At 43.7% G+C, this 68,848-nt stretch overlaps 7 protein-coding genes, 1 long non-coding RNA gene and 2 pseudogenes across 10 annotated transcripts; 3 read left to right on the top strand and 7 right to left on the bottom strand.

Moving 5' to 3' along the window:
* Window positions 1-5,902: 5,902 nt before the first annotated feature.
* LOC136492308 (uncharacterized) lies at window positions 5,903-6,726 on the bottom strand. Its single transcript, XM_066488368.1, has 2 exons — window positions 6,302-6,726; window positions 5,903-6,218 (listed from the first exon to the last, which is right to left on the bottom strand). Exons 1-2 carry the CDS (start codon window positions 6,724-6,726, stop codon window positions 5,903-5,905), a joined length of 741 nt encoding a protein of 246 aa, XP_066344465.1.
* A 3,753-nt stretch (window positions 6,727-10,479) lies between these two features.
* On the top strand, window positions 10,480-11,976 carry LOC136493597 (ubiquinol oxidase 1b, mitochondrial-like). The gene is made up of 3 exons (XM_066489696.1): window positions 10,480-10,926; window positions 11,040-11,657; window positions 11,753-11,976. Exons 1-3 carry the CDS (start codon window positions 10,618-10,620, stop codon window positions 11,810-11,812), a joined length of 987 nt encoding a protein of 328 aa, XP_066345793.1. The 5' UTR covers window positions 10,480-10,617; the 3' UTR covers window positions 11,813-11,976.
* A 5,915-nt stretch (window positions 11,977-17,891) lies between these two features.
* Window positions 17,892-19,938, top strand: LOC136491366 (ubiquinol oxidase 1a, mitochondrial-like). The gene is made up of 4 exons (XM_066487643.1): window positions 17,892-18,307; window positions 18,434-18,562; window positions 19,009-19,497; window positions 19,624-19,938. Exons 1-4 carry the CDS (start codon window positions 18,008-18,010, stop codon window positions 19,681-19,683), a joined length of 978 nt encoding a protein of 325 aa, XP_066343740.1. The 5' UTR covers window positions 17,892-18,007; the 3' UTR covers window positions 19,684-19,938.
* Window positions 19,939-20,098: 160 nt separating this feature from the next.
* LOC136492307 (uncharacterized) lies at window positions 20,099-26,196 on the top strand (annotated as a pseudogene).
* Window positions 20,779-24,541, bottom strand: LOC136491369 (uncharacterized). The gene is made up of 5 exons (XR_010768028.1): window positions 24,037-24,541; window positions 23,611-23,952; window positions 22,477-22,551; window positions 22,246-22,370; window positions 20,779-21,856 (listed from the first exon to the last, which is right to left on the bottom strand). It is a non-coding gene; the product is annotated as an uncharacterized lncRNA (long non-coding RNA).
* Window positions 26,197-26,349: 153 nt separating the features above from the next.
* LOC136491368 (myb family transcription factor PHL11-like) lies at window positions 26,350-29,225 on the bottom strand. Of its 2 annotated transcripts, XM_066487645.1 has the most exons (7): window positions 28,695-29,225; window positions 28,408-28,523; window positions 28,104-28,180; window positions 27,936-27,993; window positions 27,764-27,836; window positions 27,010-27,079; window positions 26,350-26,933 (listed from the first exon to the last, which is right to left on the bottom strand). In XM_066487645.1, exons 3-7 carry the CDS (start codon window positions 28,149-28,151, stop codon window positions 26,517-26,519), a joined length of 666 nt encoding a protein of 221 aa, XP_066343742.1. In that variant the 5' UTR covers window positions 28,152-28,180; window positions 28,408-28,523; window positions 28,695-29,225; the 3' UTR covers window positions 26,350-26,516. The 2 variants fall into 2 exon arrangements, with proteins under 2 accessions (XP_066343742.1, XP_066343741.1); XM_066487644.1 differs by lacking the exon at window positions 28,408-28,523 and having other exon boundaries at window positions 26,358-26,933; window positions 28,695-29,221.
* Window positions 29,226-34,817: 5,592 nt separating this feature from the next.
* LOC136491365 (clathrin interactor EPSIN 1-like) lies at window positions 34,818-41,274 on the bottom strand. The gene is made up of 11 exons (XM_066487642.1): window positions 40,919-41,274; window positions 40,755-40,806; window positions 40,213-40,292; window positions 40,057-40,135; window positions 39,800-39,883; window positions 39,561-39,706; window positions 39,253-39,477; window positions 38,856-38,953; window positions 36,887-37,074; window positions 35,244-35,853; window positions 34,818-35,158 (listed from the first exon to the last, which is right to left on the bottom strand). Exons 1-11 carry the CDS (start codon window positions 40,957-40,959, stop codon window positions 34,968-34,970), a joined length of 1,794 nt encoding a protein of 597 aa, XP_066343739.1. The 5' UTR covers window positions 40,960-41,274; the 3' UTR covers window positions 34,818-34,967.
* A 1,017-nt stretch (window positions 41,275-42,291) lies between these two features.
* LOC136493596 (cell division cycle 20.2, cofactor of APC complex-like) lies at window positions 42,292-44,731 on the bottom strand (annotated as a pseudogene).
* Window positions 44,732-46,412: 1,681 nt separating this feature from the next.
* On the bottom strand, window positions 46,413-49,382 carry LOC136493595 (uncharacterized). 2 transcript variants are annotated; one of them, XM_066489694.1, is made up of 10 exons: window positions 49,056-49,382; window positions 48,668-48,733; window positions 48,298-48,478; window positions 47,967-48,163; window positions 47,772-47,822; window positions 47,599-47,690; window positions 47,448-47,515; window positions 47,164-47,243; window positions 46,965-47,069; window positions 46,413-46,820 (listed from the first exon to the last, which is right to left on the bottom strand). In XM_066489694.1, exons 1-10 carry the CDS (start codon window positions 49,287-49,289, stop codon window positions 46,683-46,685), a joined length of 1,212 nt encoding a protein of 403 aa, XP_066345791.1. In that variant the 5' UTR covers window positions 49,290-49,382; the 3' UTR covers window positions 46,413-46,682. The 2 variants fall into 2 exon arrangements, with proteins under 2 accessions (XP_066345791.1, XP_066345792.1); XM_066489695.1 differs by lacking the exon at window positions 49,056-49,382 and adding an exon at window positions 48,905-48,993.
* A 75-nt stretch (window positions 49,383-49,457) lies between these two features.
* Window positions 49,458-64,064, bottom strand: LOC136491364 (uncharacterized). Its single transcript, XM_066487641.1, has 14 exons — window positions 63,906-64,064; window positions 62,062-62,598; window positions 60,800-61,939; window positions 60,309-60,633; window positions 59,616-59,871; window positions 59,310-59,526; window positions 57,106-57,452; window positions 55,741-56,268; window positions 54,419-55,619; window positions 53,960-54,310; window positions 53,592-53,829; window positions 50,576-53,127; window positions 50,337-50,476; window positions 49,458-49,927 (listed from the first exon to the last, which is right to left on the bottom strand). Exons 1-14 carry the CDS (start codon window positions 64,014-64,016, stop codon window positions 49,588-49,590), a joined length of 8,283 nt encoding a protein of 2,760 aa, XP_066343738.1. The 5' UTR covers window positions 64,017-64,064; the 3' UTR covers window positions 49,458-49,587.
* Between the last annotated feature and the right edge of the window lie 4,784 nt (window positions 64,065-68,848).

Raw genomic sequence — 68,848 nt, 5'->3', positions numbered from 1 at the left:
AGCCAAAAGGCAAGGTGAAGAAGAAGCTTACAACAAAGAAGCACAAGTATCCAGATGCTGACATAGAGAGAGCAGCAGCAGTTGCAGCCGCCGCAGACCATGCAGAGAGAGGATGTGCTAGGAGTGGTGTTGTCATTGCAGATCAGCTTTCACCAGCTCAGAGGGCCACTGTCTAGGAGGTTGAGCGTCGTCATGGTGGTCTAGCTGGGATAGCCATGGTTGGAGGACGACGTGTCGCTATTGATGAGAGTCAGCCTTAGGAGGAGTCACAGCAGCAAGCACAGCAGACAGAGCAGACTCAGGAGGGAGTGCAGTCAGAGGAGACAGAGTAGGCACCTTAGCCACAGTTACGCCGCTCTAGTCGTACTCATACCTAGGTGACACTGAGGGTAGAGACACAACGGTGGGGTTCTCGTCCGCCTCCTAGACCATAGGGTTTGCCTCCAGTGACTCATCTAGATTTAAGGGCCACCACAGCCAAGCAGGTGCAGCAGCTCAAGTTCATTCAGTTCGAGGAGTGGTTTCCGCTGAGGTGAGATGAGCATGCATCAAAGGGCTTCTATACACCACTGTAGAAAGATTTTTATAATGCATATCTTAACAGTAGGGCTACATTCAAATCACAAAGCTTGTGTTCCATTGAGGCCATTGTAGCAGCAGCAGAAGAGCATATTCGCCCTTACTTATCTTATCTACTAGGGCTGACAGACTTACTCGAATGGATAGGAAGATATGTTCCATCTTGGGTTCGAGAGTTCTATGCTACACTTTGGATTGACCCGCAGCATAGATTCATTCACTTTGCATTTAGAGGCAGAGATTATAGGCTGATGAGTTTCAGGGTTAGGGAGATTCTTAGGCTTCAGGAGCAGCCCGTCTGACTACATGAGGTTTGCTATGGACAGACAGTGCCTCCCAGACGCCCTCATGGTGGTATGGTGCCTCCTACTAATTTGGTCTGCCATTGCTTCACAAAGCCATTCGGCAAAGGGTCGAACAGGACACCCAGTGATCTCACTCCAGCAGCTAGAATGCTTGATGCTATCATGAGGACCATGCTTCCGAGGATGGGATATCACGAGGGGTTGACTCACATTCAGTTATGGCTACTGAATGCCCTGATGCAGCAGACTATCTTTGATATTTGGGATATCTTACTATCAGAGATGGAGGATACTATTGTAGAGGGGTTCAAAGGTCACCGCCAGTTGCCCTATGCTCACTGGATTACATTCTTGATTCACAAGGTAGTTATAGTGAGGCCTCCTGAGATGCTAGCAGAGTATAGTGGTGCTACTATAGAGTTCCCTGTAGATAACATGACTCAGATGCTCCGCCACAGTGCAGTGAGGACACCTAGCCAGCCACGCTGTCGTCCAGAGGTGCTAGAGACTGCAGCACAGTAGGATGAGACTATCAGGAGCATTGCAGCTATAGAGGAGTAGTTAGATGCTTAGCAGGAGGGGATGGTCGAGAGCAACCCTAGTGATAGTTAAGATGATGACTATCAGGATATCCCTCAGATGCCTCCTCGACGTCATGATCATGAGGCCAGTAGCTCTAGTTTAGCTCCACCTGTACCACAGACAGACTCTGCTCTACTTGCTATTCTTGAGCGGATGAGGCAGGATTAGGCTCACCAGGCATAGGAGACTGTAGCTACATTTGCATAGTTCCAGGCCAGATAGGATGAGTTTTAGCAACAACAGCAGGCAATCTAGTAGTAGCAGCAGCAGGCCATGCATCAGTAGCAGCTCCTCATGCAGCAGTAGTTACTTAGATTTATGTAGCATGTAGTTACTGCTATTGGGGCTCCACCACCACAGCCTTCACCCCAGATCGGCCAGCCTGCCACCACTTCTATGACTCTAGCTTTACAACCTAGTGAGCTTTAGAGTCAGGGATAGCCAGGACATAGTTTCCTTCACCTATAGAGCAGGTGTCCCAGTGGTTTGCCTCGCTAGTGCCAGCCCCATAGTTCACACCTCTATAGACGGGCTTCACACCAGCTTAGACTTCCTCGCTGCTTGTGCTAGATACTATAGTCTCTAGGAGCCTTGGTGCTACCTTCAGTGAGTTGATAGGGCAGCCTACTTCGCTATATCTATATGTCCCTGGTCCTTCCATAGTTACATCTATTACTAGGACTATAGAGACGCTCCCTTCATCAGTTACATCATCAGAGCCACCTGCGTCAGTCATACCTGTAGAGTCTCAGGCCGCTCCAGTCCCTGATCCAACCTAGACCGCTTTAGCGTCGCTTCCAGCTATAGAGGGTCATATAGCTCAAAGCTCAGGATCAGATGATGATGGCACATAGTTCCAGCTCGCTCCTCGTACCTCAGCGCCCGACTCGTCTGCTGCAGCCCCGCCGACCGACCCTTAGGTTTTGGTGTTTGACACCAAAGGGGGAGAGGGATCGAGTATGTTAGACTTAGGGGGAGCGATTCATTTAGGGGGAGTTTATCTATAATATTTGGCTTTTTATGTGTGATACACTATTATGCATTTATGTGTTTACTTTCATGCATTGAACTATATTTATGTGATAGTGATATCTACGTGATCGTGATATTTATGTGATATGTGACATGTGCATTCATGTGTTTACTTTCATGCATCGAACTATATTTATGTGATAGTGATATCTACGTGATCGTGATATTTATGTGATATGTGACATGTGTGCTCTCTACTTTGAATTATTTATATGTCATATCACTTGTATTATGCTCATTTGCTTTGCTTCCGCATTTTACTCCGATGCAAATGAGCTTTGTTACTTGTACTCATACTTATTTCATATCTTTTGAGTACATTATGTTGGCTTGGGTCATATAAGCTTGCCTAACTCTTTTGTTCTTATTGTCAAAAGCTTATATGAACCAAGCATGTTAAAAACCTCATCTTTTTCACATACTCGAGGTGGTATTGTCATCAATCACCAAAAAGGAGGAGATTGAAAGCATCTAGGCTCCTAGTTGGGTTTTAGTGATTAATGACAATACGAGATTACTATGACTAACGTGTATTTTGCAGATGCAATTAAGTTAGGTCATGGTAATGACAATTGATTGGGCAATCATGGTTGTCATGCCCGTACAATGGAAATCATTTCGGTTTTCAAAGGATGGGCGATAATGTTAAGGATGGACTAGTTCTAAGTGTTGTTTGGTATTGAGGAGACACTTAGAGTAGTTTAGGACTTTGTTTTTTCTTTGGCCGTACTATTAAGGGGGGTATGGACGGGTAGCTTGACCTAGGTGAGTCTAGTGGGTTAGGTGTGGTGCACACTTGTTAAATCTAGCACTAGGTAGCTCCTAAAAAGCCCTTAGATCAATTGGAGCAAACTTCATTCACATATGATTGTGAGATGGAAGTGAATGGTGGGTCAAATACTAACTAGACGCTGGTTTCGGTGTGACCGGACGCTAGCACAGAGTCCTGTCAGTTCATTTGATCAAGGTGAAATCGTCTGGTGCGACCGGACGCTGAGAGGTGAGTGACCGGACGTTGGGTGCCAGCGTCTAGAAGACTCCAGTAAGGTTCCAGAGAGGGAAAATCATGACCGGACATGTCTAGTCAGTGCTTAAACACTTGGTGGCGGGGAGAACTGACCGGAGCGTCCGGTCAACTTAACTGGAGCGTCCGGTCACCCCGTAGAGGCACATAACGGTTCGTTTTGAATGAGGGGTTATAAATACTTCCTCTATTCACTCAAGGGATCACTTTTGCTCATTCCAATAGCTGAGAAACACCCTTGAGAGTGCCAAGAAGAGCAAGGTCCTAGTGAGGTGATTGAGATTTGAGAATCAAAGAGAGAGACCTCATTAGTGAAAGCAAGAGTAGCAAAGTGTGCATCCACCCTTCTCATTAGGTTTGTCATGGTCAAGTGAGAGTTCATGCTTGTTACTCTTGGTGATCAGCATCACCTAGATGGCTTGGTGGTGATTGGGAGCTTAGTGATCATCCGGTGGAGCTTGTGGATGACCCAACTCAAGTTGTGAGCAGTTGTGGGTGATTCACCACGACAGAGTGTTAAAGAATCAACCCATAGAGAGCACTTGATCCTTGCATGGATCAAGGGGGAGCTACACCCTTGTGCGGGTGCTCCAACGAGGACTAGTGGGGAGTGGCGACTCTCCGATACCTCGGCAAAACATCGCCGCGTTCCTCCTTCTCTCTTTACTTTAAGCATTTACTTTGAGCAATTCAATTCTTGTCTTTACATTCATAGAATTGCCATGCTAGAGTAGGATTGGAACTTAGGTTGCAAGACTTTTTGTGCGGTAGAATATTAGAAACACTTTCTAGGCACAAGGGGTGAAGTGGGCTAACCGTAGGGTTTAATTATTGCAAAGAAATTTAGAATTAGCCCAATTCACCCCCTGTTGGGCGTCTTGATCCTTTCAGCTTCCATGTGTTGTGCTTGCTATACTTCCAGTTGCTATCTTGGCCATTGGTGTGCGGCCATGTACAGGGGTAGGTTGGTTGAGGTTAGGGTGTAAGCCCATATAGGCGCTGCTTTCTCCTAGGAGGTGTCTACCTCGTCGTATCCTGCCGGTTTTCCTTGATGACGGCGTGCTTTTGGCATTGTGACCTTGACCTTGGGGTGTCATTGTGGGAATGTGGCATCATCTTCAACGTCGTCTCTCGACCGGTGATAGCACCATTTGAGGTCTAAGGGAAGTTGGAGTTGCTGTGTTGATGTGTCAGGTGGCAACAATGACTCGACGCCGTGCTTAGTTGTTGGCGATGGTTGACAAAGGGAACTTTTGTGGTATACTTTGTATTCTTTGGCCTTTTTGGACTTGGTGCTAGCTAGGTGCTTTGACAAGGTCTTTGTCTCGTGACTAAGGTATGTTGTCACTTGAAGGGCTCTATCACCTATTGGTTCGCGTAGATAGTGTTGTATGATGTAGTTGTGTAGTTGTAGGCAGTTTTTATGATATTTGGACCTAATTTTTCCTATAAATAGAACCAATGATCTCCTTATTAATATACGCTAGAATCGAAGGTCCCAACATATATTACTAGGGGAGAATCGTAGGTCCATATTTTTGTATGATGTTTAATATGTTTGTACATGCCTCGATCTTCGGTAACAACCTCCAATATTTTAGGCCTCGTAGTTTATGCTTGAGTTAAATGCACCAGAGGTCCATTAACTTGTGAGGAGGTTTTGGTTTGGTCCATCAACTTTCAAAGTGGCTTTTTGGGTCCATAAACTTTGTACGCCGTATCACTTAAGTCCATACCTCTCCACGTTGGCTTCTCGTGCTGATGTGGCATGATGCCGTGGCCATGCGGGCGTGCAGGTGGATTCCTCTAGCGGCGCTTCGTCCCCTCCTCCATGGCCGGCCACCGGCGCAACTCCAATAGCTTAAGGATGGCGAAGACGCCGAAGGAGCTCCTGGGCGATCACAGTGGCTCGGTGGACGCTCTTGGTGTGCGCGGCCATGGCCATGGCCACGGTGAAGAGCATGAGGCCGGCGCCCATCCACTGCCGCAGGCTGAGCCCGCGCGCGTGGCCGGTGAGCCAGGACAGTGGCCGCACGAGCACGCGGTCGTACATGGCTACCCAGACGGTGAGCGTTAGGATGGCGAAGACGCTGAAGGAGGCCATGGGGATCTCCATCTTGCCCACCATGAGCACGACGGGCACGGCGAAGGCGACGACCCAGCCCCTGGCCTGCTAGATGTACATGATGATGGTGGTCACGAACACGATGGAGAGGCCCAGCACCGTGTAGTATCAGTTGAAGAAGGTCTGCAGTGTTCGCACGTTCTTGGCGTTGTTGTCCCGCTTGTCCAGTTGGTCCGCCCCAAACGCCAGCGTGCAGGACCGGATGCCGCCCGACTCGAGGGACATGAGCGCGAACGACGTGAACAGCAGCGACAGCTACCACGGTAGCACCACGACGACGACGGACATGGGCACGGCGTCGTGGAGCGCCTTGGCGATGCCGAAGTTGGCCACACGCGCCTCTATGTCGGCGTCGAGCAGGATGTTGCTGGGCTTGAGGTCGCGGTGCGCCACGGCCGGCACGCAGTCGTGGTGCAGGTAGCTCATGCCCTGCGCCATGCCCACTGCGATCTGGTGCCGCGCGTCCCAGTCCAACCCCACCTTTCCCATGGCGCCGGCGCCGGCAGCGTCGTGTAGGAGGTCGTCCAGGCTGCCGTTCGGCATGTACTCGTAGTGGAGCAGCGTGGCCTCTCTGTCGGTGCACCACCCCAGTAGCTAGATGATGTTGCGGTGCCGGAGGTGGCCCAGCACCTCCACCTCGGCGAGCACCTCCACCTCTGGAACATAGTCATCCGCCACGGCCCAACGACGATGTTGGGGCATGCACGTGCGCCGCCCGGCGCGCTGGTGCCATCCTCGCGCCACTGCTCCGTAGGAACACCACCATCGTAGACATTGTATCTGATCTCCAGCTGCTCCAGCGATGCGAGGGCGTCGAGCTCCGAAGGGAGCCGCCTGGTCAGCACGTTCTCTGCGAGGTGCAGGAACCGCAGCGAGCGAAGCTGCCCGATCTTGGTCGGGACGCTCCCATTGAAGAAGTTGTCGCCGAGGTTGAGCCGCTGGAGACGACGTAGCTCGTCGAGGCTGCGCGACAGCGGGCCGACGAAGCAGTTGTTGTAGGCATCGAGCACAACGGGCTGATCGACACAACGGGCTGATCGAGGACGACGCCATCCAGCAGCTCGATGACATCGAGTCATCCGCGTTGCTCCTGCGGTGGTTTGGTAGCTCGGCAACGTTCATGGAATCCTGCCTGCGCCGTGGCCGTGCCCCATGAGCCGCTTGACACGGCCACCATCGCGGAGGCCATCAGCGTCATCTCGTGCTTCTACGAGGACAAGACAGAGTGGGGGCGGCGCATCGAGTGGATCTACGGGTCAACGCTCGCGCCTCCTACGTGCTCGCCGGCGGTGGTTGCCTACGCGGCTGCAGCCCGAGCCCAAACGGTGAGCGAGGGGAGAAGAACAGGGAGTCAGGAAGGGGCACGCGGGCCACCATCGGTTGCCGGAGTGCGCAGGATCTGCCGGCCGCGAGCGCCACCATCGGCAGGACGCGGGCACGGGCTCTGCTGCCATGCAGGACGAGCAGGGCGCATCCACCCTAGAGGCCGGCTGTGGCCGCAGCGCCACCACACGCGTCAGGTGGCACGTCAGGTCTCGTCGTGGAGCTCGCGATGCTGTAGGTGGCACCATCGGGGAGGAGCGGTTGTCGAAAGCCGACACGACGGCGTCGTCTACGGCCTCATGCCGCTGTCCACCCCCAATGTCATCTCCCTCTGCTCCGACCGAGGCGGCAGCTGCTCCTCTCGCGTGACTCCTTTGCGGCAGGGGCGTGCCCGCATGAGGAGGGTTCAGGGGCGCCAGACGGCTCCTCGGCGGTGGCTGGTGGGGGTGGCGTTCGGGCAGGGTGGCGTGGACGCACCTGTGCAGGCGGTTGCCAGTACGGTGTGGGCGGCGTGGAGCTCGCGATGCTGCAGCTCGAGCCACGTCAGGGCACCCAGGAGCGCCAGCTGCGGCGGTACCCCGCCGGAGAAGCCATTGCAGGAGAGGTAGAGCTCCTGCAGCGCGGAGGAGGCGGTGAACAGGGATCCCGGGATGGCACCGGAGAAGGCGTTGCCGGAGAGGTCGAGGATGCAGAGGCTCGGCAACAGCGGGACCCCCCCCCCCCCCCCCCCCGGGGAGCTCGCCGTGGAACCGGTTGTGGGCGAGGGATAACGACGCGAGGAAGGAGAGCGACACGGTGATGGCATCGGCTTCTGCTCACGCGCCGCGGGGCTACGGCTGGCCTATTTTCGCGCCCGTGTGGTAGGGCAGCGGCACCTGCCTGCACGCCCACATGGCCACGACATCATGCCACATCAGCACGAGAAGTCAACGTAGAGAAGTATGGACCTAAGTAATATGACATACAAAGTTTATGGACCCAAAAAGGCACTTTGGAAGTTGATGGATCAAACCGAAACCTCCTCACAAGTTAATGGACCTCTGGTGCATTTAACTCTTTATGCTTTCTAAGTTTGTCAAGAACTTAATACTATCAAGCATTTTATCATTTTCTTGCAACTAAAAACAATCCGATGAGTTAAGCTAGATACACGCCTGTGTTGCTAAGTTCTGTGCGCTTGTGTTACTATAAATAATAAAAATATTTTCCCCGTAGCGAAGCTGATTATATTAGACCTAGCAAGGACAGGTCAAATGATGGATACACATAGACATAGTGTACAAATACTACAACCTCTAACGGTATTTTATGAATCGTCTAACTCTTCCTAGGTCTTTCTCGAACCATGTGCAAGACATATAGTATATCAATCATGGAGGCTAGCTGTTGGAGGATGCACTTAGCCGCCGGTTAGTTGCACTAAAGAAAACATATTTTTTTTTTGTGTGTATTGTATCATTGAAGGAGTTCTGAATTCTAAATTCTAATAATTGCCTGCTTGGTATATATCTTTAGCCGCCGATTAGGATGCACTTAGCCGCCGGTTAGTTGTACTAGAATCTGCGCGCTACCATAGATCCAGCAAGCTAGTAGGATAAATTTTCCCTAAGCAGGGCCCTGGAAGTTTCTGGCTTATGCTTTTGGTATCCTTTTAATCACGCTCTATTATGTTATTAGTCGTTAGATTAGCTCTATTTTGTTAGTGGTTAGATTAGGGATCTAATAGATCGCATCTTCCCTTTTGTGTTATTGCTTTTCTTTACACCGTGAGAGACCGTTTGAGGAGAATATTATGCGTGTGATGGGTAGCTTGTACACTAGAGTTTTGGACTGCATCGTGTATATCTACCCTATAGTCCTGCTTCAAGAATCGTGCAAGCATGTATAGCTAGTACGGATACGTTTGTATCACGGTCTGTATAAATTTAGATACAACCTAATGCTGGTAAATGAACATGTGTGTTTTTAAAGATGTGGTTAAAATCCTGAGGGGCCACCGGACCGGTCTAAATTTGACTTCAATCTTATAAAGAAAAAAAAGGTTTGTTGTCCCTGTCAGACAAATTAAGATAATTCAACGAAATGAAGTAATTTAGTGTGTGTGTGTAAAGATCCGTCATTGTATTGATTTAAGCATTTGGCCCAAAGGTCACTGGTTTTAACTTGATTGAAATTTGTACACACGATTTATTGTTTTTAGCATGCGGCAGCAGATATAGTAGCCTAGGCCTGGTATCAAGGGATTCGCTGTCCAGCTGATATATTACTCCGGTAAAAAATCACTTAGTCTTTTTAAAAATAATAATAATAAGGGTCTTTAAGATGATATTTTGTTTTGAGTTCTCTTTCACCCATTAATATTGGAACATAACACTTTTCCCTCTATTGCAAATGAAGGTTGCTTTTGCTTCTTTATTTTTGACTAATTAAGTTTGTTAAAGATATATTAACACTACATCTACAATAGCAAATAAAAACACTATTAAAATATATTTCTAGGTGGGTTTAATAAAAGTTATTTGATGTTGTAGACACCTATTGTGTTAGTATGTTTATTCTACATCGTGCATGTGCTATATACTCCATCCATCCTAAATTAAGTCAACTTCTAGAATTCAATTTGATCAAATTTATAGAAAAGAGCATCAATATTAAATTGGTATCACTAAATACATGGAATATAATTTTCATAATATGCTTATGTGGTGCCATAGATGTTGTTATTTTTGGTTAAACTTAAAATGATTTGACTTAAGGTGATTCTAGGAATTAATTTATTTTCCAATAGAGGTAGTATTACTTAGTAGGTAGTATTACTTAGTAATATGTGTTTGTACTGGACTATTGACAATTTCTTTTAGCAGAGGCCTCTAGGATTTATTGGCTAATGATTTTATACTGGCATGTTCTTAAACCTCTCCTTGTCCCATCTCTTACGTGCTAGTATACAATTGTGATTATTGTTTACTACTCCTACGTTTCAAATTATAAAATGATTTGACTTTTTTAGATATATTATTTTTACTATATATTTAAATAGCAAAAGTTACGTGTCTTGAAAAGTCGAAACGTCTTATAATTTGGAATGGAAGAAGTAGTACTATTTTTTTATAAGGATTGTTTACTAGTGGGACTATTGGCACGTTTTTTTTAAACAATTGATGCGGTTGTTGGTACTTGGTACACACGGTAGTCACCGATGGCTGACTCGTTGCCACTTGAACAATACTAGAATAGCATATGCCGCTACCACGATACTTGTCGTGCTCCGTTTGGTCGGTCAAATCATATTATGGCACAGAGCTTGAGCTAGTAGATGCCTGATTGCCTGCCCTGGATCCAGCTCAACTCATGGCGAAACTACCTCGCGGCTGCTCCGCTGCGCTAGTCCATCTGTCCTAGAAGCTTCGCTGCCGGGCGCCCGGGCGCCGGCCGAGTCCAAGAGTCCCACTCACCAATAAAACCACTCCAAAATGGAAGGACGTTTCGCTGTACCAGAACACCAAAAGCACTAAGCCATCTGATCTCCATTCCTGCGAAGAGATCACATCCACACACACACTTCCAGTCTCCGTTCCAGCTTCCAGCTCCTCCAAATATTTGGCGCCACTTGCCGGCTGTGACGGTTTGGTTCCACACCACCAGCCATGAGCTCCCGAATGGCCGGAGCAGCGCTCCTGCGCCACCTAGGCCCCCGCCTCTTCGCGGCCGAGCCGGTGACCTGGCTCGCGGCGAGGGGCGTCATGCCCGCGGCCGCGAGGATCCTCCCCGCACGGATGTCCAGCACGGCCGCCGCGGAGGCCGCCAAAGAAGCTGCCGCGCCAGAACAGCGCCAGAAGACCGTTTCCGCGGCGCCGGAGGGGCAGGACAAGAAGGCCATCGTCAGCTACTGGGGCATCCAGCCGCCGAAGCTCGTGAAGGAGGACGGCACGGAGTGGAGGTGGTTCTGCTTCAGGGTGAGCACTTGATCTTCTCTACACATTTGCAACCGCGCAATTCCAATTTGTGATGGTCTCCGTTTGATTGTTTGCTCTTCGCTCATATGCATGATTCATGTACGTACGTGCAGCCATGGGACACGTACAGAGCTGACACGTCGATCGACATGAAGAAGCACCACGAGCCGAAGGCGCTGCCCGACAAGCTAGCCTACTGGCTGGTCAAGTCGCTGGTCGTGCCCAAGCAGCTCTTCTTCCAGCGCCGGCACGCCAGCCACGCGCTGCTGCTGGAGACGGTGGCGGCCGTGCCGGCCATGGTGGGCGGCATGCTCCTCCACCTGCGCTCGCTGCGCCGCTTCGAGCACAGCGGCGGCTGGATCCGCGCGCTGCTGGAGGAGGCCGAGAACGAGCGGATGCACCTCATGACGTTCCTGGAGGTGGCGCAGCCCAAGTGGTGGGAGCGCGCGCTCGTGCTCGCCGCGCAGGGCGTCTACTTCAACGCCTACTTCGTCGCCTACCTCGCCTCGCCCAAGTTCGCGCACCGCTTCGTCGGCTACCTCGAGGAAGAGGCCGTGCACTCCTACACGGAGTACCTCAAGGACCTCGAGGCCGGCATCATCGAGAACACTCCGGCGCCGGCCATCGCCATCGACTACTGGCGCCTCCCCGCCGACGCCAAGCTCAAGGACGTCGTCACCGTCGTGCGCGCCGACGAGGCGCACCACCGCGATGTCAACCACTTCGCGTCGGTACGACACTCTAGCTTGCAAGAATTCACCTGCTTTTTGTGAACAACTTTGACAGATCTCAACTAATTAATCGGTTTCTTTGGATTGCATTGCAGGACATTCATTACCAGGGGATGAAGCTGAAGGACACGCCTGCGCCTCTCGGGTACCACTAATTTAGTCAACGTGGCCCGCTAGTTTAGCAATGTCGCCTGTACTACGGGCCAGTCATGATGTTAATTAACCAACTGCCTTGTTTGTGATCAATTTGTCTGCACTATTTGTGTGTAAATAATATATATTTTGTGCCATATGCTGATCGAGCCTGATTTACTCGATCTCTAATAAATAATCGGTATTTTGTGTCACGTGAAGGATTCGGTTGGAATGGATTGGGGTGAAAAATAAATCTTTTTTTTTTATCTTGATCTCTCCCATGTGAATTGGGGTGTATTAGATGAAATCTCAATCTCTCCTAACCTATATGGATTAGTGCGGGTTGAAGTACAACCAAACAAACACTACTCCAAAAAATGAGAAAAAATTAGGTGGAGACTATCCCCACCAAGCATCCATGGGCACCCACTGGGCAACTGACAGTGATAATGTATCACAACCGGCACTGATAGGTATCTCTGTTGGTTCATAGCTATGTATTACTTGATTTGCACAAATAGTTACATTTTTTTCATATGAAGTCGGATCAAAACAAACTTTATAGAAAAACTGTAGAGTTTAAAGAGATATCTAAAACATCATAGTTGGAAACTTTTCAATTTGAGATGAGTTATACGTTTAAATATTTAATATAAGTTCTCGGACCAGATTTGGGATGGTTGATACAATCTTGAATGGAGCCAAAATCAACATCAAAATTGTAGTACTCAACGAGATCTACAACTTTACAATTAACAATCTTTTCATTTGAGATCTTTTAGAGTATCAAATATACCATGCAAGATTTGTAAATGTGAAGTTAGAATAATATTAGTTATATAGTTACAAGTATTGTGTAGCTGAGATGGTATGGATGTCTGAGAGCATGTTGAGGTTATTTAGAACCGATGATGATAATGTTTTTTTAGTAGTGAAGCGTTATATATGCTCGTGTGGCTTGTCGTGATGTAAATATTATCGAAGGTATCTATTAAAATGGGCTGGGAAATACATCACCACCTCACTGCATTAGCATGGAGAACAAGACCGTCCAACAAAAATTCATGGGCTTTAACTTGGGATGATTTATTTCATCCACGATGACTCGATGAGGTGATTTCTCAAACTTATATCTTGTGCATTATAAGGATTTTAGATCCTAACTGCGTTCACTCTGAAGTACTATAATGTCATAAACAATCATTTAAAACTACATTACCTTGCTCTTTGAAGTCAGATCTAGGAAAGGATAGTCATGCTAATCTAAGGAGGATATTAATATTTAACCATTATAATCACTATTTTCTTCAAAAAAAAGTCTCAAATGCCAGAAAGATATAGCCATCTTTAATTTGCACTAACATCTCCCACTAATCAAAATATTTTAATTTCCTTATCAAAGAATTGTATGTGTAGTGATATTTTTTATTATAAAAAAATAGTTTTATAATTATACTGTCAATATAGATATGTCAAAGCTTCAATTAACCAATAAATTTATTTAAAAGAACAATATGTTGGTAATTTAATATAGATTTGATGTGATATTTTATTTATTTATTTGTAATGAAAAGTGGCAATAGATACAAATTTAAGAGATTGTGTAGATTATCTATAATAATGATAGATGAATAATTATATGCAAATTTAAGATTACTTCTTATTATGTTTTATAATGTTATACGTGAGTAATTTAGATATACTTCTATAGATTTTTTTTGTAGTTTTTCATAATCGAGATGTGACTAATTAACGTAATTATAGTATATCGAATTGGACGAGCCAGATACGGGGACGGCGATTTGAAGGGAGTTTGCGGCGGTTGGAAACTGTCCAGAAATTGGAATATGGATGTGACCTTTTTGGTGCGGTACACACAGTAGACAATCCTTTTTTTCGAGAATAGTGACATGTGTTTGTGTTTAAATTAGTAGACAATCTTTTTTATACATATAATGGTACCGTAACGGCAAACAAATTTGCGTGATGATTACATACAGTAGCATACGCATACTCAGCTGCTCTCGTCTCCTGCTACTGCTAGCGGCTTTAGGCCCTGTTTGGTTGAGCTGTGGCTGTGGGAAAAAGCTGCTGTGGACTGTGAGCTGTGGGAAAACTGCTGTGGGCTGTGAGTTGTAGAAAAGCTGAAAGCTGTTTGGTTAAACAAGTATAAAATATACCTTCTATCTTTATCTCTCTTGAAACAACTATGGAAGAGCTTTTTATTCTATCAATTTTAAAAAGCAGAAAGCCAAAAGCCAAAAGCAGGGTCAAACCAACTTTCAAAAATGTACTACGGAAAAACAGCTGCTTCTGAAAAAGCAACCTCCAAAAGCAGCCCCTTTGGTAAAGCCGAACCAAACAGGGCCTTAGTTCCCAAACTAAGGAGCCGGGCCGTTTAGCATAGGTAGAGCTCCTCTGAGCAGATTCTCTAGGAGAATCATTTCTCTTCAGTCAAACATCAAAATTGCATCAAGATTTTAGCGGAGAGTAGGTAATGATCATTTCTCTATTTACATTGAAAGTTGAGATCTAAAAAAAATCTGCTTCTCACTACTTCATATTCAATCTCCACTAAAATCATTCATGTGACAATTCTCACTTATTTATCCACCCTACTCCTCCACTGAAATTAACTGGAATATCATTCCATCAAAAAATCAAGAAGCTAAAAGCTAGAGAATGGAGCTATAATAACAAGCATGCCCTACCATTGTTTATTGAGCCAATATTGTTACGTTGCGTGTCAAATACAATCAATGCCAGCAAAGATTAATTAAGCAAAGGCCCAGGAAGTTTCTGGCCGAATTCCAGTATATATACATATTTCATTTATCCTGGTAGTTACATTAGATACTGTTGAATTACGATCTTCGAGCCTGATTTGTTGAGAGCCAAAATTTAGTTGCCAAAACTTAGGCAAGCAAAAATTTTAGCAGCCATTTGGTTTGGTACCAAAATTTGCTAATACCTCACAATTTACATGCTAAATACATGATAAATATTTTTGCTCAAGTTTTGACAACCTTTTCTTGCCAAATCTTGAGCATGGAAAATTTTGGTAGCCAACCAATCAGACTCTAAATGCAAAAACTCGCCGTATAGAAAAAGAAAAACATCCTAAATATAGTACGTTGCCACATTTGACTGACAACCTGGTTTTGGTCTGGGGTCGCTGGAAGCTGGACCGCTAGAGTCTTTCTTGGTCCGCAAGACAAAACAAACAACAGAACGGAAACCATCATGTAGTACCGTTTTGCTTTGCTTTCTCTTCTTATTTGTATGTGTAGTACTAGTTCGTACCATGGATATGACGATCCAATGGTGTGAACGGAATATTTCAACTGAGACATTACAAAATAATCCCATTAAAACAAACAGCAGAACGGAAACCATCATGTAGTACCGTTTTGCTTTGCTTTCTCTTCTTATTTGTACATGTACTGGGTAGCGTGTTCGTACGTTGCTACGGGGTAACTAAATCTTTTGTACTATAAACACATAGATCGCGCGATAAGATAACAATACTGTTAAATTAAATATCAACGTCAAAGTGACATTTAATTCAAAAAGCAAAGTTCGTGAAATTAACACAGTCATGGAGAGCGCGACGTCGTAGGCTCACAAACTCTATTGTATAGACTTTTTCGTGATACGGCTAAGATAATATTTTATATCGGCAAAACGAATTCTACGATATCCATTTCTTTCATGCGCCAATAAATCCATGAATAAATTCCACTGCATCTCCATATAATCATATACACACATGTTCGAGTATATATGCAAATAGGTTCGTGCCCATGCGTTGCTACGGGACAGCTAAATTTTTGTACTAAAAACATACGGATCGCACGATAAGATAACAATACTGTAAAAGTATATGACCGACGTTAAAGTGACATTTAATCCAAAAAGCTAAGTTCGTGAAATTTACACAGTCATATAGAGTATGGCGTCGCAGGCTCACAAACTCTACTGTGTAGATCTTTCCGTGATACGGCTAAGATTATTTTTTATACCGGCAAGAAGAGATTTCCGATATTCATTTCTTTCGTGGGCCAACAAATCCACGAATAAGTTCCACCACATCTCTATACCATCCTGTACACAGCGCTGGCAAGCGAATTAGCCACAACTTATGTAATTAGTTTTATAATTAGCTCATGTTTAGTCCTCCTAATTGATATCTAAAAATTTAATATGACAGGGACTAAAGTTTAATCCTGGGATCCAAACACCCCCTAACTCTCGACTCCTGTTGGCTGCTCACTTGCACCACGGTGCCTATGTGTCTGCACGTATATACTCTAATGCCAGAACATCTAAGATGGTCTTTATTGTCCATCCTTTGAAAATATCATAACTTTAAGGTTATTATTTGTGTATGTTGTAGGATTGGGATGCTTTGCACTGATCCATGAGGGTGTCCATGAGAGTCAAAATTTTTGATGCCATTATGATGTCTAAGCTTACCAATCAGACAGAGATGAACTTGATTGTTAAAATATTTTCAACACTGCTTTCATATACTCCCTTTGTCCCAAAATAGAATTTATTCTCGCTTCCCAAGAAGTCAACTTTTTTTAAACTTCAACCAATTATATATAAAAGAATATTAATATCTATAATACATAATTAGTATCATTACATAGACCATTGAATATATTTTCATAATAAACTTATTTAGAGATATAAATGTTACACGTATTTTTTAGAAACCTAGTCAAAGTTGAGAAAGTTTGACCTGCACACATCCCATAACGACTTATATTTTGGGGCAGATGAAGTATATGCTAATGGGAGTAGTCAACTGGAAGTCGTGATGAGCACAACAATACTTTCATATTATATGCTAATTGGAGCACGAAGAAACGCAGTGGAATAGACCTATATACGAATGGTGGGAATATTCGTTTAGAAAATTGCAGAAGGTTCACCAGTCTCACCATGTATAACCTGCACATCTTTTATTTGGCACCACTGATATTCTCAAGGAGCAGCCACTTTTTAATTTCAGGTCTGCATGCTGGAAACACTAAAATTAAGGGTCAACCTCATTGAGTCTTGCTTAATCTTTGCCAATTGTTTCCTTCTATGCATGATTATTGTTTCCTTCCATGCATGTGGCCTCAGGTGATCGATTTGTTTCCTTCAAAACAGGCGGGGATTGCAGGGATGACAGTTTCTTTTTCTATCCCGCGGGGTATCGCATGGCCAGAAGGGAGGAGTCTTGCTTGATCTTTGCCAATTGTTTCCTTTCATGCATGATTATTGTTTCCTTCCATGCATGTGGCTTTAGGTGATCGATTTATTTCCTTCAAAACAGGCGAGGATTGCAGGGATGACATTTTCTTTTTCTATCGCGCGGTGTATCGCATGGCCGGAAGGGAGGAGCGACCCCAAAAAAAATTGCACCAAAAAATAATTTTACTTTTAGTCTTTTTAGTTGTAGAAGACTCCACGATAGGTGTACTACAAGTATTAGTTCGTACCATGGATATGACGATCCAATGGTGTGAACGGAATATTTCAACTGAGACATTACAAAATAATCCCATTAAAACAAACAGCAGAACGGAAACCATCATGCAGTACCGTTTTGCTTTGCTTTCTCTTCTTATTTGTATATGTACTCCAGGGTAGGTGTACTACAAGTACTAGTTCGTACCATGGATATGACGACCCAATGGTGTGAACGGAATATTTCAACTGAAACATTACAAAATAATCCCATTAAAACATATTAAGCAGTTTCATTTACAAGCATCTAGTATTTTTAGCATCATCACTCAGGAAAATAAAAGAAAAAAAATCTTACAAGCTTTGCATGTATTGTATAGGGAGATCTGACGCGTGTACCAATTTCGCATCACAAAGCAGATACAGGTTTTAGCGTGCTGCGTGCACACACGTGAACCATTCACGGGCTGTTTCCAAACATAAGAAAAAAATCACGGGCTAATCAAAACATTCGACTTGGAGAAGAAGAAAGGACCTCCTCGGTTTCTGGAAGCCCGGGGAAGCAAGGCACCTTCCCCATCACTGACGGGGCGGACCCACCAGTCCTATATAAAAGTCCTCCCCAAAACATCCGCCTCATTTCCAAACTGCAACCCACGTCAAAACAGGTGGCCCACCAACGATTCACTTCCCCCCATCCCAGGCGGCGGCGATCGCAATTCGCAACTTCTGCCACGCGGCGATCACGAACGATGATGGGCTCCCGGGCCGGATCCGTCCTCCTCCGCCGCGCCGGCTCCCGTCTCTTCACCGCAGCGGCGGCCTCGAGGCCATTGCTCGCCGGCGGCAACAACGGTGTCCAGGCAGTCATGGTACGCCTGATGTCCACGTCCTCCCCCGCCGCCGCTTCGGAGGCGAAGGACGAGGCAGCCAAGGCCTCCAAGGAGGGAGGGGACAAGAAGGCGGTGGCGATCAACAGCTACTGGGGGATCGAGCAAAACAACAAGCTGGTGCGGGACGACGGCACCGAGTGGAAGTGGACTTGCTTTAGGGTACGCGCCCTGCGCCTTCCGCTTCGCTTTGATCATTGTTTAGTTTATCTGCTCTTTGCAGTTCGTCCCGGCGGTGGATCGGTTTGCGCTGATTGTGCGTGATTAATCTGTTGTTTTTGGTTGCAGCCATGGGAGACGTACACGGCTGACACGTCCATTGACCTCACCAGGCACCATGAGCCCAAGACGCTGATGGATAAGATCGCCTACTCGACCGTCAAGTCGCTTCGCTTCCCCACGGACATCTTCTTCCAGGTTCGTGCACGCACAATCCATTGCTCTCTCTGTTCAATCGCGCGGATGATCAGTTCGGCGTTTCTAATTGGCTGGACCACTATAGATACTGACTTCACTAGTACATGGCGTGGCATGGGGGTTAAGTATAACTCCTGGATTTTTTTTTCTTGTGCTCCTGCTTTCTGGGAAGTCGCAGCGCGCTTGTATTTTCAATTTGCAACGTGGATGAAATCGAGTAGTTTATATTCACCTCGATCACTTCGGGGAATCGATTTTATATTCTATCGACGAAGGTGGATAATATTTGTTTGTATTAGCAATTCATCTTTTTAATCGGGCTTTTAGAAGAAGTTCTGTTCGTAGATGCATGTGCAAATGATCTGCATATTTTCAAAGGTTGTGAAAGGTCGATTATTCCTGTACTGTTGTAAGCTGACCCTGTGAATTGGGCGAATTGTCTGCAGAGGCGGTATGGCTGCCGGGCGATGATGCTGGAGACCGTGGCAGCGGTGCCTGGGATGGTGGGCGGCATGCTGCTCCACCTGCGCTCACTCCGCCGCTTCGAGCAGAGCGGCGGCTGGATCCGCGCGCTGCTGGAGGAGGCCGAGAACGAGCGCATGCACCTCATGACCTTCATGGAGGTGGCGAAGCCGAGGTGGTACGAGCGCGCGCTCGTCATCACCGTCCAGGGCGTCTTCTTCAACGCCTACTTCCTCGGTTACCTCCTGTCCCCTAAGTTCGCGCACCGCGTCGTCGGCTACCTGGAGGAGGAGGCCATCCACTCGTACACCGAGTACCTCAAGGACCTGGAGGCCGGCAAGATCGAGAACGTCCCCGCCCCGGCCATCGCCATCGACTACTGGCGCCTCCCCGCTAACGCCACGCTCAAGGACGTCGTCACCGTCGTGCGCGCCGACGAGGCTCACCACCGCGACGTCAACCACTTTGCATCGGTACGAACACTTCCAAATTCCAATACCAGCGCCTCTTTTGCTCGATCCCATTTCGTCGGAGACGTGTATATGTTGTTTATGGGATTGGTTCTGAAGTCTGAGTTGGTATTTGCTTGTGCCGTGCAGGACATCCATTGCCAGGGCATGCAGCTGAAGCAGTCCCCTGCGCCGATCGGATACCACTGAGGCTGTTTGTGCTCCGCTGAATTTTGCATCGCTAATAAGCAAATGAGTGTTTTGTCTTTAATCGAAAGAAAGAATGCTTATGAGTTATGAGTACTACTACCGCGATTAGGATATTTTCCAACCAGCTGTTTGAGAGTCAAACCTATTTTATGTACGCCTCACCGTCGTCTTTATCAGAGCAAGCTTATATCTATGTACATATCTCTAAGTGTGACAGGTGCTTTTCTGGCGTTTATCACTTCCTGAAGTTCCTTGGTTCTTCGTGTCAGCTGAATTGGGCTCTCTGATCTGGAAAGTACAATTTCTGCATAGCTTGTATCTTATTTGCAGATGATTAATTGTGCTTAATTTCATTTGTCGTTGCTTGTACTTGGGCGGCGCTTGATTGCCACGCCAACCTCTGTCGTTGTCCCAGATGGCAGATTATCGAGGGACGAGGGATCCGCGGACCCTTCGCCCAATCTGCCGTGCTCCCCTCGTTCTCCCCCGTCTGCCACCGCGCCCCGCCATGTCTACCATAGTACCATCTGTGGCCTGCATCCTGCAAGCCCGCGTCATCGCGCAACCCAAACCTGCAAAGCTTCCACGCCGCCGCTTCTCACCACCAACCCCACAGTGGGGTCCCCACTCCTCGGCGCGGAGGGCAGATTCGCGTGCAAAACTCCCCGCGCGTCCGCCGCCGAGAGCCCACGCCCCGACCGCAGGTGGCTAACCACCAGCACCAGCACCTGAAGTGCCGAGCGGAGTTCACTGGGCTAATTCTCCGCTTGATTTTCAGGGCGAGACCGGGTCGAAGGGTGGGTTCTGGACCAAGTGGATGGTGAGTTCGTGATGACTGTGGTTGAATCAAAGGGGAGTTTGTTGGGGTTTCTGTGTGACTGTGAGTGAATGTGCGCAGGTGGAGAGCGCGGAGGCGAGGGCCAGGGTGGCCAAGCTCGGGCTCGCCGCCGTGCTGGCTTACGGGCTGTTCGACGCCGTCACCTACACGACCTTCTTCGTGCTCGCATTCCTCGGCTATGAGAAGAGCACCGGCAAGAACCCTGCGGCCAATCTCAAGGCTCTGCTCGGTGTATGTTCTCTACGAGCTATGGCTTTGCTGCGTTGTTTGCTCATGTATCATAGGTGCTGCTAGCCTGTGATCCACTTTTTTTTATCTCGATTACTAGTGTCAAATAGTATAGTGTCCGTGCTAACGCCACGGGTTCATTTCAGAGATATACATAAAAACAACCGAACGACGATTTTTTTTTTCCATAGTTTTGGCTACCAGTAAACTTTCAACACGGCAATAAGTAACAGTAGCAGAAGCCCATGTTAATCAACTCGGCAAAATCGGCATAGCAGGTAACCCGGCCATTTGACCATCAGAATTACTTTAACACTGACTTATGTTAATGAACAGCTCTACTCTTCCTCTGATTCCGAATCTGACAGTGAAGTTGTCGCTGCGCGCCTTGCCACTGTCGATGAAACTTGATGACAACAACCTTGCAGTGAAGACTACCTCAAGTTGGTCAGCGGCAGATCATCCTCCGGTTGATTCAGTAGAGGTACAAAACAATGTATCTGTGGTGCTAACCAAAATAATGTGGCCATCAAGACCAACAGCACACTTATTAGGTCCTGTAAAAAATAGTTCAGAAATAGTTTGAAGGGTGGACTGTTGACAGTCCCGAAATAGTTTTGACTCAAAAAGTAAAGATGCACAACAGTAACAAGTTTTTTTTTATGATACATCAGAAGTTCAATTTATACACCGACAGTCTAAATAGTTGTTGGACCATCACTGAACATGACTTTTTATTGATAAATAACTCGATTCGAAATAGATCTGGTCCTCGTAACAGATTAGATAATTGCATAGCAAATAAACTGTAGGAATATTTTAACATTGGAGTAAGAGAACAAAGAGTCAAAGACCTAACATCCAAAGCATTAAAACAAACCAAAGCCCAATGCAGCCATCTACGCCGTGTTCGGCTGGGGCTGGCTGGCTGGCTGGTTGGCTGGGCTGGCCAGCCCCCTCACATGGACACTGTTGCAATGAACCAGCCAGCAGTACTTCTCTCTCACATAAACGAACCAGCAACGATACGAACCAGCCAACCGAACAGGCTTCTAATTTGTGAACCGACAGAGATTGCTTCTCTGAAACAAACCTAATAGTTCATCCCTGCATAGAACAGCAAGCGTCAGTTAGATACCCTGAGATTAGGCTCAGCCACAAATTTACAGCAAACATGGCGAAAATATTCTTTTTATATAAGAATAGTATAATGCCCGTGCTAACGCTACGGCAGCATATAACCATACAAATCAAATAACCAAAAGGCATATATGTCCGAGTTATTAAACGCAAACAGAAATCGATGGGAACATTTTTTAGTCGATCCCATCATATGGTCACCATCAATGCAAACAAAAAAATCTGAATATATAATCAGAATATAGCATGGTTCCGAAGCACCGAAAACCTGAGAAATAGAATAGTAAAAGAAAAAATACAAGCAGGACATCATCAATGCCGCTGCGGCCTCAGGATGGGCATGCCAGAGTTTATACCTTTCCAGGTCCTTGACCTTGCTTCGATAAACTCTCAACTTCAGTGTCATACTTCATGACGTGAAGCATTCTAGTTTTTCCTCCAAAAATAAACCATGTGCAAACTCATGAAGAATAATCCCAAGCTAGTATAATTCAGAGATATAGAGACAAAAAATTAGAACGAAATATGAAAGAATATTAATGAGCCAAATAAAATAATAGGTTAATTTGAATTGAAGAAATACATACCAATTGGACTGGCATCATCCTTGGAGTTTGACAACCGCAAAACCCGAATGTGTCTATAGTATGACAGGTTCATACCTATATGATTCATTTCGTAGTTCAATCAGTGCACATTTTTTTTCTGTAAATGGCCCTCAACTAACTAACCGGTATCAATGAACTTGATAAAATTTAACATTTCAGAGTTGCATTGGTTTGTGGTTCTTATTTGCAGTGGAGTAAAGTATCAATCTATAAATAATTCTAAGCAGAGCAAACATTTTACAGAAAAAGTCTATTAGATTGTATATTAGCACACAAAACTTTATAGTGACCAAACATTTACAGGAAAATGGCAAATAAATGCTAGGTAACATGAGTTCTTGATGAACTTGATCACTTGGAGACGGTCGCACCCTATGTATCAATGTCAACGGATGACAAATGGATCATGCTAACCTAGTTATTTAACAAGGGACACTGAGTTTAAAAGTAATGGATACTCACAAAGCAAACCCCAGAGCTAACCATTGCAAACAGTAAGGCTTGATTTAATCTTAATCTAATTAAACTGCAACGTGGAAAGAAATTCCAAGAAACTAATAGCAAACTGCTATGATATTAAGCAAACCAAATATTGGGGCTTGCATATCCATGAGCACTAACAAAATCAGCTCAAGAGCTCTCTTTTGACATAGATTTGGGGATACAAAATCTTGAATGTCTAACATAATTACTGAAAGAAGACAGACAGTAGAAACTCAATTGTCAGAAACGCTGCCCAAAGTTAAGACAGAACTTATTTCTTTTTTATGTAATTGCGCCAAACCTTCATTGCAAAAATTCTGAAAATTTCTGTATACTATGGCCTCCAAACCTACAGGTTTGTAAACTACTGATTTCTGATTTGAAGTCATTCTTATCAGGTAAAACCAGTAGGGGTAAACACCCTCTCAACTTAGCTGAAAGCACCTGACCACAGATTTTCACCCCTAAAACACAAACTCATATCAGGAGTTCCAGAGCTCCTCTAAAGATCTATTTTGCCAATCTAGAATATATATTTCACTGTTGCAAGTATAATATATTTCAAAGAAATTGCAGCATGCACTTAGAAAGAAAAATAAACTCAGGAACATGATACAGGCAGAGGTTTACTTCTCTAATGGCATATGTGTGATCTTCCTCATCTTTATTCCACTTTCCGCATGGAATGCTCCAGCTGGCCTCAGCTTTCCATCCCTTAACAAGCAAGCACTTTAGAGAAGAGTGCCCGTGCTGCTTGGAAAATTTTATTGTCATCTCATTTTATTTCTCATCATTCCATGCAAATCAATCCATGGAAACGGAGAAAAGCTTTTTTGAGAAGGAAAATTCCTACAACCAATCAATTAATTAACGAATCAGTAGCTACCATTGGCGAACGCCAACTCTTTGAATTTCCAAAGGGAAAGAGATTAAAAAATTTAACCGGGCTGCTTGGCGAGACACGGATGAGACCTGACAGCAACGACAAAGTATTAGTAATGAAATGGAATCAATCAGTAGAATTGTTGTGAGGTCAATAATCATCTAGAGATTTACAGGTCCGGGAAGTTGGTGCTGCTGAAGAACTCTAGCACGGAGATGGTGGCCAGCGACGACATGGTGGGCGTGGACAGCAGCAGGATGCTGCGCAGGTTCGGCGCGAACGGCGCCTGTCCCAGCCTGGTTGCGGCGGCACCGGTGCCGGCGGAGGGGAGGAACGGGCTCAGCTCGCTCAGCCACGACAAGCAGCTCGGGTCGAACCGCCACACCCCTTGCGCGGCTCCTTCCTGACCACGAGGTTGGACGCGAACATGATGTCCCTGTCGGCGCAGCTGTCGACTGGAGGGCGACAGGGACCACCCCCAGCGACGAGAGGACGGGCAGGCTGGTCGCGCGTATCTCCTTGGCCTGCCTCCAGGTGCTGTCGAGGAAGAGGAGGGTGGGGGCCGCGCGCGCGGGCTGCGGCGTGCACCGACACCAGGAGGCGAGGTCAGAGGTGGCGGGCGGGGGTAGGCGCATGCGCATGGGAGGTCCGCGGGAGGGCGATGGAGGGCAGACACACTAAACATGAGCCGATTTGGATGAGTAATGAGAGAGAATGGCTAAGAGATAATCTGGTGCATCTGTTTTGATGGTGTTATGTTTTCTAGGTGCATTCATGTGTGTGGATGTAGCATAGGTCATGACTATGGAGCAGGCATTTGTTGTGCGGCTGTAGATTTATTCTAACTGGTGTATTATAGGGGTGGTAGATTAGATGGAAAAAAACTCGCCTACCTAGGGTCAAGAGCGCCTCCGGGTATTGTGCTTAAGAAGGTCTTCTCAAACCTCCTGCCCCATCCATACACAGGGAACCATAACCTATGAGTGGGCTGGCTTTTGACCTGTGCTTTGGATTTGGGACATACGAGAGGATTTTTCTAACCACAGCCTGAAATTCGCTCATACGGAAGTTAAACCTAGGACCTGAGGAGTACCAATGAGGCTCTCGATGGAGATGTTCATGGTTGGCAAACACAACTAACCAGAATCCTGTATCCTTGATATCTGTAGAGTGTAGACTATAGTTGTAGGATACAATTCTGAGGTGCTTTGCTAACAGATAACTTGGCAAAAATGGTCTCATACTGACAAAAGACGCCCATTTTCTTTCTGTTGACGATATCATTTTTTTCTACTAGTTATTTCAGTGTGATCTGACGTTCTCTCATCCCAGGGTGCCAACTAGTGCTGAGTTTGAGCTGTTGTTGTCATTAGCCATGTTACTGTCTGCATGTTTGCCCAATGCAAAAGTGTTAGTATCCTAAGATTGATCTTCATCTGCTTTCCTTTTGTCAGATTGTTATCCTAATGTGGACCGGTAACAATGTCACAAGGCTATTCCGTGTCGCCGGTGCAGCTACTTTGGCCCCGGTGATCAACAAAGGCTTGAAAAGCATTCAGGAGAAACTTAACCTTCCAAGCCAAATGTACGCCTTTGCACTTGTGGTTGGCTCTGTGGCCTCAGTATGCTTAACAGTTGTTGGTATCTTGATCCTCTCAAATAGGGCAGGTAAAGGGTTGCCTCTCCTGCACATCCACAGTTTTGTTTTGTTGCAATCTTCTGTTTCCATGCTCTTTTCCATGGGCGTGAGTTTTCTACACATTAGTTTGAGGTGATTGATATTGTACTAATTCAGTTTTCCAAGGATAATATCCTTTTAACTTGGTTAATAATTAAGATAACTTAGTTTTGGCCTTTTGATTTGTGGGTTATCACATTAAAGGAGTGGAATCTCAATATTCCTAGTGCTTAGGAGTATAGGAACTTTAAGGGTTTTTGTTTTTGAGGAACGATTTTGAGGGGTTCTGAGTGTTGCCAATCCCGAACACAGTTTGACCAAGCTACAAGAGAAATATTTGGACAATCTTATGTCATAACAAATGAGACATCTTGACTTGATTAATGCTATTATCCAAAAAAGTTTTGTCAGGTGGGCAACTCTGCATTAATACATTACAACTAAGTTAATATCTCGATGATGTGAACTATGGAAAAACGCTTCAATAACAATCAGAGCTAATGACAGAAGTTTTAGTAAATATGGCTGGCATGTTAACACCACGGACCTGTATGCAGATAATTCGAACTCAACACTTCATTGCTTCAGTTGTCCTGCTCTTGGCACTCATACAACTTTTTAGCTTTGGTTTATGTATCTTCTTTGGTCAGGGAAACTGAACATATTTGATGCACATCAAGTTACTAAATGTCTAGATATGGTTACTAAATGTCTAGATATGCATATACCTTGAGTCTAGACTGATGCAGCTCTCTCATTCTCGTATCCACATTCTACATATGTGTAAAATTCAAGAAGAAACAATGCTCACATTTATTTATTCAAAAGCTTCTTTCAGCAAATATAACATTAGCAGAGAGTAAACGAAACCTGTGAGCTGTGGGCATTGGACAAGCATGCTCAACACCCACAGGAAAAAAAAAAATCTAATTGCAAAGAGTGAACTTCCCAAAACTGACAGCTTTGTGAACAAATTTATACTATCTGCTGGTTGATTTTCAATTCTAGTTCACATGCTTGCGTTCCTCTAGAAGAGAGGTCATATCCTCCTTTAATATTTAAGTCTAGTAGGAGCGAGTCTTCAGTTTTTGGTGTGCACTTGACTTCCTTAGCCTCCTGACTTCCTACATGGTACAGATGGAAGCCTAGATTATCTTTATCGTTGTCATCCGACAAAGCTTTAACCAATTGCTCCCTATTTTCTTTGCATACTTGAGTTGCATTGTCCATGAAACCTGATAGAGCTAGGTTGAAGTCCATGAGCTGTGACCTGGTTGATTCTATGCCATTGGATGCATTTGTGTCAAAGGAAATATTTGTCTGAGCTTTCTCTAGTATTGTCTTTAAGTACTTCCCTTGGGCCTCAATTCGCATCTGCAGATTCTTTTGCACCTGGTTACAGACATAAGCACTTGTAGTGTTTATGGAAGAGTGCAAATCTCGTGGCAATGATGTAAATCTATCTTACCTCAATTTGTTCTTGTAGCTTCCTTTGGACTTGAATTTGATACCTTAGTGCATAGCTAAGTGCTGTTTCTCTGATTCACATAAGAAATGGATACAAATGGTTAGTTCAATTAATGCAGAAAAGTTTAACCAAATAAAAAGGGCCCACTGTAGTCAATTAACAGGCAATCTGTAGCATTCACATTCCCTGGACCTCTATATGAGAAAGTTTGCATACAAATTTTGGAAATAGAATAGAAATGAAATTGTTTGCATTTAGTGCAAGTAATACTTGTTTGTAACAGGTAAGGCTTAAACATGTTTAGGAGAATTTTAGGCAAGCCGTATTCTGTAGCACTTGGGTGGCATTTGTACTGTTTTATCTACTTGATAGACAGAATCCTGGTTCTGGATTTTGATTATCCTGCTTTTGGTTACACTTCTACAGTCCCATATTTGCAGTCAAATAATACATGGTTTAATAATAAACCAATTAAGAAGCTAACAACTCATGTCTCAATTATTATTATGACTTGTGTGGATAGGAATTGAGATCGAGAAATATTTGAGTTACGGCTTAAGGTTCAGAGAGGAAATCCCTATATACTTGCTTGTAACGGTATGATCTTTTTTTAAGGTAACATTTCTAGCATCTTCAGTTGTCTACTTGACTCAATGCGCTATATTAGTTGTAATAAATATTGCCCTTATGTTGTGCACAAAAGGCGGGTATATAACTTGCAAAAATTTGTCAGTTAAAGGTAATTTCTAGTTACCTCGTGTTCTTTCCTTCAGCAGGAACACTTGGAGGATGCGCTGTGGTTGAACTGAGGCCTTGTGAGAAAAGTCCTGATGACGAAAGAGCGGAAGCAAGATAAGATCATAAGAAAGGAACCCTTGCGCGGCAAATCCTGATGACAGAAAGAGAGGAAGTGCGAGGCTCAATACCGCCACTGGCAAGTTCCAAGCCTGTGCTTTTCTTGCCCTGTATTCCCAGTCTATACTTCTGTAGACATCAGAAAAGCCTCAATGTTTCAGTACAATGGAGCAAGAGAAAAGGAGAATACGTAGGTGTGTACTAGTAATGCTGAGGCAGTGAAGAAAGAGAGGTCAGACCTGGAGGTGGCTTTTTAGATGGTAAAGAGTGAGGCCTTTTATGCCCATCAATCTGAGCACTGACTTGGGTGTTGCTTCTGTTCCAGGAAGCACAAGAAATGGTTACTCCACAGTAATAGGTATGTGATGTCGTAAGGAAGCAAAATTCAGATGAATATGAGCTTGGAAAGCAAGAGAGTGGCTGTTGGGACTTCAGACAGAGGAATTGAACTTGACGCGCGACGTGGCCTTTTTTCAAAGGCAATTTGTGGCACCGTTTTTTTTCAATTCCAACTGCCTTTTGGTCATGTCAGTGGAATTGTACCTGTGCCATTTTAGTCTGTTTCAACACTACAGCTGTCCTCTGACTATGCTCTAGAGTTGTCCAACGGCCAACGGCAGCCTTGCAGTAGCTCAAAGCCAGGCAGCGCAGAATTCGGACTGAAAAAAAAATGCAGATCGATATGCTCTGTTCCAAGCACCATACTAGCAAACTGCAGAGGGTTCGGCTCATCAAGCAATCGCCTAGGCGTCGGACGGCGTCATGAAGACACGAGCACAGAGCACACACGGGGAACGGATAGAGGAAGGAAAACTAGAGCGATGACTCACTGTCCGGGCCGCCGAGCTTGGTGACGGCGTCGACGAAGCGCTGGTGGAGTTCCGGCGTCCACCGCAACCGTGGCTTGGGGTCCCGTGACGCCGCCCCGCCGCAGCCGTAGCTCCCCTGCATCATGATCGCCGTTCCCTCTCCGTTGGCCAAAGACACTCAGCAGCAGGAATGGAGACGAAGACGACGAGGCTCTTGCTCAAGAGAATATAACGTTAACGCCTCCTAGGGGGAGGAGACGAGGCCGGCCGGTGTAACGCGAGAGTCGTGAGCACAGCTGCACAGGTGTATGTGAGGACAAGAGGAGAGCGAGAGGAGGAGCGCAGGGCATGGCGGAGAAGTAGGAGGGCGTGTGTGTGAGGAATCTAGGACGACAAATGCAACGCAACGGCGCGCGGAATAGAACAAAGCGGACGGGCATCTCGCTCGGCCACGCCTCCAACCCGGGGGCGCCACTTGGCTGCCGCTCCTTCAGGCCCAGGCGCCAAGACGGCGGTGGGCAAGGTACTCCATCCCGTCATTGGCAACAAGAAGCACACGGCTGGGACTGGGACGCGTCGATTTTTCACCCGGTCTGTTCGCTGATTGATTTCTGAGTTGATTTAGGCTGGCTGATGCTGGTTTGTTGTGAAAGAAAAATACTGTTGGTTGGCTGGTTTGGGCTGATTAAAACCAACAAGCGAACAAGCTGAATACCGTCTGATCCCTGGTGTTTCTTCAGATGCTAGGGGTCAGCGTGAACGGCAAAACGTAGGGCCTGTTCGTTTCTTAAATGCCACTAAAACAGAAACTAAATAGTACTTCCTCCATCTCGTCTTATTAGGGCAGTCTCAATGAAAGAAACTAATAGTTTCTATAACATAGGATACCGCACAAAAAAAAGTACTGCTTTTCAACCCATGATTTCTATGAGTAATAATTATTTTCTCTTTCTCTCTCCTAACTCTATCTTCTTCCTCCAATGGGAGTGCGACACGAGCTCCCTAGAAACTGGTGGTTTCTCCCCAATGGCGATTTCATGGTTTCTTGGTGCATTGGATAAGAGTAGACCTGATTTCTTCATGAAGAAATCATTTCTATGATTTTTGCTCTCTTTCTTCATTAATTACGTTGTTATGTCAGCGTTTTATCTATGTGACAAATTATTTAATGAGGATAGAAACCATCACCAATGCACCGTTGGGACTGCCCTTAGGCGCCAGCTCATTTTTTATTTTGGCCATATTAGAGCGAGTATAATAAGGGTTGCAAGCAGGTTGAACGCTGAGGTGGAGGAGAGATGGAAGGAGAGAGAGGAGAAGTGGGCAGCCGACTTGGACATAAGAACTCAGAAACTCTGTGAGAGATATAAGTGAGCTATGTATTAATAGTGAGAAGTAGGCTGTAAGGATTTATATACAGCCTGTTCGGCTGGGCTTATACGATCGTGGATTATAAGCTGGAACAATATTTTTCTCTCACACCAAACCAGTCAAATCAGCCAGCAGTAAATAATCTACGATCGTTTGCGATGAAACGAACAGCCTAATAGTCAGCAGCTGCTGTATTATTAACCTTGCTCAGAGGAGGAGATTTGGAGTATTGATGAGACAATTAACAACTCAAAGCAGCTGAAGCGCGTCGCATGCATGCATGAGGTCCTAGCACCAAAGCGTTGCATGCAAGCGTGGGGACCTGAGGGCCTATCAACGAGTGACGGATTTCTCCGCTGGTGCCACGGATAGTTACGCCAATTAATACGTTTGCATGCGTGATAGACAGCCATCTTGGTATCTGGAAATTCCCTTCTCACGCCTGGGAAAACGGTACGGAGGGAGTAGTCACTAACGGTGCCCCTTTAAATGAATTAGAAGGGGCTAAAGGACAATAAAAGCGGCTGAACAAATATTAAAATACCTTTATACAGAGTGAGGGACTGGGAGGGGTGGGGACCAGAAAGAGGCACCAGATGTCAATTTAGCTCTATAAATCCCAGTAAGCCTAACCCCAAGAGACTTGAAACTTTTAGGGCAGTCCCAATGGTGCATTGATGATGGTTTCTATCCTCATTAAATGACTTGCCACATAGGCAAAACGCTAACATGGCAACATAATTAATGAAGAAACAAAGCAAAAATCATAGAAATGGTTTCTTCATGAAGAAACCAGGTCTACTCTTGACCCAATGCACCAAGAAACCATGAAATCGCCATTGGGGAGAAACCACCAGTTTCTAGAGAGCTCGTGTCGCACTCCCATTAGAGGAAAATATAGAGTTGGGAGAGAGAAAAAGAAAATAGTTATGGCCCCGTTCGCTTGTCTTAAAAATGGCTTGTTCGGCTTCTTTTTTTCAGCTGGAACAGTATTTTTCTCTCACAACAATTCAGCCGGAACAGTGTTTTTCAGCCAGTTTCAGCCAAGTTTCAGACCAGCGAACGTGACCTATTACTCATAGAAACCATGGGTTGGAAAACAGTACTTTTTTTTTGGTGCGGTATCCTATGTTATAGAAACTATTAGTTTCTTTTATTGGGACTGCCTTTAGTCTTTAGTCCCTGTTTTATGATCTTCTGTTTGGTTAAAATGCATTAAAAGGAATAAAATTTAGTCTCTGGTCCCGTTTCCGTAAAAACAGGGCCTTAGTAGTACCAGCATTCAGACTGCACAAGACAAGGAAGGAAATCGCAGGCAGACCACGTCGGTTTTGAATGTTTGGAGCTGGTTGGTTTTTAGGTTGATAAGTTTGACTGATGCTAATTTATTATGAGAGAAAAATATTGTTGACTGAGTCGTGTGCGAAACCATACATGTTGTTTACGTGGGAACCAAACGGAACGCACGGGTCCAGCTGTGGCTGTGCGGGCAGAACAGCGGAATATTCCGGCGGAAGCGCGGGGACGGCAGCGGCGGCCTCCGGTGGGACCCGGCCACCCGGGGCGAGCGGAAGATACGGAGAAGATGTTTGGCGCTGATATCGCTGGAATATTCGCGCCAGCTGTGGCTGCCGTGTGACCGGCTGATCAGGCCAGTGACCACCGCCTCTCCCTCCCTCTTGGCTCTTGCTGTTCGAGCTGGATCCACGGACCAGTCTCCACCCAACCTCCATCACAAGACGGCAGATGATGAGCCGAGACCAATCGCTATTCTCAACGCTTTTAAAACCGTGCTTGGAGAATACTAATGCTAAGCCTAGTACTAGATTCGGGCATCTTCGTGACTCTTCTCGTACGACGATGTGACATCGTTTTGATCCATTCATTCGTGATCTCTATATGACGAAATCAGGACCAAGCTCCGGCCAGGGATTGGGCCACGTCGCCTCCAATTTCTCGGCCGTCAGATCATGATCGGACCGTCCAATGCAACTGGAGGCAAATGAGCTTGCACTTTTCTAGAGCCTTCTTCCCCAAGGCCCGGCTCGACGAAACGCTGATTCCCGTCCTAGCGCCGCACACGAACCGTCCGCCGTAGAGCCACCACCCTCCTGCACGGTCTGCACCGCCGCCGGTACTTCCGTCCGCCTGCCTTACCCTCCTCTTCAGTCTTCCCCTGCTGTCCCCCCGCGCCTGCTTCGCCGCTGGCCTGGCGCGTGCGGGCTCCGCCGCCGCCGGCCAGGCGCACAGCAGAGAGTCCACGAAGACACGGAGAAGGCGTGGACTAGGTGCGCGTGGCCATCGGCAGGGGCGGATCTGGGCCCTCGCGGAGGCGTTGCCACCTTGCCTGGCTTGGGGACGACGCTTCTCAATGCCGCAGCTATATGCCGCGGTGATGTCCACGGCGCGTCCAAGGAGCCCAGGTAGAGCCGTAGAGGACGTGCCCCCTGTGTGTGGTGTGCGACGGAGCTTCGACGAGGGAGTACCTGGCCACCTACATCGGCGTTAAGGTTCTCCAGCAGCACCCACCACCATCTTGGACTACAGACTGGATGTTAACACGATAGGGCCCATGTGGTATTCGACGAAATGCCCATGAGGTAAACAACACATCCTTGTCTCCAATTCTCCATGTGTATGCCATAAATAAATGCTTGTCTGGACTGTGCCTGTGATCTTGTTTGCATTACTGTTTCTAGCCAAACCTCTTTGATAGTCACTGTGATGATGCATGGTGCGTCTGTCAGGAATGGTTAATCTGGGAATGTCAATAAACTGATCCTGCTGCTGCTTACCTATTTGCTTTTCTAATCAGTTCAGGTAGCAGTGATTACAACTAGCATGGGAGAGTAATCAAATATGTGATAGTCTAAAAGAATCAGTAAATAAGAAATTGTTGATAGGTAGACTTGCTTCACATATTTAATACAGAGAGCTGGTATGGGGTGACGAACTGACGATAAGCAAGTGCAAGATGATGGAGCTTTCATGGTTGCTAGTCCTTTCGGCCTTGTTTGTAAAGGTGAGAATTTAACCAACCCTAAAGAATGATTGGCATGATAAAGGAGCATGGGGCTTCACTACAGTTAAACTCATCTTTTACAACACATGAATCATAACTTGCAATTTTTACTTGCCGAGGTGACAGAAGGATCAATAACATGGCTATGAGTTTTTTAATCGAATACCTCTGGAAATACTTGAATATGAATGAAAACAAGCTGATATTTTTCATAATTCTTTCATTTGAATGTTGCTCTGAGTGGTTATCTCCCTGGGTGGATTATCTTTTTCCTTAGTATCTACTTTTGGACTCAATGCAATAAATAGCTATACTTGCACTTCTCCATGACCACGAGGGTATTCAGAATTAAATGCTGACACATCTTCTCACATTATGCAACTGCAGGTGAACTCTCATCTTACAACCATGGCTCACTTTCAACAGTTGATTGTAACACAATTCTAAGGTTTCCTTTCCCTAATTTATAACCTATTGCCTTCAGATAACATAGTCTGAAGCAAATGCATGCTTATGTACATCATGTGAACTATGAGAAAAAAAATTATACAATCTAAGGTGCATTTCCCCCTTCTTTTGTGCAATTTACTTATATGATACAAAAAGCAGTGCTGACAACTAGCAGAGTTTATCAATTTTCAAAGTTAAAGAAATACCTTATGCTTTATTGGGTGCTTTCTCTGTAAGATATATGTTTATGTTTAGTGTAATATTATTTCCCTGTTTGCCTCATCAACAGACATGTTAGTAAAGACTTTATTCCAATCTGAATAAGGGATCAGTTAATGCATATGCTAGAAAAGGCAGTGAGGGGATGCTAGAAAAAGCAGTGAGCAGAACGGTTTTGAGGCTGACAGTCAATATTAATCATTTTTCATAGATCATGCTTACATTATTATATATAGAGAAATCATCATGTAAATAACATCTATGTACAATCACGTACTCCTATGTGCTTTCTATATCAAGCGTCAAGGAACTGCACTCCATGCATGCACCATATCTATATGCTGATATCAACATTGTACGCATGATGTGTATTCAAATATCTTAGGATGGTAATTTGTAACATCTTAGTTCTAAGCTTTCCTACAGACTTTCACATACAAATAGTGATGCATATAAAGGTTGTACCCCCAGAAAATATTGATCTTGTCCATACAATTAGGAAAATACAAATGAGCTTAAGGCTGATAAAATGTCAACAGCCTAATTCAAATGTGATATATAATACAAAATACAAGGGCTGGTGTGCTCCATAATGCTGCGTGGATAGCGAAGCTAATGAGACCATTGCGGGAAAGATTCCCCGGAGCACCTATTTTGGCGTTCCTGTAGCGTCACTTTCCTGATTAGTCCAGTGGAAAACGCAACTCTACTATCTGCCGATACCGATCGGTGATATGTGATGGCTCCATTTACAGGTCATGTTGGCACCGGACCAAACTCTCAAACATCCGTTGATAAAAACCGATTCACTTTGGTGAACGTTCTGTTCACTGCATCAACCGACTCCAAACAGCATCGGACACGACTCAACATCAACGGCATAGATTCTTATTATTTAATATAAATTCAAGCACTGTAAAATGCATAGTACTGTGTAAAGCACAGAGGCAGGTCACAGAATTTACACATGCTGCATGGCGAACATGCCTATCATTGATATGGAACACAGGGTGTGTGTGTGATGGGTAGTTGCATGCTTACCCACAAGCCCGATAAGATACACGCGTGACAAGACGGGCCAAGATTGGTTGACACCATGTAATGTAATAATGTAATGAAATCACCAAAACCAGCAAAACAAAAAGTGATTAAATCAATAGGGCATATGGAAGGAGCAGGCAAGCAGAGGAAACCACGGAAGACAGATATTTTCCAGTATGAAAGATCAAGGCTTATTTGAAGCCAAATTGATGCTTGTTGTAGTTGGCTAAGCTCTCGATGCCACCAGCTTGTGTTGATGGTGGAATCCCAGACATTCCTAGGCCAGATCTGGTGCCCATGGTCCAAGAGGGCATGACCTTTTCATCGGACCCATCACCAAGGCCACCGACGATGCCAATATCAGCTAGGTTCACCTTCTTCGCTGCAGTTTCTCAGAAACAATGAGATATTTATACCATGTTGATAGATGTCATGACAAACAAGGGAAACAGAAATGAGGAACATACGTGCAGTTATGTTAAGATCAATCAATCCTTTGCTCAAGGAGTCTGCCCATATGCCAGACTTGACCTGAAAATTTTCTTTCTTCATGTTAGGCTTTGAAGCTGCCGCAGGTGCTTGGTCTGTCCTTCCAAGGTTGCTACCCGAAGAAAGATTGAAAGGGTCCTTAGCTGCTTCCTCAGTGCTAGATACAAATGCACCAAAATCAGATGCGTTAATCTTGGGAGCTGCCAAAGGTGTTTTCCCGACATTGGCACTTGAAGAAAAATCGAATGGGTCTTTAGCTGCTCCCTCATTGTTTGATACGAAGGCACCAAAGTCGGATGCAGCCTGAAGGTTCTGGTTTGATGTGCTGATATTTCCAGTAGAACTGTGTGTGGGTGGTGCTGCGGTCGATGATCCAGCATTTGAGCTGAAGCCACCAAATGGGTCAGATCCATCAAAACTGTTCAAAGGAATAGCACCAAAAGGATCAAAAGGCTCAGGAGCCGCCTTCTTGGATACAGAAGTATTTACTTCAGAAGAGGTCCCGGCACTTGGTGGTGGAATAAACCCAGCCTGCGGTGGAAATGCTGCAGGAAAAGATGTCTTTTCCGCAAAAAGGTCAACATTGCCCTGCAGTATTTTTCTATTATGAGCAACATGTATCATGATAGAGGATGTCAGAACTCAGAACTACATGATTTGATAACAGTATTTAATTTTTTGGAAAAAATTGCCACAAGACAATGAACATTGCTGGCATTTGCTATTTCACACCAAACTTTTACTGTATAGCTACATACCATCACAAAACCATCGCTATTTGCCAAAGGACACCGCAGCCATATTAGTTTCCCTTTGTATATTTATAGTAAGAGAAAAAATTGAACATGGTGCCCAAGCCCCTGTCTGTAAGCTGCATGCCTGGCGATAACCAGTAAATTTCAGAAACAAAGGTTCGATTATTTTGTCCGGGTGAAAATGTTTGTCTTATGGCTATCATGAAAATTGTCTTCAGGACATTATGTTGTTTGTACAGAATTCATGTTTATGTCATTGTTTTAGCACTGCTTATTTATTTAATGGGACGTAGTATATATGAAGCTACAAATGCAAGATGGTCAGATCAGTGTATAAAATTAGTGAAACTCAAATAAAGTTCCGTACTTATTTGAGTCAGTGAATTTGCTTAGTTGAATTATGTTTACTTCTTATGCCAATGACAACTAATACGATCAAGCATAAGCATTTTGGTGACACAAGAGTTGGCAAATTTTATCATTTCAAAAGTTCTATTATGTCATCAGGTTAGTTGTGGTGTCCTGTGCAGCAACCTGAAGAGCAAAATAGTCTATTCACCAACACTCACCTGAATCCAAGGAATTCCTATTCTAGTGGTTGTCACCTGTGGCAAACAGCCACAGTTCTTTAATGGTACCTAGGTTAATAATGAAAGTTCAATGTCATTTAGCAAATGGCAGTAAAGTTCAGTTTCAGTCTCCTGTGGCAGATTTTGCCTTAATTTTAGGTTGGAACACTACAACAGTGCTGCATAGTTTTGTTTCTATTCATCCTCTTCCAAGTGATCCAATTGATTGTAGGAATGTACAAGTAGTAGATAATATTCGAACATGTAGAAAGAAGCCTTAACATGTAGAAAACAAACCTGGACACCTGTATTTGCAGCTGTCTCTGTACTTGCACTTGCCGATTGAAAATCCGCATCAGCAAACAGATCGACCTGTGGTTCTACAGCACTGTCTGTTGCTGGAGTTGCTGCAGATGCATCAATAAAATCGTCCATCAAGTTTGGGCCAAACAGATCCACCTCATTTGATTTAGCAGTTGTTTTGCCTACAAAAGACAAACAGCAATGAGAATCATACATAGACCCTGTTGAAGGCATACCAATCTAAAGACATTTTTGTGCAGAAAACCATCAAGGAACACTTCAATGCCATAGTCGCTGTGTTTTATGTCGTACAAATTTAAGCATGCTTCCTAAGCTAAAAAGGTCCTGGGTGGCAGGATGAACCCAGGGGCTCACGTGATCTCCCTTGAACTCTGTTTTTGCTCTACTTAGTGAATAGGACCACTGGCAGCATTTGTGCAGGTTATCATAAAAAGAAATCACAAACGGACAACTGACAATATCCCTGCCTTAGTTAATTTTGGAAGAATTGCCACATGAATCTCAATTTTGATCCTTCTGCAAGGGTAAAAAAGGGCAGTATCTGCATTCTTATTACTAAATCATACTTGATGAGAACCTGTTTCAGGTTTTCAACAAATTAATTCAGTTAGAAAAAGAAATATGATTCACATAGTTAATTACGGTGGTTTTTATTGACTTGGAGAAGACTTATGATAAAATACTAAGGAATGTTATGTGGTGGGCTTTGGACAAACATAAAGTCCCAACGAAGTACGTCGGGCTCATTAAGGACATGTACAACAATGTTGTGACTAGAATTCGAACAAGTGATGGAGACACGGATGACTTCCCGATTAGGATAGGACTACATCAAGGGTCAGCTTTGAGCCCTTATTTGTTTGCTTTAGTGATGGATGAGGTCACAAGGGACATACAAGGGGACATCCCTTGGTGTATGCTTTTCGCGGACGATGTAGTGCTAGTTGATGAAAGCCGGACAGGAGTGAATCAGAAACTGGAGTTATGGCGGGAGACTTTGGAGTCCAAAGGTTTTAGACTCAGTAGAACTAAAACTGAGTATATGAGATGTGACTTCGGCACTACTACTCAGGAGGAGGAAGATGTTAGTTTGGAAGGTCAAGTAGTGCCTAGGAAGGATACCTTTCGATATTTAGGATCAATGCTACAGAGGGACGGGGATATTGATGAAGATGTTAGCCATAGAATCAAAGCAGGGTGGATGAAGTGGCGGCAAGCGTCTGGTGTCCTATGTGACAAAAGGGTACCACAGAAGCTAAAAGGTAAGTTTTATAGGACGGCGATTAGACCTGCTATGTTGTATGGTGCAGAATGTTGGCCTACGAAAAGACGACATGTTCAACAGCTAAGTGTCGCGGAAATGCGTATGTTGCGTTGAATTTGCGGTCATACAAGAAGGGATCGAGTTCGGAACGATGATATACGTGAGAGATTTGGGGTAGCGCCAATTGAAGAAAAGCTTGTCCAACACCGGTTGAGATGGTTTGGACATGTGCAACGGAGACCTCCAGATGCACCGGTGCGTAGTGGAATCCTAAGTCAGGATAGTAACGTGAAGAGAGGCAGAGGAAGACCGAAGTTGACTTGGGTAGAGGCAATAAAAGGAGACTTGAAAGGATGGAATATACCCAAAGACTTAGCCTTAGATAGGAGTGCTTGGAAGACAGCTATTCATGTGCCTGAACCTTGATTGCTTCTGTTGGGTTTCAACTCTAGCCTACCCCAACTTGTTTGGGACTTAAAGGCTTTGTTGTTGTTGTTGTTGATAGTTAATTACGGTACTGTTCTTACGGTATCATTCACTTCTCTCCCCTTTTTCTAAAAATAAAACATCATGCACACTGTTCATGTTTAGAACTGGATAGAAGCCAAACAGACAACTTCACTTTTTGCAAAATAGTCAAATACTGTAAGTAAGCACAAAATAAGCAAAACATTTTACCATTTGATCCGCGAGGATCGAAGTCATCAAAGTCATCCTCAGTGTTATTTGTATTAGATGGGGGTTTCAAAGAGCTGGGTGAACTATAATCCTCATTCCTGGTAATTCAAACAAATCAACATCAGTGATGGAACAAAAGGTATTAACACAATACAGGGTAAGCCTGTGGATAAAAGTCCAGACATGAATCACTGAACTTGCCATGGCTTGCATGATCCACACAATGATCTCCAATAAATATAGCACAGTGTTTTTGTGACAGTGAGTTGTATTTTTCAAATCATATTAAATTTTACTTCACTTGGGATTTGATTAATATGTCAAACACTCAGCAAAGATATAGTTCGTAGAAACCCTACTTGGTGCATGAAGAAAATGCAAAGTAATTTGGAACTACCTCCTATTAGACTTCGCATCCTTCCTCAGCTTGCTGCCAGATTTCCGGCTGACACTATTACTTGTGGAGGTTTTAACAGGTTCTTTGTCCCTGTAACTATCACCATATGAGTCAGCTTCCTTTGCACCACTGAAACTCCCATAACGTTCGCCTGAACTGTAGTTGCTACCAAATGCAGCTGAGCTTGATTTATATGTTATGCCTGTGGACGATAGTCCAACGTACCTTCAGCCACAACAAATAGTATTAAGATGAGTACACGATCCAAAAAATCATGGCAAACACTTAGCTTTTCCAAGACAACTTACTTATCACGATTACTGGCTGCTTTGTCTCTCACGGCCTTTATTCTCTCCTTGTCATTTATGATGCCCACAATGGTTTCTACTTTTTTCCTCACATTTATTCCAGCGTCTTTACCATTAGGCTCGACATACTCAAAACTCGAAAGAACCTTCAGGAACACCAACACAAGAAAGAAAATGTTTAATTGCATTCAAGATCAAACGAATGACAAAGTATAGACAAAAGCAAACAAAAGCCATACCGAGATCTTAGAATAATGATCAAGAATGTCATCAATTGCCCTCTCGGAACCATTGGCTATCAAGTACTCAATAATTGTCAATGCCTGAACATAAAGTCTCTTCTTAGTAAACAAAACTATTGAATATTGATTAAGAAAATTAGATACACAAGTTGTTCCCCTTGGTGGTTCATATGGCTAATGGAGAATATGGAATAAAGGCCCATCACTTGATGAGAAACAGTAATATCATAGAATGATCATGAAGGACCAACAACCTTATACACATGACGCCAGTTCGCGCCTCTCTCAGACAGCCTAGTCCAAAGGACATTCATTACCATCTGGCACTCAGCGCTGCAAATTTCAGAAGCATCGTTTGAGCGTCTACAATAAGCAGTTGAGAAGACACAGCACAAGGGACTAGAACTTACAACTTCTTGGTAGCATGTGCAAGCTCTGAAAGAGCACTTCCATGAGGGCCCCACGGTTCATCACTTGTTGCATCAAGTACCTGATTTTTTAAACATAACAGGGTAAGACATACATGGGTTACTCCACATGATATAATGTCGTAAAGACACTTTTATAATTTTACTTAGCTAAAGCAAGCAATCACAGATTTATAATAATACAATGCCACAGCACCATAGCCACAGCACCATATTTAGCGTGCAGAAAAAAAAATGTCGTTTCAGGTACCATAGATTACTAAAGATACAAATTCAACATAAATTTTGCTGACCTAATAATATCATAATTTGGCAATGTAAACTCGTATCCATTTCAAACTGCAGAAATAAAATAATGAAGTCATACAGAAAACACATCCAAACTACTACGTACATGATATTGTGAAAGTGATGGCTCCCTAACCCACCATATGAACCAATCAAAGAACTACCACTCCATCACATAAAAGGGGAGATTTTTTACAGAGAAACAGTGCTAAGATCTGGGCGGGGCGAGATCCGACCTTCTGCTCGATCTCGGGGACCTTGAGCACCTTCAGATTGACCTCCCTCTTTCTGCACGAATACACGCGCAACACTCAGATCAAGATCCGAAGGATCGAATCCAATAAGCATCACTCTCAGAATCTAACGACGCCAACGAGAGCATAGACAGGGCAGAACTTACATCTCGCGCACAGTCTGATCGAAAACCTTCATGAAATCCATCGCCGGCGAGTTGTGGCTGCAACCGGCTGCAGGTTCGTTGGGATCAGATCTAAGCTCCGCCCGACCGAGTTGCAGTGGCAGCTAGAGGAGTGGCTCAAGCTGTGCCTCGATGTGGACACACCGAACGAATCGCCGTGTCCGTTAAGGACGCAACAGAATCCTCCCGGATCCCGGTATACAGCTCGGCCTCCGCCCCCCACGGCGAGGTCCCCGGCGCCGGCGGCGGAGGGCGCGCGCGGGATGCAGCGAAGGAGAGCGGGGAGCCGGGGGGTGAAAGGGGAAGCGGTGAAGTGGGCAGATGGTCTCCCACCTGCGATACGAGTTGGCTATGGACGGCCTATGGGTGGGTATCTTTGGACGGTCAGGATTAGATAGGGGCATGATCTGACGGTTCATCTGGAGCCAGTTCAAGTGCACAGTCACGAACACATGCCATGCTAGATTGATGCTGATGTATTACCAGCCTACCACATTTGGCTGCAGTGCATTGGATCAGCGAATTACTCTATCCTTCTCTAGGCAAAGTTAATGTGAAATCTCTGCGTTATAAAATTGGATCGTACTGGCTCTGATCCGGGATTTTCTTGGCCTATTCGCTTGAACTAATCAGCCGGCTTATCAGTTAGAATCTACATTATTTTTCTCTCACAACAAAACAGCTTCAACCGACTTTTAATACCAGCCGAATAGGCCATCTGTTGGGTGACCAGAGCTCTTTTACAACGTAGCAACACTGTACAAAAATCAGGGGTGGAGACTGCATGGCCTATTGGCCTGACAGCATGCAGTAGCAGCTGCCCTGTTCGCTTGGCTTATAAGTCATATTTTTTCAGCCAACGAACAGTATTTTTCTCTCACAACAAATCAACCAACAGTACTTTCAACCATGGCTTATCAGCCAAGCGAACAAGACGAGCATTGGGTTATGCTGGTAAGCTTACATGAAAATTCTTCTATTTTGTTTGACAGAGAAAGCAAGCATTTCTTAACTGTTGAGCTGACAACTTTGCTAATATCAGCTACTCTTTCCGTTTTCAAATTGTAACTAGTTTTAGCTTTGTTTTAAGTCACATGTCTAACTTTGACCAAACTTATAGAAAAATATATTATAACATCTATAATATCAAATAAATATACTATCAAAATATATTCCATGTTGTATGTAATGAATCTAGTTTGATGTTAGGTGATTTAGGAAAAAGCTAAACCGATTACAATTTGGATCGGAGGAAGTATTTACTATTCCTCTTGCCATCAACATGCTAATATCAGCACAAGATCATGGATAGACTGAGGGCTAAATGAGGTAACTACAAAGAACCACAGAAATATTATACAAGTTTTTTTTTAATTGAAAACATATGTACATTATGGACCAGAATGGCAGCAACCAATGTTACCAGCATATAACAAGTTGAAATATAACTTCAATGTGATTACATCCCTAGGAAACCCCAAATAGCCAACAACTGTACACATGTCAACACATAATAGTGTCTGATGATAATCTCTCTATGGAACATCAGGTCAGCGGTTCCTTGTGCCTTGCGGTGATGTTAAAAAGGACCCGTTCCTATCAACAGGTCAGCAGGCTCCGGAAGGTCTCTTGATAACTGCGGAGGGTAGAAAAGATGATCATATATAACCAGTTCCTGATTGCGTGAAATGATAAGTACACAAATGATCGGTATGAAGGGCTAGAGCAATACCAATGATGGCCTTTCCTCATCGGATATGGTTGAAACTGTTGAAGATCCCAGTGTAGGAGGCCTTAGGCACAGCTTCAGGAGTTCCAAACATATTCCAGATCCGCAATGTCTTATCTGCTGCAGCAGATGCCACATTGCGTCCATCAGGGCTCTGCAGAATTACCGCAAGGCAAGGGCAAGCGAGCCATAAGCAATGCACCACAAGGCAATCGAAAGCACAAGGCGTAAAGGAGCCAAGATTACCTGAGCCATGAACAGGACGCGTGATGTGTGGCCATTGAGTTCAGCCAACTTAACCATCGACGGGTACTTCCACAAGATGAGCTGATTCTGAGTGAATCCGTGCGAGCTCAGCAGCTCTCTCTCATTCTTGTTCCAGAGCAGCGCGCACACTTGCGATCCAGTGTCGACCGAATTGAGGCATGCACCAGTGTGGGTGTTCCAGAACTTTATGCATCGGTCACCTCCACCACCTCCAGAAGCCAGCAGGTTGCTCTGGAATGGACACCATGCCAATGCCTTGACGGCAGACAAGTGGCCCTGAAGCCTGTGCAACCATTGGGTATGCCCTGCAGTCTGTACAGAGGATGACATGGACACATCCCAGATGTGTAGGAGATTGTCATTTCCACCACTGGCCAGTTGTTGCCCTGATCCTGACCATTGAGCCCACACACCTCCTGCTCATGCCCATGGTATGTCTGCACAACATTGCTCCTGATCCTGACATCATTGTTCACGATCTTGCTGTCCATGCCGCCAGTTGTCAGGATGCTGTTGTTCCATGCCAGGGAACCAACCCTTGACTCATGCACCCCTCGCAGTGTCCTCAGCTGCACAGAATCAATCACAATGGGCATCTTAAGCACAATTTACAATGAGCAACTTAAGCACAACCATTGATAAAAGAACATATTATCAGGAGACTACCAACCAGTCGGTTTGAGGTGGAGTCCCAAAGCTGGACATCAGAGGAATTGAGGCCTATGGCAATGTGCCGGCCATCAGGAGCCCAGCTAACGCTTGTGACAGGACCAGAGTCCTCATCAATGGTAACAAGCAAAGTCGCAGACTGACTGGAGGCGTCCCAGAGATACACCTTGCAGCCCAGCGCGATGGACAGCACATTGCTGCTTCCCCAGTATAGCAAGTTCAGGTAATAATCGTCAACGAGCTCTGGGGCATCCAGAACCTTCTCCGCAGACTACACCAATAGTTACAACGCACTTTCAGTCAGGAACATCATGGAACGTGCAAAGCCAAAGAGTAAGTTTATATAGCTAGGCGTGCAAACCTGGGGAACTTGTCGGCGCTGCTTCGCCGGCTTGGCTTGGGTCGCATCAGCACGGAGATCCGTGAGCATGCTTTCAGGCTCCGGCGGCTTGTTCCTGAAGGCAAGGATCCTTGTGCGGTTGTTGAGCAGCTTCTCCGCGAGCAGCTTCCGGTACGCCTCCTTGGCCGGGGAAACCCTAGCAGCCGGGTTCTCCTTGCCCTTCCTTGGCTCCGTCAGCAAGTAGTGCGCCAAGTCCATGTCCATCGCCGACCGCTCCGGGATGAACCTGTCGCCCTGCAAAACAAGGATCCATCAACCGTTGAGGCATTCCGTCCAACAGCCTGCGTGCTTGTGCCAAGAAAGAGGGGGGATTGGGGCCGAGAACTCACGTAGCACTTGGCCAACGGGCTGCGGGACCTGGTGCTGAGCGGTGGCATGTACGCCCTGGACCCCGCCTCCTGGAGCGCCGGCCGCGGCGCCGCCGCGCGCTGGCTGCGGCTCTTGTGCGACGAGATGGAGTTCGGTCCTGCGTCCATGGTTTAGAACTGGAGGAGCAAGAAACAGGTCACAACGCAGCCAAAAGGGATGTGCTACTTTATTTATCACGAACAAGAACGATGAGATTCGGTCGCGAGACGGCGCCCGCCCTCGTCGCCCCGATCGCCGGATTCGCTTGCGGCGGCGGGGTAGGACGATGAGATCGTGGAGCCGAGATGGAGGCGGCGGAGACGGGAAGGTTTTCTTTCGCAATTCAGGTGGGATCCGTGCAAAGAGTGTACGGAAGGGGGCGGGGAGGAGGGTTTTGTTTGTTGCACCGCAGCAGCAGCGGCAAGCCCGTACCTGTAACGGCTAGGGCCCGAGAGGAAGCTAGCTACTTTTCAGCGTAACATACAACGGTGTTCCCTCTCACGACATTTCAGCATCAGCATAAGCCAAATTTTAGCATAAGTGAACAGAGTGTTCAGCCATTTGGTGGCGATGGAGGCTCGCGTGTGGCCATGTTGTATAGCAAGTAGTAAAGTAGTTACGCAAGCCGGTAAGTATTAGTATAGTCGAACCACCTGATCACAGTGATATATCTCAGTCTCTCAGACGACCGTGATTACATGGAAATAGGTAATGTCGCTCGTCCGGACCGAACCCAAGTCGCCCGCTCATTTTGCGCCTCACCTGCGCTGCCCCTGCGTCGTCTGCTCCTTAAGCGCGCTGCACGCCTCTGTTCTGGGACGGACCCCGCCCTCGACCACACCGCCCCTGCTCGCGCGCGTGCGGCCCCGCCTGCCCCTCCCGGACTCGCACCTCCCGTCACTGTCGCGCTCTATCCACCTACCTCTGCCCCTGCCGAGGTCCGTGCCGCCGACGAGCCCCACATGGTGACCTCTGCGCCACTTCGCGTTATTGAGCTTCGCGCCAGCGTCGAGCTCCGCGTCGACGGCCTCCATTCGTCCAAGCAGCAAGCAAATGCTACGCTGAAAAACGCATGTTGCAATAGTATGTTTCAAGTGTTTCAGATGTTTCAGAGATACTCCATCAATTCCAAATTATAAGTCCATTTGACTTTTTTTGTTTATCCATTTTGTTATGCATCTAGATATAATAATATGTCTAGATACATAGCAAAATGGATGAACTAAAAAAGTTAAAGCGACTTATAATTTAGAACGGAGGGAGTATGTTGCAAGTGTTGCATATCGATGTTGCAAAAGTAGATCGGGATCTTGCACATGTTATAATGGCTATACACGTATGTTTCAAGTGTATGTTCCAAATGTTTCATCTGTTCTAGATGAATGTTGCAAGTGTTTTATCTGGATATTGCAAAAATAGATATGGATGTTGCATATACATGCATGTTGCAAACATATATTTTAAGTGTTTTCAGTTGTTTCATACGTATGTTTGCGAGCATTTCATCTGAATGTTGCATATGTTTGCAATGGTGTTTTAATGTTTTTAGGCGTTTTCGCAAGTGTTTCGGACGCTTGTTTCAAGTGTTTTATTTGTCTTCTCTGGTATATTGCAACTATTACATCCAGATGTTTAAAAAAACAGATCGAGTGTTACACATGAAATACACGTGGAAAGCGGCCGACAGCACGGACAACGTGCAGGGCAGCTCAGGCCCATTGCTGGTGCGCTCCGTCACGAGCCCGACGGGCTATGCGCTCGTTTACTCTCGTTGCGCGGCAGCATCCATACGCTAGCGCCCTTGAGGGACGTCCGGTCCGGGTCTGCATGGAAATTGTTGTTGAGCAGATTAATCATCGCTGGCGATGTGATATGTTTACACACTGTGTGACGCTGTAGTCTTGTTTCTCTTTGAGTAACTGGGCTAAATATTAGGTCCGGTGCAGTCAAATAGCAGACATAGAAAAACACGTGTTTTTTTGACGGAATAAAAAAACACGTGTTTTCAGGGCGTCGAATCTTTAGTTTCGTTGTCGACTGAATCAATTTATCGCACCCGAATCTAATCCATATCAAGAATGTTGCAAGAAAGCTCTCAATTCACGTATCACGAGTCTGATTCTGAACTCAGACACACACATAAGCACAAAAACACCTCGAAAAAGGATTGCGCTATCTAGGATGTTGGTAATTAGTAACAGTGGTCAATTTCTCAAGTGAACACGAGGTGACAGCAGCGGCCAAAACATGGAATCTGCAGTCCCGCCTGTTTACCCTGTGGTGCATTTCTTTCGCAGATTCAACCTCTCAGGATTAACACACGATCAGAAAGTTCAGAGTAAGCAACCGTTGAAGGCCTTTCGAAGTGCAGCTTCGTCCAAATTTCTGCCAATAAACACGAGTTTGTTGATTCTCTTCTCATCAGGTTCCCACGGCTTTGCTGGGCATCCTTCCAGCATAGAGTGCACGCCCTACAAGTTCCGAAGTAAAGCAATAAGAAAAGAGATCTTCTGTGCTAATAAAAAAACTAACGGCATCACCCAAAACAAAACTAAAATTAGGAGATGTATCTTTTCAAATTCATTCAGGTAGATGGAAAAAAATAGATCAGCTACCTGAAACAAGAAGCGTCCAGTGGACTCATTTACAGATATAACACCTTTTAATCTGTACAGATCTTCCCCTTTCTCATCAACCAGTCTCTCCAGCCAATCATTAACCTTAAAAAGACAGTAATGAAGGGATGAATACCCAAGAGTAGTATATTTCAAGTGAATTCTTCACAACAATTTTGATTAAACCAAGTAACTTTACCTCATCAAGATCAAGTAATCCCTCTGAAACAATGCTCACACTAGTGACATCTGAATCATGGACATGATCATGATGGTGTCCTACATGCCAAAAGGGTAAACTAAAATTGTGACAGAAATTAACAAAATATATGTCCACATGAACGTCAGTGCAAAGCACTGGCAGTGAAACTTGGCTGCCACCTCAATTTGAAAGTAACTGTAACCATTTGTTCATCATAAGATTTGATCCGAGATACAAATCCAGAAGATTCAGAGAAAAGGACATCAAAGGGTGCACTTTACCATGTTCATCTCCATGGTGACAATGATCTGTCTCCCTGCTATCTTGCAACTGGACTTCCGCCTCAACCCTGTGCATGTTTTATCTCGACTATAGAAGCAATGTATGATATGCAACTCTCAGGCAACACCAAAGAAAAGAAACACTACTAACCTGTCAAGGTCATAGCCTCCAATTCCCAGCACAAAGTCCATGTCAACATCACCAAACTTCGCTGTTTTCATCTGTGCCATCCCATTTATGAACTGCAAGCGAATTTTGGTCTTCGTATTTATATAACACAACAAGCTTGCAATTTTTCTATCTAAAGGATTATACCAATCTACCTTGAGTTTGTTAGTCAATGCCTCCAATTCTGCATCATCAACCAAATCAACCTGTATTACAGAATTTATGGAACATTAGGGGGAAAGAAGACAAATTCCTGATAAGTTCTATTCTAGAACCAAAAAATGCAGATAGAAATGTAACTGGAGAACAATTAATAGTGAACTTTTAATACAATATACTACAGAAAATACCTTGTTCAATATAATTCGGTCTGCATAAGCAACTTGTTCTACTGCCTCATTTACAACCCACCTGGCTTTCACTTCATTCAAATGCTTCATGGCATGCTTGCAATCCACCATTGTAACCACACCATCAAGTTTCACATACTTAGAGACCAACTCATCTGAACAGAATGTCTCAATGACAGGACCAGGCTTTGCAAGACCTGGACTATGAAGTAGAATCTATCAGATAATGAAGAAATCATGGAATCATCTGTAGGGCATGTTTCATTATTGAAAAGTTTTGGCATCTGCTACAAAGTACTGCAGGAAAAGACTTCATTCCAATAAGATTCACCTGTTGTTTCAATAACAATATGATCAAACTTGTCCCCCTTCTGCTTCACCAACTTCAGAAGCATCTTTACAAGATCTCCTCGGACAGTGCAACACAAGCAGCCGTTATTGACCATTACAATATCCTCAGTAACAGATGAGTGGCTAGCAATAAGCGAGCTATCAATATCCACCTCACCAAACTACACGGAAAGAAAATATGGCTGATTAACATGGGGGGCATTAGGTCTCACGGTGTTGAATTGAGCTAATTCATTGCAAATATTGGGTCCATAGCTAAAACATGCCGTAAATGGTTATCTTACATAGCTGAAGTGTACAATATCAAAATCATAAATTATTACCGATCGATATACGTCTATTGAAATTACCTCATTTTCAATAACAGCAATTCTCTTCCCATGCTGTGAGGTCAAAATGTGGTTCAGGAGAGTTGTCTGCAAAATTTAGATCTCAGTACAATAAGTCAACCTTACTAGACAATCATCGATGCTTTATAGGCTATAGTCTCATGTATGTGATTCAAAACGGCGACAAGCCAACAATATGTCTAATTCCACAGCAATAGCATTCGCTTTCACAAGTAAGAGCACTATGTGGCCACTTACATTTTGGGATCCGATTGAGAAATGCAACAATCGCATCAGCCGCTGTCTGAGCTTAAGGGAACTTGCAGCAGCTACATACTACACTAGACTCCGGCACCAATCAGTAAGCACTGTGAGAGAAGGGAAGGGTAGGCGGCGGGGGAGGCGGCACCTTGCCGGAGCCGAGGAAGCCGGTGATGACGGTGGCGGGGACGCGGGTATCCAGCGCCTGCGCGTCGAAGGCGGCTTCTGAGAGGTTCCGCGAGAACAGGTCCGGCGGCCGCAGGAGCGGCGGCTCGAGCGTTCGGAAGCGACTGGAGAAGGAATCGAGGGGACCGCAGACTAGAGCGGTGGCCGTGGCCTTGGCCACCCTCGGAAGCAGCAGCCGCGCAGCGGCGGCCGTCATGTGGACGGGCTTGTGCTCGGAGTTCGGCGGCGGCCGAGGCGTCCTTCGTTTTTTCTTTTCTTTTTGGGGTGTTCGTGGGGTTTAGGCTTAGCAATTGGCAGAAGCCAGGTAGAGGCGTAGGAGCGGCTGAGGCAACGCATATGACCAAAAACCCTCGAGGCAAAAGGCATAACCGCAAGCAGTTGAACACGGTAAACAGTAGTAGTCAACTATGCACTAAACAGACTAGAACAAGCCGTAATAGTACAAACAGTTCAAATGCTACTAGAGCTGAACAGGGCTAGAGGCTAAAAGCAGCTCACTTCTTGCCACCATGCTTATTCCTTGATTTCTTCTTGCTCTTCTGATTCTGGGTTTTCTTTTTTGAAGTCGTGCAGGACACCGTTACTTCTTCCTTGGCGGGTTCCACTTCCACCGCGTTTCTTCCTCCCGTGTCAGGTTCATTATCTGAGCATCCACTCCATTCATCATCAATGTCCGTGGGGAACTGGGCAGCAGGTGCTTTGTCCTTCCTTCTGACAGAGTCTTTTCCCGAAGCCTTCTCATAGCACAGGAAACTGATGATCTTCTGCAGTTTGTTCTCGCCATCATTCCACATCGAGTAAAGGTCCTCGACAGTCAGACAATCTTCCTTATCCCTGTAATGACAGGGCAGTTTGAATCCTCAGATGGGAGTAACCACTTTCAGACACAATGGAAATTACTAACTAATGCAAAATATGTAAATATGGAAATTATGGAAACCACTACTAATCTTTAAATAGGCAGGTAATCAGGTAATAAATATGAAAACGAATGAAATTACAAATCCTCAAATAGGCAGCCTAATTGCCTGTTGTCTGCTATAATAAAGATTGAATCGATGGTAATAACATACAGTTTCCAGATGCATTCATTATTGATTTTGCAGGGTACCGTTTTTACAAGAATACTTCATGCATCAAAAGGAGGATGTTGATAGTTAAAGATCACACTCAAATACCCTACAACTAATTAGAGTAGGTGCACTGAAATACCAGTACCATTTCATAAATAGCTGAAACATACCTAGGATACTTCTCTTGAAATTGACTGCAGATATGCCTGACCTCTTCGAATAATTGAGCATCTATATTTTCTGGAGGGTCTCGTAGCTCAAGCCAAGAAAGAAGACTTTCAAGGAATAGAATAATAACCCTTGCATCCTTCTACAAAAATTAGCATAAAAATTATAAGAACCTCACATTCACAAGGGATTGAGAAAAAAAGTAAAGCTACTCAATGAACCTTACAACTAATCAACTCACCTGGCCATGCATGAAGACTTGAAACGACTCAAACTTCTCCCAAAAGGAAATACTCTCATCACTCAAATGCATCTGAATTCTACTATACATCTCATTATCTCGCATTGTTGCAATAGGCAAATTTCCAGAAGTAACATCCCAGGTTTTTGTATCTTTTTGCATGGGAGGTTTCTGTTCTGGACAAAGTACTGCCATTACTTTGTTAACATCACTTAAATCCGTGTTGCTAATTCTATCAGCATTCAAGCCTCGGCTGATTAGCGGGCCCTTGGGCAAACCAAGAACGACCATGGGATTTCCAATTGCCGCAAGTGCATCACCAAATACTCTTGTGAAGTGGGCAACTTTACCATTCCTTAAGTTCATGGTAGGTACAATCTTCTTAGAGAAATCGGGAGGTAAAACCTTAAAAATTTTGCACCCATTTAGGAAAGCTGTGACCTCATAGAATTTCCCCAATGGAAGAGTTAGAGTCACCAGATAAAGCATGATTACTAGTCTCAGTAGGAGTGGAACATATGGAATAGTTGGGGTTGTCTTCCGAACCCAGTCTTGAATAGTATGCTTGTTAGCCAAAATATCCATAATTGACTGGCATATGAATCGCCCTGATGAGAATGCCATATGGTCCAGTCCCATATCCTGGTCACCTGGACCAGAAACCAGGCAAGCACTTAGGTAAGCCTTGCTTGTACGGCACTTCAGCATCTTAACCAACAGAGATTTTGTGCAGAGCACACAACCATTATTAAGCCTATAACAGGACAATGCAAAGAAACCAAGGCATTCCATTAGGTTCACGTAGCATATTGGGGACATATAATCTGTCTCAATCCTCCAGTTTACATTGAAAGTAAATTCAAGAGCCAGTTTAAAGTTCTCGACCAATGAGCATCTTCCAGCACCACTATCAAGAAATCTCTTCAAAGATTGAAAAAAGTATGCCCACTTAGAGTCACGGTCCAGGTATTGTTCAAGTCTGGAATTCAGCATATCATGAAATTGTCCCGTGTAGAGCAGATACATGGTTATTCTTCCAAGATGCCCATGCGTCAAATTCTGATTCCCTACCATTTTATATGAGCCAAGAGAATCCACAATCAAACCATTTGCAGGAGGTGAGTCAAGTATATAGAAAAGGCTCTCTGCTGTTTCATCCCCCCAGGTCAGGAAAAGTAATTCAAAAAAGCTCTGTTCGCAGAGAATGAAGTAGTTTCTTAACTTTTTGGAAGATTTTGCCATACAGAACTCAGAGTCTTTTAGAAACTTTGCAATTTCATATATGATACTGGTAGTTCTCCACTTGGCATACGGAGATAATGCTTGCCTCCTATTAGCTTCAATAAAAGACTCCAACTTATGAAGGACACTAAATCCAACAGAAGAAAGCTCATTTACCAAAAAATTCCGAGCACATGAATGACACTGGACAATATCCAGCCAATACCTGTTTCCATTCTGCTCCAAAGAACATCTACCTGTGTTACTAAGCCAACTTGAGTCCATATTAAGTATCAGATAGCGGTTATCACCATCTTTTCTCAACCCAAAGAATTTTGCACAAAGATCTTCACATATAGCTGCGTTATCATCTGATTTTGGATCCTCAGATTGATCAAGATGAGCAAGCACTTTGAATAAAATTAATCTCCAGTGGTTCCAAACACAGGCTAGCGTTTCCAGGGACATCTGGTTACAAGACAGCATATCATGACAACATTGTATGTCTTCAGATCCTGGCTCTAACTCTAGATTGTATCCAGAGATTTGAGACTGAAGATGAACCTCAATAATGGAGCGAGTGGAAATTAGTTCAACTAATAAGTTTCCACATTTTCTGCCCTCAAGCAAGTTATAGGTCAATCTGGCAAGAGACTTATGTGAATCTGACAATGAGTCTGCTTCAAAGTAAGCAAAGCAGAAAAAGCCCTCAGATGCTTTCTTTGCCATCTCTTTCGCTTTTGTAAGCAACTGTTCCTTTTCTGCAAAACTTTTTGGAGGCCATCCTCTACTGTGAGAAGACCACAAGGAATTTGCTGTGACATAGGCGAGGAGAAGTTGTGTAGCGTTCTCAAATGATTCTGCCTTCTCTAGCATGTTTACCTCCAATAAGACATTGCCTTTAAGCTTTGCTATACCTGCAGCTTCATAGAAATTACCCATTTCCATCTCTATACTCAGCAGTTCGTCCAAAAGATTCCTAGAATTTAAGAATGCACGAATGTGATCCATAGAGTTGAAAGCCTTGACATATGGCATCATGTGCTTTATGTCCCCACGTTCAAAATAATGCAAAGCACAAGTTTCTAGATATGTCTTTCTAAGGGCAGCAACCTCTGAGTTGAAATCCTCACTATGTTCCTTCTCCAACTGTCGCAGGAACTGCAGGCCCTGATTCAATACTTTCCCTTTTGAGCAGCAGGAGAAACACTTTGTATAACATCTAGCTTTGAAGTAGACTTCAGCTGCCTGTGACCAGCACTCGGTCATAGCAAAACAGTCTCCTGCATCTTCAAGTCTTTTAGTCCCACATTTCTCCATATAGACCATTCCTACATCAATGAAAGATAGTCATATTAGTGTCTCTAGAATGTTTACTCAGAAAGGATTGTGTGTGTTGTGGAAGGGAGGACATAAAACTATTCTGGAAAAAGAAACAACAAAATTGCAAAAGTTAGGGGAATTAGAAATCATGACAAGTCAATCACATCGAAAGGCATGAAACCTCGCTGACTGACTGACATAGAGATAAAAAATAACTTTAAAAAACATAGGGATCTACTTGTGTTGATCTTCAAGAGCAGCTTGCATTTATATTTTTTAATAATGGAACAATAGTTCTGACCTCTCCACAGTTTGATCCACGTAGCCTTGTTCCAGTAACACACTAGGTTCAGGCTAATGATGATTTATAAAATGAGGTTACTGTTATATAGAAAAATATGGAAAGTAATTAATAGCTATGAGACCCGATCATGTTGATGAACAACAAGAAAATTATGGATAGTGATCACACCTGCTCTTTTGTATTCACCTAGTTTGATGTAGCAAGTGGCAGCTTTCTCATACATGCCAATAGACTCATAAATCTCTGATGCTTTTTGCAAGGAGGCTTTGCCCATCTCCAAATTTGTGGAGATGACACGGTCAGCGGTTGCAAGAAGTCCAGCAGCTCTTGCCCACTTCTCTCTATGCGCATCACCAGCCTTTTCAAAGCACATTGTAGCCATCTCAAATTGTCCCTCATTAAATAACTAAATAAAAAAATGAACTTGTTACATGGACTTATAATTGTTAAAGAGAAGTGCAATAACATCAAAACGTACATTCTTGAATCTAGAAAAATAGTGTCAAGATGTCAAACAAGTAACGTCACTAGCTAACCTTGGTACCCCGTAGCCTCCAATCATCAACACTGCTTCCTGTCTGCATTGCTTGAATCAGTGAAGAATCAAGTAGCCTAACCTCCACAATGCACAACTTTTTCCAATAATCGAACATCGGACGACAGTAATCATCAGCATTTTCACATATCCACAGTCTTTGCCTAGTTCGTGTGATTGCAACATAGAGCTGCTTCAGCTCTGAACATAAAAGATAATGCTTGTTTCTATCGAAACCTGGATGAGCTATCACTTCAGATGATGCAACATCTCTGCTTTTCATGTAATCATACACAACCCTCCATTTGTTCCGCAATGGTGATGAACTGAAAAAGTTGTACAGCAGCACGTCCTACAGAATATATTTTATAAGGAAAAAGTATCCTCAAAGTTAAAACTTAAAAAAGAATGCTTAAAATGAAAACATATAGCATTATGAACAAACTTTAGAGACTAATACCTGGAACTCAAGGCCCTTACATTCTACAATGGTCAAGACAAGAGCTTGTTTACCAACAATGTTAACGACTTGTTTCTTCATATCATCATCACGAACTAATATGACCTGCTCGGCACCAAATCCATGCTGCTTACCATGTTCACTTCTACTTTCTCCAAAAATAGTCATAATTGCATTCTCATCGTTATCAGACTCGAGGAGAACAGGAGCTTCACCATATACAAGCCCAGTTTCAGGATTAAGCTTGTCAACACATGATGGGAAAAAGTAGTACAAAAGGCTCATTATACTCTGAGCCATACGAAGAACACCACAATGTGTGCGAAAATTCTGACTAAGTTGGAACATATCAGTGAGACTAACTTTATTTCCATGTTTAGTTCCTTGGTTGCATCCTTCAGTTTCTGAGAGGAATGAGGTATAAAACAGTGAGCGGATATCTTCAAACCTGAAGTCAATACCCCTTGCTATAGTTTGTGCCGTGTCACCAGCAAAAACAAAGCCCTCCTTGAAGTTCCTGCAGACATACTTAAGAAGTGCTATTTGTGACATGGTAAGATCCTGCACCTCGTCTATGTAAATGTAATCTACAAAATCCCCATTGTAACCCTCAGAAACTAGACTGCTGTGGAGACTATTGACAAAATCTGATAGATCAAATTCTCTAGCAGTGCGCTTCCTACTCTCATAATCAAGGAAAACATCATAGATCTTCTCTCGCATTTCACTATTCAGGGACGAAAATCTTCTATCAGAGAGCATCACATAATCTAGCCTTTCAAGTCTGCCACTGCAAGGCATGTTAGCTTTGTATCCACCTTTTATGTGAGAAATTATTTCAGTAAATACAGTGGATGCATCAAGTTTCTTCGTTAGTTCTGCGTTGAAATGCGGCCAATAGAAAGCAGCAAACTTCTCAAAGGTAACTTCTTTCGATTCAATAAAAGCTTGCAAAGCTCGAGTTTTGGAATGACCTCTTTCAATGCTAGGCTTCAATTCTCCAAAAAACATATCAAAAAATGAAGTCTGCAATGTTCCATCAAGCATCATCAAGAATTTTCGAAATGTTATAGTAAGCGGATAGTGGTTATGTGGTAGATCACTAAAATTATCAGGTACATCTGTAAACTCTTCAAGGTCATCAGTGACATCATGCATGTGAAGAGTGCTAGGTTGCCCAGAAACATCGCCAGATGCAAATCTATGAAGGGTTAAAATGAAAAAAAATCAAAGGGACAGCATAGTTTAAAGAAATAAATCAAACGGAAAAAACTAGAGTAGAAGTCTGACAGTGTGAAAGACTCCAATCGAGACAGCATTACCTTTTAAGTTTGTGAATGTGATTTTTTATAGCAGAGCAAAGCTTTGGATTCACAGTGATAAGGACTTGTTTTACGAAACTCTCTCCTTTGCTTGTGTCCTTCATTGGCAGACTATTTTTGTGTTCAGCCACAGATAAATCAACTTCGCTTAACTCTATCCCTTGAGATGCAATCAAGGATTGTTGCTCAATTTGATACAGTTTCATCGTCAAAACAGTGGTTTTCCCAGTGCCTGACCTCCCAAGAATAAAACTGGTGAGTGGGAATCGAATTATCGCCTCCTCTTCATCAGTTAGTTCAAATGGGATCTCAATTTCAGTCCCATCAGTAGCTGTCAGCAAGTGTTTTGCCACACCAGATGATAAAGAGTAAAATTTCATCAGCAAGAAGCTTTCACTAACTTTGGTATTCTCAAGAGCAGATGAGGTGTCCACATGATCATGATTTTCCTTATCATCGATTCTGCAATCCTTCTTATACCGAACAATATCATGTCCAGCATCCCAAATTATTGGAATTTCCAGTTTCCTGTCAAACACATAAAAAAGTAAGTCAACAAATAAGAATAGCACATGTTGGAATGTTAGCATAAACAAAGAACAAAGCAACAAAACATTGAGGAACAGAAAGATGCAACGGAAAGCAAACATAATTATTAACAGGAGGGATTTTTTTGCGAAGGGAAGAGGGATTTATATTAAAACTCAGCACAGCACATCCCCAAATTACACATGAAAAAAATCTGAAATAAACTCAGGAGAGTTAAGAGAGGGGCCCTAGGCAGCAGGGACGGCAATGGCGAGGAGCAAGGGCTGGCAGCGGCGGCAGGAACATGCAGCTTCTGGACGAGAGGGATTTAACATGGAAAAATCAAGATTGTTTTGGGGAAAAAACCTAGTGCACACAGGCAAAGGGACACTACAATATTTTTTCTTGCCCATGTGACTAGATATCACAACCATGCAGCAAAAAGATTCCAAATCACAAAATAGCAAATCCAAAAAGTGCTGTAATTCTATTGTATAGTTAAACAATCTCAGCCAATTATATAATTAAATTGTATAGTTAAACAATCTCAAGCAAATTGTATTAATAGCTTTGTTTTGAGGAATTTAAGTGCCTACTTCTCCTGAGTTACATTACTTAGACTGTTGAAGTCCGCCGGTCGAGAAACTAGTCCAGGTTCGAAGGCTGCCACAAACTTCTTAAGGGCAAAATCAGGGGGGGCATCTCTCCCACTGGTCGAGTCTTTTTTTTGGGGTGTGTGTGTGGGGGGGGTGGGGTGGATTCAAGTTCCACTGTTCATAAAGAATCAAACTAAAACAAAATAAAAGAAGGTGATAAAAAGTCAGGAAACAAGCATACCCCTCAGTCTGCACTCTTCTGCAGTGGTCAAGGTAATCATCTGTGTACATGGAAAAGAGATTTTCGAGATGTTGAATAGCTCTAGCAACATGTTGGTGAGACAAAAGGTCCCATATTCTTATTATCTGGAAGTATCTTTCATTTTTCTCCAGATCAGTACTCCAAACAAGATACAAGTCCCTGATACTGTATGCTTTTGCAAGCTGGAAAGCACCAGTCACGTTAAAATTCTTTATTGTTGTCCGCCAACCACCACCAAGTTTGACAAGCTTTTGGAGTACCTCCCTCCTTAGCTGCGGAGATTTTAGTTTCGCAAAAGACTTTCTAAAGTTATCACTCAAAACGACCTGTTGAGTTGTTCAATACAAAAAAGAGAGGATATCAGCAAAAAGACTAAAAAAGGTGGTTCAGGACTGAATATATTATACTCCCTTATTTTCTCTATGTTTGTCCATAGCACACCATGTTTGTCCAATTAAGTACTAGTTACAAGGAAAACAATGTGAGAAAACAATGTGAAATGGCCATCCATACCCCTATTAAATAACACATTACAACCACTTGTTTTCTTCCAAAGCATTTAATAAGGGTTTGGAAAAATTTCAGTAATTACATTCTCAATGGATAAACATTGCTGAACATATTCCCCTGAAGGCATGGACAAACACAGAGTGATAAGGAGCGAGTATTGACTTTAACTATTTTATATATGAAAGAATCAGATAATCCTAACATGGTTTAGATGAGGGAACCATTCAATTTATGCATTGCAATATAAAGTAGCAAAGATGGTCAAGTAAATATTAAGCACAAACCAATTACTATCCAGTAAAAGCATAAAACCTACAAGACACAATTTTATCACAAAACACTAATACATGATTCCAAAGTAGAAAAAAAAATCTAGGGTCTAGTATTAACATCATGAGGAGATTGCATTTTCATCAAATGACAGAATCCACGCCAACAAGTGGATTTCTTCTTTGCTTGGCTGCTGTTCTCTTTCTGTTGACTTTAAGTTTTAAATAAAATGCCTGTAGGGGCGAAAGCCCCTCCAGTTCCCTCAAAAAAAAAAAACAAGTGGATTTCTATGGTTATACATTGGCTTCGTACATGGGCTATCCTACAGAAGCCAACATCACAGGATTTGGTTGCAGCAACATCTCAACAATTGGCACGGGTGGCCACGGAGTTCTTTACCCAGGCACATGGGTAGCAGTCTAGTCTAGGGATTGAGTGTTATTAGTGTTTCAAGATCCTTGTATCAACTCGATGTAATGAACTCAAAATTAATAAAACTTCCCTTATAAAAAAAAACGTAGCTTGGTTTGCATTTCAGGTATGAATTTAAGTTCAACGCCACAAGATCAAACAAATCAGCTGAGTTCAAACTGAATGGCAGACTTTCGCTTCGGCAACTCTAAAAGACCTATTTTCCTTTCCCTTCTTACTGACCTAGCTTAACTTTTGTTGGTCTTGTTTCTGCTTGTACAGACTGTGCAGTTCTCTTAGTTGTAGCCCCCTGGCTCCCTCTTGTCCCCCACTCCCTATTTGTACAGTGGTGTTGTTCTTTTTGTTGCTTTTTTTAATAAAATCCTTACAGTGGGGGTCTCCCCTGCTGTATTTAAAGTTCAAAAAAAGAACTTTGTTCAAGTAAGTGGTTGCATAACATATGATGTCCCTTCAACACAACTCCATGTCAAAATGTTCGATAATAATAATTTTTCCATAGTCTAAAACGCGTGTCAAGAGATCCATGCTCAAGAGATCAAATAAACAGGCAAACATCATAAATACTGAGAAGTGTCAACCATTCGGCATAAGCTACTCCCTCCATTTCAAAATATATTGCGTGGTTGACTTGGGCGTCTGGAAAGTTAGACTTTGATCCATAACTTCTCTTATAGTATAATGTTGATAGCAACAAAAGCTTAACCATGAGATAGCACTTTCAAATACAAATCCAATTGTATCACTTATATAACAAAATTACATTTCATAAGACTTAACTGTATGTTGAAGATTACGAGGTTTGAATCTTTACATACATACATGTGTCAGTGTGCCTTATAAAAAGAAATGAAGTAAACTATATAGCGATTAAAATAAGCAATCCGATCACACACAATTTTAGCAAAGAATTTCCAATACTGTATGAAATAGAATCAAAGTCAAAAGCAATCAAACATAACTGCCGTATTTACCTTCCATCTGGTATTACTGAAAACTGCTGAGTGAGAATTAAGTAGATCGTCGAGTTCATCAAGTTCATGCTTTACATGCAAAATCAACTTACACAATGCTGTGTCATTAGTGGCATTAATAATACAATTACGTCTCTGCGCATCAACAACAAGGTCTGCCCATACTGTACCACTTTTATGTAGTGTATTAGCATTCCCAAGAATCCAAAGACAATGCCTGCATCAAATAAAGCATTCATTATATACCTTAAGTTTTATCACTGTCTGATGGTACTTTCAACAACAGTGAAACGAGTAGATGCACACCTTGCTCTAGTAAGAGCAACATTTGCTCGTTGGTTGTCATCAAGAAATCCAACAGCGCCCCTCCCATTGGATCTAACTGTTGATAGTATGATTATGTCATCCTCTTCTCCTTGGAAACCATCAATTGACTTGACCCTGACATGAAAGCCATCAAATGTATCGTACTTTTTGCCAAGTTTATCTTTGATTGCAGCAACCTGAGAACTGTATGGCGAAACTACACCAATGCTAATCCCTTGGCCTGTCTTTTTCCATGCTGCAGGGGAAAAAGAACTCATAAGATCACTGATTTTCCTCATGAATCATTTCATTACATAGACCTAGCGACAGAATTCTCATGAAAACTAACTAGATCGTACAAATACCAGCCAATAATTGACTTAACTTCACTTCACTTGCATGAATATAATTTTCACAAACTAGACATACAATTTTACTAAAGTTGGAACATGCGATGGAAAGCAATTCAAACAGATCGAACTTCACAATCTGAAAGAGGGAAAGCACTTAATTGATATTTGAGACAGAAAATCGAAGGTTATGCATTGCACCAGAAACAGAAGAAATAGGCTACAGCAAAGGAAGTAAATTTTCCAGTACTGGAAGATGTTACGTTAGCCAAGTAGCTTCACTTACAACAAGAATGTTAGTTAAGATATCAGGGCTATAAGAAGATTTTCAGCTTGGACATACATTTAAAGATGGTTTGGATCAAGTGCAAAACCACAGCAACTTCAACCAGGTTCCTCCAACTGTTTCCTGCACCTTCCTTTTCTTCCCTCCCATCTGTGATGTTTATGAAAGTGTAGCTACCAAAAGGAAGGCATGTGTAATCCTTGTTGTAGGAAGAAGAATGGACATTTGGACCATCTAAAATCTTCCTCTCATAAAATTTAGCATTTGGAAATATGCTGATACAAGGGCTCATGCGATACTGTATATTTAGCAAATGCCTTTCAAAATTCAGTACAACCAATCTCTCAAAAAGACTGATTCCAAATCCAGCTTCCTTGCATACCTAAATATAAACAATGAAAGATAAGAGTAGTGGTCATCAAAATAGATGAACAAGAGTAGAATAGAGGGCTGGCATATTCTTTTGTTGAAAATTAGATGGTACGTACAATAAGGGCCTAGGAATGAAAATATATATACTGCATGATAGGAGTAAGGCAGAACATTACTTGGCTTTTAACCAGTGGCCTCAGCTGGCAGTCATCCCCCACCAAAACAACATGTTTCAACCAACGCAAACGCAGCGGGATCACCAATTCACATTCCTTCACTTGTGCAGCCTCATCAACAATCAACACATCAAGCGGAGCAATGTCCGCGTTATGCAACCGGTAAGAACTAGATGAAGTACAGAAAATTAGAGTTGCATTACGCATGCAGTAGTTTTGAATCCAATTCCTGTCTACACCAATAGGTAAATCAAGTGAATTCTGAAGATCTTTCAGCAGTTTAAGGCATAGAGACCTTGCTCCATCTAGTTCCTTCTCATTGAAAGATATTGGCTCTGCATAAATAGAGTTCTCAGTTGATCGAAAACAAAATCCTCTTTTCACACTCTCATCAGTAAAATCTCCATCACATAAAAGGGCATCGATTTTTTCCAGCAAACCCAACAGCATAGATATATTGCTGGCATTATCGTATGAAAAACACCTTCCTGGAAGGTGAACCCATAAACTCATCATGCATTTCTTTACAGCTTTTGCTGCCACATGAAATTGCTTCTTCAGGAAATCCAAAAAACACACAGTATCACTGCTTCCATCATCCTCAAGAAGCATACCATATTGAGAACCACAGTCCTCAAAGAAAGATATCATTGAAGCAATTATGTACCTCCATCCAGACAATGATGAAAAGCACTCAACAAGCTCATCTGCACGGTAATCCAAGAAAACTTCCTGGAGCTCCTCAGTGATGTCCATATTGTACTTGTTCCCTAACAACAAAACATCTCCAAGAGAACAAGGTAAACCAGTTTTGTCAATGGGCATGTTAAATTCCTTCAAACTTTGAAGGAACCGGGTGCAAACTCCAACAACAGCAACATTTGTGGGAGCACATGTAAGAGTTCTGCATTTCAAACAAGCCAAAACCCACAGTATAGCACTAACAGTCTTGGTTTTTCCGGTACCTGGTGGACCCCATATAAGTTTTGTGAGGTTCAAATGTTTACAACGTACAGCTGAGATGATAGATTCAATGGCATCCATTTGTGACTGATTAAGATTAACTGATAATAGATGCTCTGCAAAAGAAGTTAAACAGTCCTCATCCTTTTTAACACAGGCAGCACAAACATCTTCACCCTACAATGGAACCAACAAAGAGTTAGTTAGCTAGCAGCCTACAGCATGGAATGAAAATTAGGAACGTGCGCTCATACAAACTAATAAATCAACTTAAAAGGTAAGAATGCAGGTTATATTACCATATTCCTAGGGGCCAAAAGTGACCTGATTATTGTGAAATTGTCATTCATGCTTGTGTCAAAGCAAAGTGCTTTCCATATACGTATGTTTGTCATTATATTATCAAGAAATATTGCATGTCTGAGCTTACTTAGTTCTACTTCCAAACCAATATCATTAGCAACTTTCACTCTGAAGCCCTTTTGATACTCATCATTCATAGAAACTTCGGTAACCATTGCCAAACAATATGCCGAACCATAGCGGTTGAAGTCCTCTGCAGCTTCAGGCTTCATGCTAGATAAAATAAATATGTCACCATTCCTAGCAGTGTAGGTGTCAGTAGAAAAACCAGCACCATTGTCCCAAAAGTCCACATCCATAAAATACACTCCTGCTTTCCCTGCAGCTTCCATGGAAAGTATTTTCGACGATGGTGCTTCTGCAACAAGCTCAAGGCACGAGCTTAGACCAGACCTTGTTTCTTCAATAAGAGGCGCAACATATGATTTCAAGTAGTAGTCAAGAGAACTAAAGCTGAATGGGATCTTCTCAACCTGAATAAACAAAAAATTGGTAAATCATAATGCCATGAATGGTACTTACTCCAATTTTTATTAACTGGAGAGTCCTATTTCTACTATTCCAAGTTTATCAATAATAATCTTTTAACCAAGTTAAAGAGGAAAAAAATTCTATTTTGCCTAATAAAGCTTTCAATAATACTTTACATTTTAACTATCTACATATGTATTGTTCAAACGATATCAGGACAAGGTTCGAATAAAAGGGTCAAAAGTGACTCAAATCTGCACATGGCAGCCACAACTTAACAAGCAGAATAGCATGATAATATGGGCAATAATGCTAATTTAACTAACATATCGCTAATTTCATCTCGTGCAGAACCAAGCAAAAATCAATACAGGGCATCCCAGGGGGTGAGATGTCCTTAGCCATCACGCTGCATACCAGATGTAGAATAAAGTAATAAGCAAAAAGATTTGCAATCTCCAGCACCAATTTATATACATTGTAGCAATATGTTTCTCATTAGACAAGATGGCGATGGCATGCACGTCCTCCAACAGAACATTGAAACTTAGGAGTCAATGAATGTTCAAGTTTTACTATTCTGACACAGGCTACATAGTTCAACTTCAAGCATTACAAAAGACTATGAAAGTATGCTATGCCAACAGGTGATCATACAACATGCACGCAACAAACTAACAGATGGGGTAGCATTAGGGTTTCATCTAGTGCAGAACCAAGCAAAGATCAATACAGGACTATTAGGAAGTATATATGTGTATTAGGAAGCAACAATGTGCTGCAGGCAGCTCTCAACCAAACATGCCCCTAATTAATGAAGTTCTTTTCTATCAGTACAATACAGATCATAAGATGGCCAGAATGCCAGATGACGAGCAGAATCCGTCAGTTGTATTATACACCACCAACGCTCAGTGTATGACTAGAGTGCATCATCTAAGGGTCCTAACAAACTGTGGTCAGATTGTTCTCATATGGAGTTCCGGAAACGCCAACTGAATCCCAACTCTATGCGCCGCAGTAAACACCGCCTCTGGCATCCAAGCTCCAAGTGGCCAACTTCTACCACACAGCCACAAGCCGTGCCAACAACAACAGCAGGACATGCGAATCGTCGAACAAATGCACATCAAAGCCAAAAAAAAAAACAAGGAAACATCTATGAATCGATCTCCTCGAGAATGACGCGCAAACTAACTACCCAAAAGAGAGAGAGAAAAAACAAAAACAAAAGAAATCGCTAAACTTGGCAACCGCCCTTTAAATAATCGCAACCAGGCGCGCGCCAGCCGAAGGATCGATCGAGCACCTTCCCCTTGTAGAGGTCGTCGTTCATGATCTCCTGCACGGACCAGGAGAGCACGATGTCGCCCAAATCCCTCTCCTCCTCCGCCATGTCGCGGCCGCCGTCCTCCCTCATCCCGCTCGCAGACTGTTCACCCGCTCGCGCAAGGCCGCATTCGCAGTCGCAGGGAAGGGATGGGGGCGTCGAACTCGAGGAGTCGCTTCAAGTGATGTGAAGGCGATGCGACTGCTGCTCAGTGGAAAGCCGGAGCGGTGATCAGTGAGTGGTGGGGTTTAAGTGCGGAGCGATCTTTCGCCGTGTTCGCTTGTTTATAAATCGTGTTTTTTTCTTCTATAAACACTATTTTTCTCTCGTACCAAATTAGCGAATTGTACTTCCACTCCTGCATTATCAGCCCAAGGCGAACAGGGCATTTTACTTCTCGTGGAAGAAACGAGGCTGTTCGTCTCTCTCTCTCTATTCCGCCTTCCGCGGCCGTGGCCTCGGCTCTCGGGGGGGCACTTTACTTCTCGTGGAAGAAACGAGGCGGTTCGTCTCTCTCTCTCTCTATTCCGCCTTCCGCGGCCGTGGCCTCGGCTGTCGGGGTTCGAGTCTCGTCAGTCTCTTTTCGTGGAGATTGGAGAAGGCAAAGGGCTGGGGCTGGACTGACGAGGGACTGAGTGCTAAAGCCTAAAAAGAGAAGTTGATCCTCGTCGGCTCATAAAGCAGTTTGCTTGTTGATCTTCATGTTATGTTATCCCTCCGTCCGTGATGAGGAGTTAACAATTTTTTTTTTGCGGAAAGAGGAGTTAACAATTTTACATTTAACTAAATTTACAAAAAAAAACTACTCTCTTAATTCTAAATATAAAAGGTTTTGAATATTTCTACAGTCATAGTTTTTGTTATGCATCTAATATATCTAAATACATAGATAAAATAATATTATCTAAAAAAAGTCAAAACGTCTTATGCTTAGACTAGAGGGAGTAGCATTTATAGTAATAACAAATAATTGAATATGCATTTTGTGGCCCCTGTTCGGCTTAGCTTATAAACGACACTATTCGGCTTGTTTTTTCAGTCGGAACAGTGTTTTTCTCTTACAACAATTCAGCCAGAACAGTGTTTTCGGCCAATTTCAGCCAAGTTTCAGCAAGCCGAACGGATCACATCTACATTGAAATCACATAATCCTAGAGAATTAAGTGGTTGTTCGGCTGGCTGGCTGAATAAGCCAAAATACTGTTCTGGCTGGGTTGTTGTGAAAGAAAAATACTGTTCTGACTAAAAGACACTGTTCATATAAATATGAACAGTGTCCATGTGAGTGGGCTGGCCAGGACCAGCCCAGACAGCCAGCCAGCCGAACAAGCCGTAAGACATAACTTTTACACCGTTTAATTAAACATACATCAAAGGCTAAGGGAAGCAACTTGCCAATTCCAAAAACAAACTAAATAGTTTTAAGCTTCTTGCTAAATGCTAAATTATTGTGGCTAAAAGTTTGGGGAAATGTCACATTACTAGCTCTGATGCTGACTTCGGTCAGATTTTGCCATAGCTATCGACCACGCTTAGAGATGTCAATAAGGTCCTAATCCCTAGTTTCTCAGGGGAAATTCTCTTATTAAATGACGAACGGACATAATTCTCCCTCCACATGGATTTTAAACAGAAGAAAAGACATCTCAACCGGGCATATGGGGACGGGGATGGTACTCCCCCATTCCTAATCCCCTTGTTCCCGTGTAGTTTTGCATATATGCGTCTAGACATTATTTGAATTTGTGATATGCGTAGCGTGTATATTTATACTAGAGTATCAATAATGAACTATACTTGTATATTGTAGTTTATTAATTGTGCGCTTGTGCTAAAAAATCTCACTTACTTTTACGTTAGATTCAAATTGCTATATAGTATTTATTTTGTGATGTGTCGATTGGTGATGGGGATATGCACGGAAATTATTAGCCATGCGGAGATGAGGGAAGACATTCTCCGATAATAATTCTCTATTATCATCTCTATTCTCCAACCATGCTAACCAATAGCAAAGCCACCTTTGCTTGTGCCTAAGCCTACACTTTGTATGGTAGTGTGCTGGCAAGGCCACGGTCAGCATGCTAGGCGCCACGCAACCAGCGATGAGTGGTGAATAATGGTGATTGAGCGAAGGAGGCAAATATACGTGCCAGTACGTGTTAAAAAGAGGCAAACAAAGCGATGCACCACTACTATCGGGTCAGACGTGATGGGTTTTAATTGTTGTGATTACCTTCACTTGGCTTTATTTGGCAAAAAATCTAAAGACAAAATTATTAGTTCCATGGGTAACGTCCACATGGGTGAGGGTTAAAGCTAAAGCAAATCTGAGAGGATTCTACTTGTCTCATGGTATAAAGATTTTTACCGTGAGAATACGTATATGGTGAAAATTTAATAATAATCATTATTTTTTGTTTTGACGTAGGTATACCCATATCCAGTCCTCTCTATATACACATCCGCTTTTGTCCACAGGCAGCAAAAGCCCAATAGACATATCCCCACTGGACAAATCAAATACCTCTTTTATTTTTTAATTTTTTGCCATGAGAACGCAAACAGATAAAAGATAACCGTCATTGATGAGCATATGAGCTCTAGACACTACTGTCGAGATAGTCATGTCGGTATACCATCAGAAATGTATTTTCCTATCGAGATTCGAATTTTCTGTCGGTTTTTACATATGCAAAGCTATTCTACAGCCTGTTCGGTTGGCTGGTTCGTATCGTTGCTGGTTCGTGAAGAAGTACTGCTGGCCGGTTTATATGAGAGAAAAATACTGTTCCGACGAAAAATTTACGATCATTTACGACAAGCTATAACCAAACGAACAGGCTGCTAGTTTTCACTAATGAGGACCATGGCAGGGTAAAGAGCCGCAGAGGAGGATAGTTCTGTTGACGAGTAGCTAGGCCAGCTACCACCGTATCATCATATTCATATGGGACAATCAATCTCTAAGATCTTAAACTAATAGTACAAATGGATACCTATATATGGATAAAGAGCTTGTTCGGCTGGCTTTAAGCCGGCCGGCTGGCTTATTCTGACACTCACAAAAGCACTGTTCATGTCCTGTCAGAACAGTATTTTTCTCTCACAACAATCAGCCGGAACAGTATTTTTCAGTCCTGCCGAACAGGCCCAAAATAAACTCATATCATATATCTATCGGATTGACTTGTGGTCAAAGCTTGGCTCATCCAAACGGCTAGATTGTAGAACGGATTTTGAAAATTCAAAGACACATATTTAAAAAATCCCAACTCCAAAATAATTAAGATAATAACGATATTGGATTCTCATAGTCTATGTGACTATATCCAATCCAAATGGCACCTTACTCTTAAATTGTTTTCATGGATTGATTGCATTGCCACTCCCTAAGGCTTCAAGTCATCGCTGCCATCTAGGGCACCTCACAACTTCTTTCCTCTATATGGTGAACGTGGCATCGGTGGCAAGAAAGAGAGGGAACACATCCCTCATTTATGTTTATGTAATTTTTTAGATTTAGTTTGCTTAAGTAGTCTAAAAAATAATCGGTGAAATCATCACTATGTTCGGCTTGGAATTTGTTGCTTGTGATGACTTTGATGATGGCCATGATGAGGTCGTCACCATTCTAGGTATAGTTTTCATGGGCAAAAGGTCATTTTGTGGTTAGTGGGTAAGGATGCTTATGGTTATTGGCACCCTCATGGGGATATTAACTTTGGGTTCCCTTATCGCCAATGGCCATGAGAGGAAAGCAGGCGTCCAACTTGATGGATCAAGGGCTGGAGGTGCTAATATGCAACTTGTGTTGTACCTAACGATCCAGAATGTTCTTTCATCGATTTATATGCATTTTGGTTTAGTTCCAGAACGTTGGTTCATCAGTGAAACCAGACAATCGCGCAAGGGTTGCACTCTGGCTTCAATGTTCGATAATATTATGTTCTTGGGAGTATCGGCAGCGTCGACTAAAGCCACTTAGCAAGTAGATGATGGGAGGACTTAGATAGATTTCTTTTTAATTTTGGCTTTTTGTAATTTGGGATCTACAATGCTGAATATAATTTTGCTTTCTTGGCTTCATTGATCAAAGTTATTAGAGAAGAAGACAATGAAAAACTTGATAGAATATTGTTTATTTTTCATTTTTATATGTAATTTGAGGATTTACTGCTATACCAAAATTTCAATATAACTATCTTTTTCTTCAGAATTTGTTCTCCTTTTTCTTCTTGTTAGTTTTTTTTGCGACAAAGACCTACTTCAAGGAAGTCAAGGGAATAGCAGTAAAAACCTTGTACCAACCCGTCGCAACAAAAAGTTGCAGGCGCCGCGCGACATTGCTCCCTGAAATGACAAGGCGCTCCCTGAAATGACAAATACCAAGAGCCTTTTCCCTGTGTGCCATTATGAAAGATGCTTTATTCCTACATGCCACTAAAAAGTTCACACGGACTCTTGTGCCATGACACTAAACTCTTTTGTCCAACACACCATTCCGTCTCCACTTGGTTTGGTTTTGACCGTTTCGCAGCTCTTACATGTGGGACCGGGCAAGAAAAATGTCCATGTTGCCCTTTTCAGTCACGGGCATATGTGGAGGTTGTGTTGACCGATATTGACCGGCATCTCTCTCAGTCTCTCACTCGCTCTTCTTGCTCAACTCCCTTAGTTCCCTAACCCTAGCGGCGGTGAAACCCTAGCGACGGCGGAGGCTGTAGCGGCGGCTAGGAGAGAAGACGACGAATCCCCCATGCTTGTTGCGGCACATGGGATAGTGGAGCGTGGATTCAACCGTGGATCCAGAGGATAGGCGTCGCATGGCGGGGAACAAGGGCGTGGGCGAGCGACCGGATTGGCTTCCGAATGGGTGAGTTCACTGCTTCCCCTTTAGTTTTGTGGTGCCCCGTGTTTGT

This window comes from Miscanthus floridulus, chromosome 11 (assembly GCF_019320115.1).
Source record: "Miscanthus floridulus cultivar M001 chromosome 11, ASM1932011v1, whole genome shotgun sequence".
NCBI lineage: Eukaryota > Viridiplantae > Streptophyta > Magnoliopsida > Poales > Poaceae > Miscanthus > Miscanthus floridulus.
The sequence above is the reverse complement of the archived record's forward strand: the minus strand, read 5'-3'. Positions and strand labels throughout refer to the sequence as shown.

Excerpts from the sequence above, each read along its gene's own strand:
- LOC136492308 (XM_066488368.1), bottom strand. The coding sequence starts at position 6,726 with ATGACTCGATGTCATCGAGCTGCTGGATGGCGTCGTCCTCGATCAGCC. Across the intron at positions 6,219-6,301 it reads CGGATGACTATGTTCCAGAG|AGAGGCCACGCTGCTCCACT; the intron begins GTGGAGGTGCTC and ends GTGCACCGACAG.
- LOC136493595 (XM_066489694.1), bottom strand. The coding sequence starts at position 49,289 with ATGACGGCCGCCGCTGCGCGGCTGCTGCTTCCGAGGGTGGCCAAGGCC. Across the intron at positions 48,164-48,297 it reads TATTGTTATTGAAACAACAG|GTCTTGCAAAGCCTGGTCCT; the intron begins GTGAATCTTATT and ends TTCATAGTCCAG. Across the intron at positions 47,516-47,598 it reads GGAGGCTATGACCTTGACAG|GGTTGAGGCGGAAGTCCAGT; the intron begins GTTAGTAGTGTT and ends AAACATGCACAG.
- LOC136491366 (XM_066487643.1), top strand. The coding sequence starts at position 18,008 with ATGATGGGCTCCCGGGCCGGATCCGTCCTCCTCCGCCGCGCCGGCTCC. Across the intron at positions 18,308-18,433 it reads GGAAGTGGACTTGCTTTAGG|CCATGGGAGACGTACACGGC; the intron begins GTACGCGCCCTG and ends TTTTGGTTGCAG. Across the intron at positions 18,563-19,008 it reads CCACGGACATCTTCTTCCAG|AGGCGGTATGGCTGCCGGGC; the intron begins GTTCGTGCACGC and ends AATTGTCTGCAG.
- LOC136491364 (XM_066487641.1), bottom strand. The coding sequence starts at position 64,016 with ATGAGGGAGGACGGCGGCCGCGACATGGCGGAGGAGGAGAGGGATTTG. Across the intron at positions 60,634-60,799 it reads GGCCACTGGTTAAAAGCCAA|GTATGCAAGGAAGCTGGATT; the intron begins GTAATGTTCTGC and ends GTTTATATTTAG. Across the intron at positions 53,830-53,959 it reads GGAGGCTACGGGGTACCAAG|TTATTTAATGAGGGACAATT; the intron begins GTTAGCTAGTGA and ends TTTTTTATTTAG.
- LOC136491365 (XM_066487642.1), bottom strand. The coding sequence starts at position 40,959 with ATGGATTTCATGAAGGTTTTCGATCAGACTGTGCGCGAGAT. Across the intron at positions 40,807-40,918 it reads GATCAGACTGTGCGCGAGAT|AAAGAGGGAGGTCAATCTGA; the intron begins GTAAGTTCTGCC and ends GTATTCGTGCAG. Across the intron at positions 35,159-35,243 it reads TGATCTTAACATAACTGCAC|CGAAGAAGGTGAACCTAGCT; the intron begins GTATGTTCCTCA and ends GAGAAACTGCAG.
- LOC136493597 (XM_066489696.1), top strand. The coding sequence starts at position 10,618 with ATGAGCTCCCGAATGGCCGGAGCAGCGCTCCTGCGCCACCTAGGCCCC. Across the intron at positions 10,927-11,039 it reads GGAGGTGGTTCTGCTTCAGG|CCATGGGACACGTACAGAGC; the intron begins GTGAGCACTTGA and ends ACGTACGTGCAG. Across the intron at positions 11,658-11,752 it reads ATGTCAACCACTTCGCGTCG|GACATTCATTACCAGGGGAT; the intron begins GTACGACACTCT and ends ATTGCATTGCAG.
- LOC136491368 (XM_066487644.1), bottom strand. The coding sequence starts at position 28,818 with ATGATGCAGGGGAGCTACGGCTGCGGCGGGGCGGCGTCACGGGACCCC. Across the intron at positions 27,994-28,103 it reads ATCTAAAAAGCCACCTCCAG|AAGTATAGACTGGGAATACA; the intron begins GTCTGACCTCTC and ends TGATGTCTACAG. Across the intron at positions 27,080-27,763 it reads GCTGAAGGAAAGAACACGAG|AGAAACAGCACTTAGCTATG; the intron begins GTAACTAGAAAT and ends TATGTGAATCAG.